Source organism: Phaseolus vulgaris, chromosome 4 (genome assembly GCF_051622355.1).
Source record: "Phaseolus vulgaris cultivar YP4 chromosome 4, ASM5162235v1, whole genome shotgun sequence".
NCBI lineage: Eukaryota > Viridiplantae > Streptophyta > Magnoliopsida > Fabales > Fabaceae > Phaseolus > Phaseolus vulgaris.
The window spans coordinates 45,334,971-45,407,059 of record NC_143501.1 but is presented as its reverse complement, the minus strand read 5'-3'; the positions used below and the strand labels follow the sequence as shown (position 1 = coordinate 45,407,059).

General features: G+C 30.3%; 8 protein-coding genes across 9 annotated transcripts in view; 5 read left to right on the top strand and 3 right to left on the bottom strand.

The window, feature by feature from the left end:
- Positions 1-810: 810 nt before the first annotated feature.
- Positions 811-2,116, bottom strand: LOC137837774 (putative carboxylesterase 18). Its single transcript, XM_068646896.2, has one exon. It carries the CDS (start codon positions 2,024-2,026, stop codon positions 962-964), a length of 1,065 nt encoding a protein of 354 aa, XP_068502997.1. The 5' UTR covers positions 2,027-2,116; the 3' UTR covers positions 811-961.
- A 5,266-nt stretch (positions 2,117-7,382) lies between these two features.
- Positions 7,383-9,155, top strand: LOC137838877 (YTH domain-containing protein ECT2-like). Its single transcript, XM_090301059.1, has 4 exons — positions 7,383-7,387; positions 7,533-8,157; positions 8,262-8,408; positions 9,000-9,155. Exons 1-4 carry the CDS (start codon positions 7,383-7,385, stop codon positions 9,153-9,155), a joined length of 933 nt encoding a protein of 310 aa, XP_090157185.1.
- Positions 9,156-32,633: 23,478 nt separating this feature from the next.
- Positions 32,634-33,770, top strand: LOC150028120 (uncharacterized). The gene has a single exon (XM_090301115.1). It carries the CDS (start codon positions 32,707-32,709, stop codon positions 33,643-33,645), a length of 939 nt encoding a protein of 312 aa, XP_090157241.1. The 5' UTR covers positions 32,634-32,706; the 3' UTR covers positions 33,646-33,770.
- A 4,572-nt stretch (positions 33,771-38,342) lies between these two features.
- Positions 38,343-40,047, top strand: LOC137837777 (extradiol ring-cleavage dioxygenase). The gene is made up of 3 exons (XM_068646899.1): positions 38,343-38,797; positions 39,257-39,624; positions 39,730-40,047. Exons 1-3 carry the CDS (start codon positions 38,561-38,563, stop codon positions 39,935-39,937), a joined length of 813 nt encoding a protein of 270 aa, XP_068503000.1. The 5' UTR covers positions 38,343-38,560; the 3' UTR covers positions 39,938-40,047.
- A 4,673-nt stretch (positions 40,048-44,720) lies between these two features.
- On the bottom strand, positions 44,721-46,164 carry LOC137837775 (pentatricopeptide repeat-containing protein At2g40240, mitochondrial). Its single transcript, XM_068646897.2, has one exon. It carries the CDS (start codon positions 46,140-46,142, stop codon positions 45,111-45,113), a length of 1,032 nt encoding a protein of 343 aa, XP_068502998.2. The 5' UTR covers positions 46,143-46,164; the 3' UTR covers positions 44,721-45,110.
- Positions 46,165-47,062: 898 nt separating this feature from the next.
- LOC137837773 (uncharacterized) lies at positions 47,063-49,979 on the top strand. The gene is made up of 5 exons (XM_068646895.2): positions 47,063-47,305; positions 47,671-47,931; positions 48,339-48,823; positions 48,937-49,168; positions 49,274-49,979. The coding sequence occupies exons 1-5, from the start codon at positions 47,296-47,298 to the stop codon at positions 49,744-49,746; spliced, it is 1,461 nt and encodes a 486-aa protein (XP_068502996.1). The 5' UTR covers positions 47,063-47,295; the 3' UTR covers positions 49,747-49,979.
- Positions 49,980-53,930: 3,951 nt separating this feature from the next.
- On the bottom strand, positions 53,931-62,264 carry LOC137837772 (uncharacterized). Of its 2 annotated transcripts, XM_090301400.1 has the most exons (12): positions 62,123-62,254; positions 59,317-60,755; positions 58,652-58,659; positions 58,147-58,328; positions 57,487-57,547; positions 57,288-57,386; positions 56,527-56,621; positions 55,996-56,109; positions 55,815-55,882; positions 55,279-55,389; positions 54,702-54,933; positions 53,931-54,188 (listed from the first exon to the last, which is right to left on the bottom strand). In XM_090301400.1, the coding sequence occupies exons 2-12, from the start codon at positions 60,654-60,656 to the stop codon at positions 54,078-54,080; spliced, it is 2,421 nt and encodes an 806-aa protein (XP_090157526.1). In that variant the 5' UTR covers positions 60,657-60,755; positions 62,123-62,254; the 3' UTR covers positions 53,931-54,077. The 2 variants fall into 2 exon arrangements, with proteins under 2 accessions (XP_090157526.1, XP_090157525.1); XM_090301399.1 differs by lacking the exons at positions 53,931-54,188; positions 54,702-54,933; positions 55,279-55,389; ... (3 more) ...; positions 57,288-57,386; positions 57,487-57,547 and having other exon boundaries at positions 58,263-58,659; positions 59,317-60,723; positions 62,123-62,264.
- A 7,541-nt stretch (positions 62,265-69,805) lies between these two features.
- LOC137837776 (4,5-DOPA dioxygenase extradiol) overlaps positions 69,806-72,089 on the top strand; it is a 3,993-nt gene continuing 1,709 nt past the window's right edge. The window contains exons 1-2 of the mRNA XM_068646898.2: positions 69,806-70,263; positions 71,566-71,936. Of these exons, the coding sequence (XP_068502999.1) occupies positions 69,910-70,263; positions 71,566-71,936 (725 nt within the window). The 5' untranslated portion in view covers positions 69,806-69,909. The remainder of the gene's footprint in view (positions 70,264-71,565; positions 71,937-72,089) is intronic.

Sequence of the window (72,089 nt, the reverse complement as noted above, 5' to 3'; positions counted from 1 at the left end):
ATAAAAACTTAAAAATAACAAAATAAAAAGAAAATATTCATTTGAAAAAGTTTTAAAAATATACACAAAATAAAAAATATCTTAATTTCTTTTATTTAATATAATTAAATGAATAATAAAGGATAAATTTATATATGTTATTAAAAAATTATTTAAATATATTAAATCCTAAATCATGAACTCTAAATCCTAAATAATGTAATAATTTTTTTTAATTAATTATGTTTTAAATAAAATTCAAGTAATAATATATAATATTAATGTATAATTCACACTAGTTTTTGTTAATTATATGGTTTATAAATATATTAAATATAATCTTTTACAGTATCTTATTTCTAAAAATATAAAAATATAAAATCTCATTAAAATTTTAAAAATTTAAAAATTTAAAACTAGAAATATTTAATATGCATCATATTCTTTTTACACAAAAAAGTTAGTTCTAGGTTTTTTCATTATGAATAGAAATTATTTTTATTAAATCCAAATGAACATTTTTATAAAATTTAAATAATTTAAATTTAATAACTTAAGAGAGGAAATAAAAATTTACAAATTACATTCATATTACATGTTTAATCCGTTTAATCAAAGGTAATAATAGTGTTAAGAATATCCAAAAGTGGTAATACCTTTTCTATGTGCAATTAACTTTTTAACCTAAATTTAGTTTCAAATCTTATATCTTTTTAAAAATACTTTTTTAGTAACGTAACGACTAGATAAACATTTTAATAAAAAAAACCACACTAAACTAATAAGCATTGTACATAAAAGACAATTTATTTAATAAAAACTAATGGATAATTGACTTAAAAAAATCATTTTTCATTTATAAAGATTCAAAGTGTCAAGTACACTAATAAAAAACACACCCAATCATCATCACAACATTAAAGAAGAATCCAATAATAAAGTTTTAGAAATACAAATAGAAATATGTTTAGGTGATGAAATCTTAAATATTTGCACTCAACAGTGATGAATTCAAATTAGAGATTGTGTTGGTGATGAAATCTTTAACCTGTGAGATCAATTGAGATGATTCTGGCAATTCAGGGAAAATGTAAAATGCATGAATCATGGTTTCATATTCAATCAATTCTGCATTTTTCCCTGAATTTTTCAACCACTCATAATATCTTCTTTGCCAATCCTGTAACGGGTCAAACCCACCCACAAAAACAAGGCTATCCGGGTAATCCAGACCCGACAAATCCTCCGAATTCGCTCCACTCACATTTACCGCCCAGTGATCGCGATCGGACCCATCCGGCAAAAACGCCTTCCACAGCCAATCGGTTCTTGCCGTCGACACCGTTGGAGCCCCCTCGAGTCTCACCTCCGCCGCAGTACGCTCCTCTCCCCCAAACCACGGCTGAATGGAAACCAACCCGACGACTCGAACATTCCGGATCCCCGACTTGGCGACCCGAACCGCCACGTGGTGAGCCAGATTCGCGCCGGCGCTGTCGCCGGCGAGGAAGCACTTTGACAAGTCAGCGTTTTCCGGCAGCACCGCGGGATTCTCGGCGAGGAACTTTAGGACGTCCTCGCCGTCGTCGTATTGCGAAGGGCACCGGTGCTCCGGCGCGAGGCGATAGTTCACGGAGACAACGACGGCGGGTATTCGGCGGCAGAATCGCCGGCACACGGCGTCGTAAACATAGGAGTCCGGCGAGAGGAAAGCAAAGCCGCCGCCGTGGAAGAAAACGACGACGGGAACAACTCCGTTGGCGGAGGAGGCGGTGGGTGTGAAGACACGAAACCAGAGGTTTCTGTTGGCGTCAACGGTGACGTCTTTAGTAGAAACGCCGTTAACGGATTTGGCTTTGGGTTGGGACTTATAATTGAAGAAGTTCATGAAACCGCGTTTAACGGTGCCGTCAGAGCGACGCGCAAAATCCGTTACGGCACTGAGAAAGGATAACGCAACTCGGGTTTTGAAAGGCAGAGTAAGGTTTGGTTGTGGGGTTTGAGAACCCATTCTGGTTTTGTTTGGTTGTGGGGTTTGTGAACCCATTCTGGTTTTGTTTGGTTCTTTGTAAGAATAATGCAAAGTGTGAGTGAAAGGTGTAGAAATAGATACATACACCTATCTTAATACCCAATTGCTGTACTTTTAAAGTCTTTCAAGATAGCTGCAATATTAGTTGGTAGATCTATCAAGGAAAAAATTAGTTGATGTGGGGTCCACAAGGTTTTATTGAAAAAATATTCAACTTTTGGTTGAACAATATCTTTAAATAGAAAAAAAGTTTATGTGGGATTTTTTTCAACAATGATCTATTAATGAGATTTAGATTTTTTAGATATTTTATTTACAGATTATTGATTACCTTATTTATTGAACGATCAAGATGAGAGGAAAAAATAGTTCATCATTAAATTAAATTAAATTAAATTAAAAGACTATTTTTAAAAAAATTTACTTCTCTTAGTTTCTTAACTTAATTGAAATTTTACGTGTGTCTCCACTTAGAAAAAGCAGAAGACACGAAAAAATTTCTATCTCCCTTAATAATTGTACTTTTGTAGAATTTTAAAATCCCTTGTAATAATTTTGAAGCTTGGAGATTATAAACCCTGACATTTTCTTTTTATGGCAATACCCTAAACCCTGACATTTGTAAGAAGAGTGTATGTTTTTCAAATCCTGAAAGTTCTCTTTAGAAAATCATATTTCTGAATTGAATGTAATTCTCGTATGGAAATATATATATATATATATATATATATATATAATGAAAAGTATTTTTTTTTATGTAAACCCTAAACCCTAAATACAATTAATTATTAATAAAATTTCAATATATTATATAAGTTTAGAGTATTTCAAAAGGTTCCTAATGCATGATAGGACTTATAAAAATATAAATGTTTACAATTCATAACTTAAAACGAGATTCTAAAGCCTTATAGACTCTTGTATCTACATGATCATCTACTCGTGTACATAGTACTGTCATCATAGTTCAAAAACAACAAGAAAAGTAAGGGTAAATTAGTGAAAATAAAATTTTATAATATACACAATTAAATCAAAAGAGAAAAATTACATGAATCAATATTCGAATTATTCAATCTTCTTTAAATTCCAACATAAAATAATCACATTGATCTCACATGGATCTACACATCCAGGATATTCAACAAACAAAATAACAACGCCTTACGGAAGACCCGTATTAAGTAAGTCCTACCAGATACTAACATTTGATCCAAATATTACCAATGAATCTAAGAGAAAGGATCATATCTTAGTTTATGTGACTTAGATCATCAGTGAAGCTCGGAGATCTGTGTTACCACATAAGCATCAATACTTAGTACACAACAAACACCAGTCCATACATTATTCCAAATGTATGAATTCAATTTCATACCATTTTCATCATACAGCATCATTCAAAACGCGATCCACGACATTCAAAAGTCTATTTAACAACAAAAAAAACAACTCTTAAATACTAAACCATCAAAATCTAATATTTCTACAAGTTTAAATAATATATAAACAAACAATACAATATATAAACATACAATATCCCTGCAAAAGAAATTGAATATTCGACCACATCTCCTCCACATTCAGATCTTCTAGCCTAGGATCACTACAAAAAAAATCACTTTTAGCTATCACCAAATTCAGTCGCTAAAATCACTATAATCGGTCGCTAATCATATCTGCGACCGAAACAGTCACCAAATAAAGATGGAAGTGAAAACCCTAGTCGCAAAGCCGTTAACGACCGAATTATAAAGTGGTCGCTAATTTGCAACCGAAATTTCGGTGGCTAAATCGGTCGCAGGGAATTTGGTCACCAAAAGTTAGAAACTAAATTTGTCGCAGATAAATTTAGTCACCAAAATTCGAAAACCAAATTAGCAACCGAAATTTCGGTGACTAAATCGGTCGCAGAAAATTTGGTCACAGAAATTCAAAACCCAAATTAGCTACCCAAATTTCGGTGGCTAAATCAGAGAAATCTTTTGGTGACTATTTTGGTGGCTAAATGGAGACTTCTACAGCGACAAATTTGATTTCGGTGGCTATTTTTATTTGTATTATTAATACCTATTTAAAATGGTATTTTGACCATTTTATAAAAAAAATTAGACCTGCTTATAGAGATACTCAAAATTCAATCAAGCTAAATTGTAATGAACTTCAAATACATAGTTTAAGAAGAAGTTGTGCTCAAATTAAAGGTAAATCATACTACACAACTAAAACTGTTGAAAACTAGTTAAAAGAGTCAAATCTATGATATAATTCAACATATAACTAATCTTCTTCTGAATTGTCATCTCTACTTTGGTCTCCTTTATGATGTCCACTGGTAGTAGGATCTGAAGAGCCTGATGCGGGATTATTCATTTGAATGTGTTGTAGGATGAGTTGCATCTTCTCATCTTGTTTGCGCATGCGTTCACTTTGCTCTTCATGAGTTTTCATCAATAGCTTCATCTTTTCTTCAAGTGTCCGCTCCTTGACACGTTTTGTCATAAGTTCATCATTTAGCTTTTGAATAATCTCACTCATTTCTTCTATTTGATGGACTACTGGAGCTTGACTTGCAGCAGAGTGAGCACTTGTTGAACTATTAAACCTTTTGCTCAATACACCAAGACCATAGACATTCCCTTTTTTATTTCCACTTCCAACAACATCAATGTATATTTCATTGTCATCAATAGAGGCAACATGAGAGTTTTGCGAAGATGCGCTTTCAAGCATTTGCTGTTGTTGGGCTTCTTCTCGACGTTTCTTATATTTCTCCTGAAAATGAAGTCAAATTGATTATTGCGAAGAAAACATATAGTAAAAATTAAACCATAACAAATTTTAAACATACCGCAAGGTCGCAAGTCTTGTCATTGACCCATTGTCCAGTCTTCAATTTCTTTGTTCTCTCTACAACCTCTCAAGCAGTTGGTTGTCGTTCAAGCTCTTTAGTCTACATAAATTCAATAAAAAGATATAATAGATTGTATTTAAATTAAATATAGAAAGAGAAGAAATATAATAATATTACCATTTTCTCAAAGTGAGTTGCGGTAGATATGGAACCACCACAGTAGACTGAGGCTCCCTTCTCAACAGCCCGATTCGCCTTGGCAATAGCACTCTTATTCTGGAATTATGTAGAACTCCAATGTTGGTCCAAGGTTGCTCAAACAAGTTGTGGAATCCAGGTCCCCTTATCTTGACCATGCCTAACTTTACTCATAGCATTTTTAAAGATACGGGAGGCTTTTGTATCAAAAATGGATCTAATGAGTTGGTCTTGTTCCATATCCCACCTATACTCTTTCTGCATGTAAAATAAATTAGAAAATAAACATTGTAGAAAAATAAAATATCATTTTAAATGTAATCATAACTCAAATTACCTTGAACTCTCCAAACCATCTATCTCTAAGCTCAAGACGAACCTTCTTCCAAGTGGGACTAGGTTCATCATATTTTTGCTTGATGATTCGTGAGATTACATTGGAAGGTCCATTTGCAGGTGAAAAACTATGTTCAAAACATATTGTCAAAATGATATATGAAAATTAGATCATATTTACGAATTACAATTAGATTAAAATATACTTACTCTCCTCTTTCTGCATGAAGCCAGGGTCTTTGATCAACTACATTGCCATACTCATTGTCAGGTGTAAGAGAGTCTTGTATCGGTGAAGGTTGATTCATAGTTGGCTCTGTAGAAAAGGTAGTAGGATTTGATTCTCCTACATGATGTTCAATATCTTGTCCGTGAAGTGTAGGAAGTGGGGCGACTCCTTCATAAATAGGATGTGTAGACTCCATAGTTGTTGGAAGAACAAACGAAGGGGGAATGTTGGTATTGGGTAAAGATATATCATCAACACGAACACCTCGACCACCACGATTAGGTGGTCTACGATCACCACCTCTACCCCTTGGTGTCATATGCAAGTAAAAAATATTACATATATAAAATGTAATTAATACAATAATCAAAGTGGATCAATCAATTTTGAATAAACAAATAAAGTAATCATGATCAAAAGACTCAAACCTGATTGTGTTTTCTACAACCAAATATGTCAGTTATCTACCCTGTTATTCACTACAATTATGGGAAACCACAATAAAATTAATGTTAAACATAATTTGGACAAGGTATACAATCAATTTTAATGTATGAATTACCGAAGAGGTATCTGTGTCACTGAAATCACTCTCAATGTTATCCTCACTTGAAATGTATTCCTCCTCGTATTGTTCATCTATGTTTGTTTCATTTAGTAATTGTATATCTACTTCTTCTCCCCCCATCAACATCAACAAGAGAATCATGAATGAATTCTGGATCAACATGTAGCACTACTTCAAGTTGTAGAAGCTCATCATCTTGGTATGGAGTGTCATGCTCAACCTCACTTACTGTGTTATTAATGATTCTAATACGAGCTTTTGTTTTAATTACTCCCAACCAACCTTGGTGTCCCTCTGGATATTTGGTGTAATAAACTTGCTCTGCTTGTTGGGCAAATATGAATGGATCATATGCTTTATTATATCTCCGTGATTCTTTTACTTGAACGATCCCATAGTTCTTATCTACTTTGGTTCCTATATTATGAGTATTTCTCAAACCATTCACACTGGAAGAGAACTACATTCATTATTGGAAAGCCAGTATACTCCAATTGAATAATATTAGACAATATTCCATAAAAATCTGACTCTGATTGACCATTGGTTCCTCGTACATAAACACCATAGTTAGTGGAATTCATGCCTTCACTCCAAAGAACAGTGTGAAATTTGTATCCATTGATAACATAGATAGACCATGATTGAACTTTTCTCTTAGGACCCCATGCTAAGTTAACCAATAATGGATCTTCAATATTATTTTCTGGATTTAGAACCTAAACAAAAGATTATAAATTACACATCGTCTATCTAAAAGTAAAATTTGTATAAAAGGCAAATTAAAAACATACATATTGTTTGAACCATGTAGCAAATTAGGATGAAATGTATTGGCCAATTTGAGCGTCTGAAGCAGTAAGACTAATCTCTCTTAAATATTCAACATAAATACTGCAACAAAGAAATTGATTATTCAAACCTCATGCAACATAATTAACTTTCTTTTCAAATGAGTGAACATTGTCTTACTCAAAGTATGATTGAACCTCTTCACAGTTTTGAAGAACATACAATTGGGCAGCATCAAAGTCTTTTTGATTTAGATAATATGTCATGCATTTTCCGATTTCTCTTCCTGGATAATTGAAAATTGAAATAGGAGGAGCACGTGAAGAACCCTCGCCTACTTCAAGATTACGAGGGATCCTAGTCCTTCTTATTTCAACATGATCAGGATAATAAAATGAGGCAAATGTAGATGTTTCCTCCACCAAGTAAGCTTCACCAAATCAAAACACAACTGCTAAGCACATCCAGATGGGAAAACTACCATTAATCAATCATAAGACCAAATTGTTTGATTCAACACTTTTTTGTACCTTAATTTGTTCAGTACCTATGTTAGTACTGATAAGTTGAAAAACAAAAACAAGGTCAATGATTCTCTTAATGAGCAGAATCAAGGTCCTAGAACAGCTAATGCAAAAGGTGCATTAGTGTCTGGTGCTAATTATGTGAGAAACTTGGCCCTAGGTGGGAGTGGAAATGTTACCAGCAAAATCAGGACAGATCAATACAACCTTCCTGATTTTCCAACCAAATATGACCATGCACTTTTCTTTGTCATCAAATCATACAATGAAGAGCATATCCACAAGAGCATCAAATACAACGTGTGGGCAAGTACTCCTAATGGGAACAAGAGGTTGGATGGTGCATATCAGGATGCACAAAAGAGAATGGAAGATAAAGGATGCAAGTGCCCTGTGTTCCTTTTCTTTTCGGTACGCCATTTGGTTCTGTCTCAAAAACTTAAGATTCCCCGCATCCATGTTTATTTGCTTATGTGTTTTCTAAGATTGATAACTGTGTTTCTCAATATCTTACTGCTAGATGTTTATGTTCAGGTCAAATGGCACATTATAAAGGATGTTCCAAATCCTCAACTACGACACATAATACTTGAGAATAATGATCACAAGCCCGTCACAAATAGTAGAGACACACAAGAGGTTTGCATTTTGCATTTCATTGTAAACCAGCACAATCCACTGAGAAAGACTTGGTTATTTATCCTGTGTGCTTACTCATGTCATCTATGTTTTTCTTCTTTCAAGTGAACTTTCCCCAAGGTGTTGAAATACTCAACATTTTCAAGAACTATGTGGCAAGAACTTCCATATTGGATGACTTTGAGTTTTACGAAAGCCGCCAGAAGGTCTTGCAGGAGAAGAAAACAAGGCAACCTATGCCCCATACCAGTATACAGGTTTGCTTTACACTGCAACCTTATTCCAAAATTTCACTAAATGTTTACTTTTCCTTTTTGATATGATGGACAATGGCAACTACTGATGAACGCATGTGATTGTGGGTCCACATTGTTATAATTGTGCTTGGAGTAGGAACTCTTTTGCTATATCTGATCATGCCTACTTGATAAAAGAAATTCTAAAGCCTCACAGAATAATTTGGTGTAGGGAAATTTCATCAACTAAAACCTCTTTTTAGACACTTTGGAGCATTACAATTTATTCTCAGTTCTTTATTTAACTTTTGTGTGTAATCATATTCCTTTCAAGATGCTTTCTTCTCCTTGATATATGCTCTATTATAACAATTTTATGAATAAACAATATTTGCACTTACACTGTCATCTAATCACAAACTGCCATGTATCAAGAAATCGTTCTAATGATGATTTCTGACAATACAAAAACTCTTATATTGGCACAATACAGATAAGTTAATCAAAATTACAAACTTGACAAATTCTTCGATTGATTGAGAGGGTTTTGAATTAACAACAAACAGAAAGCAATTGGTTCAATGAAGCTGGACTGAATCAATTTGATTACAGAAAGAATTTACATTACATGGCAACAAGTTCCACATAAAACCAGATACCATATGCAAAGAAAAAACACAAAAAGAATCCCCAATTCACAACAGAGCTGCTGAATCTACTTCATCTCTGAGATCTATTATGAAATTGGAATCTATTGATAGATTCTGACGTGCTTATACATTCTAATTGGGTTTATTGAAGCTCTAGGAATGTATGTATGTAAGTATAAGAAAATGCAGAAGACAAGTGAAATACTTGCAGACCTTCCTTTGCGCCTCTGTTCACGCCTCTGCTCACACCTCCGTTCGCGTCTCCATTCGCCTCCGCTTGTGCCTCCGCTCGCACCTCCGTTCGTCTCCGTTTGCGACGCCTTCCACCCGCAGCTTCCTCCTCCTCCTCTCGCACCTTCGTTCGCACCACAACCACCACCTACAACTTCCTCCTACTTCTCCAATGGTTCTTCAATGCCCTAAAAGTCAACACCAAATCTATACTGAAACTTGAAGAAGAATAAGAATTTTTTTTTAAAAATAATAATAATAATAATATTCAATAATTTATGACACACAAATTCAGTTTTTTAAATAAATTTGAATTTGAATTTGAATTTTTCATATATAATTTCAAATTTCAGTTTTATAAATTAACAAAAATAATTAAAAAAATGGATTAAAAGTAGTAAGTTGTGTATGAAAAATAAAATTATTTTTCTAAATATAAATTATTAATTTTACAAAAAGTTTTAATAAATTAATTTAACTTTGTTTATGTGGCATAAACAATAATGGAGAAATTACAGTGTCGGAAGTGGAATTTAGCATATACCCTACTGCCCATTGTATTTAAGTTAAGAAAATAAGTTATATTACAAATAACTTCAAGCTAGCGGATCAAATTGCATACAAATTTGTCACTAATAAATAAAAAATGTAAATATAAATTATAAATAACACTTCATACAATCGGAAATAACTAAATGTATCATATCATTGTAGATGAAAAATTTGCTTGTATATTTAATACAAACTATTATATTTAATCATATATTTCTAATTTTATTTTTAATATACTTATACTTTTATATAAGTATATTGGTATTACTAATTTATAGATACTAATAAAATACTAACTAAATTTAAAATAATATTAATTAATATATTGATTAATTAATGGCAGCTTATATTTATTAATGAATATTTGATCATATACCCAACATATTAATGAACCTGAATTAATAATTATGAATAATATTAATTAATAGTGTCAAGTAATATATATATATATATATATATTAATATTGAAATTATATAGTATTAACTATCACAAAACTGATGAGAAGTATATAATATTAAGATCACAAAAACTGATCAGTCCAATTTTGACAAGACATATGTAAAAATGAAATATGGGGTTATCGAAATTACGTGTAATAAAAAAATTATAATGCTGAAATAAAAAGATATTTTAATATCTAATTATTTTCTAAACAATAATAATAATTATGTGGCCTAATTTTTTTTAAAAGAATTAATTTTATTAATAATAATTTTTTGTTATGTAATTTTATTTATAATTTTTATTTGAGTTGATATTTTTAAAATAATATAACATTAATTTTATTTAAATTTAAGAAACTACAAACTCATATCACTCATGAATATATAAAGTGTTATCCTTGTATATTTTTTTAAAATAAAAATGAATTATTATTATTATTAGTAGTAGTAATAAAATAAATAATTATATTTAACGACCAAAAGAATTCAGTGGCTAAAAAATATATTTATTTGGTGGCTGATTTGGTAAAGAAAATAAACAATTATATTTAGCGACCACAAACAAATTGGTGGCTAAAAACTAAATAAATTTGGTGGCTGATTCGGTGGCAAAAATAAACAATTATATTTAGCGACCAAAGGAAAATTTGTGGCTAAACAATAAACATTTTCGGTGACTAATTCGGTTGCAGAAAATAAACAATAATATTTAGCAACCGAATTAAAATCGATGGCTAAAAAAGAAACATAATCTGTGGCTAATTCGGTTGCAAATATATTTTTCCAATTTATTCAAAACAGTCACCACTTTAGCGACCAGTTATTTTGTCACTCTCAACTTCGGTCGCTGATTCGGTTGCAAAACTAACTAAAATCATTAATAATTCAGTTGGTCGCTATTTCGGTTGCAGATTTGACACTACATGTATTCTGTGACTATTTCGGTTGCAAATTGCGACCACTTATTTTCGGTCGCTGAATTCGGTGACTAAATTGTTATTTTCTTGTAGTGGATGCTATTAAAAAAAATTAGCTTCCCTTACCTTAATTGCTTGCTTTCCAAACAATTTCTAGAATTGTATCCCCTCAGTTTGGATAAGCTTCAAGATTTAAGGACCTAATGCAAGTTATTCAAACAGAACAAAAATTCAATATATAGTAGAATAAGTTGAAATCAACACTTTTCTCAATTGACCCCACTAGGATTGATGACTAAATCATAGAGAATAAGGGATCTTTAGAGTAAAAATTAACTCACTATGTTTGAAAATCTGATCGAGTAGAAATGTTCCTTAACTCCTCCGCTACAACGTGGTTCGATCATATTCTAAAATAGATGATGTATGGAGTGAGAAACGAAGAGAGAAGGGAGAGGGTTGGAGAGATGGAGAGAGAGATGCTCGTATCTCCTCTTCAATTTCCCAAGTGGAATCTCCAGAGATGAGATCCCATAATACTTTCACCATTAGAATACTTCTTCCACAGAGTTGTTTCACTTGTGAATCTAAATGACAGATTTTCTTTGACCTGAATGGAATTAGACTCGAGAATGTGACTAGGATCAGGTATGTAATTTCTTAACTAGGATACGTGGAAAATATTGTGAATGTTAGCTAAAGGAGGAGACAAGGCAATTTCATAAGCCATAGGGCCTATTCTCCTGAGAATTTGATATGGTCCTATGAACTTGAGAGTCAATTTCTTTGATTTGATTGCTCTTCCTACACCAGTGAATGGTGTAACTCTAAAAAAACATGCTCACCTACAACAAATTCTAAAGGTCTTCTTCTTTGATCTGCATAAGACTTTTGCCTGCTGAGAGATGTTTTCAATCTTTCCTTAATCATTTTGACTTTCTCATTGGTTTGTTGTATTAATTATGGTCCAATTAACACACTCTCACCATTCTGAAACCTGAACAGAGGTGTCCTACACTTTCTTCCATATAATGCCTCGAAAGGAGCCATTCATATGATAGCTTGGTAATTGTTATTGTAAGTGAACTCATTTCATCCCAACTGCCCAAATGGTCTAACACATAAATCTTGAGCATATCCTCTAAGGACGGGATAGTTCTCTCTGATTGCCCATCAGTTTGAGGATGGTATGTTGAGCTAAGTCTGAGTTTAGTCCCCAAAGCTTCTTGAAGTGTTTGCCAAAATCTGGAGGTGAATCTGGGTTCTCTATTTGATAGTATGTTAGAGGGTACACCATGCAATCTGACTATTTCACCTATGTAAATTTGCGTCAACTTCCGCATAAAGATTCTCAAATCTATAGGTAGGGAGTGTGTCGTCTTTGTCAACCTAGATCATGAGTTGGATAATTTCTTTCAAGCACCTTTAACTAACGAGAAATGTAGGCAACAACTTTCTTATTCTACATTTGAACAAAACCCAATCCCTGATAGGAAGCATCATAGGAAACTTCAAAAGACTGATTGGTATCAGGGATTGTCAATACTGGAGCGCCAATCAAATTTCTTTTCAACTCTTCAAAGCTTCTCTCACATTGTTCAGTTCATGCAAAAGAATGATCATTTCTAGTCAATTGGGTCAAAGGAGCCACTATTTTAGAAAAGCCTTATGTGAATCTCTTGTAATATCCTGCTCACCCCATAAAACTTTTAATTTCTGTAACAGTTTTAGGACGTTCATGCTAAAGTACAACCTCCACTTTAGAAGGATCTACAGATATTCCATGTGCAAAGATAACATGTCCTAAAAATTGTATTTCTGACATCCAGATGTCACATTTTGAAAGTTTAGCATATAAATGTTTTTCTCTCAAAATGTTCAGGACAGTTCTAAGATGTTTTGCATGTTCTTACCTTGCATGAGAATAAATTAAAATATCATATATGAACACTACCACAATCCAGATTCCATTATGTACTCTCATTGTCCATGGAAAAGGAACCACACATATAAACACAACTTTATTTCTACTTAGTCATGTCCAATGATTGTAACATTATCCCAGGTCTTTGATACTCCACTTCAATCTTTTATAGGTCAGACAAACAAGGACATATAGAGCCACTTCCTTTTTATGTTGAACCATCACAAAACTTCTTCAAATATTATCTTAGTTATGTGTGATGCACATTAAATCATTTTTATAACTTTTATACTAGACTATGTTCTCTAACTTCTTGTTTACAAATACAAAAAACTTATCCTAAACCTCATAATTCCCCCTTTAGTGCCATAATGAAATTCTCAGACCACTTAGTTCTTAACTCTTCATTATTTTGAATCTTTAACCGTTACATTTGATACTTGAAATGTTTCATTGCTCATGGCAGTTTCAACTAAATCTTCCTTCCCCAAATGATACACAAACTTAGAATCTTACTCCCTTAATAACTTTACCAATCTCTTTTGTCTCGTGTCTAATCTCTTTTGATCAAACAAGTACTTAAGATTTTTACCATATTGAATGTAACTAATCAACCTCATGTAACAATCAATTAAATCCACATAACTTTTCGTTTTCATGTTATCCTTTTAAAGACATTGTTACTCACTCTTACAGATCATATTTAGATCTATAGGTTGCCTTATACACATTTTCACTTTTTCCTTAAAGTTTTGGATACCCAAATCTCATGTCTACATGAAAAACATGTTTCATGCAACTTGATCCATCGTACCATCACCCTCAAGAAGTTCAATATATAGTATAATAAGTTGAGAGGAACACTTTTCTCAACTGACCCCACTAAGATTGATGACTAAGTCATAGAGAAAAAGATAGAATATGAGATCTTTAGAGTAAAAATGAACTTAATCTGTTTGAAAATCTGATCAGGTAGAAATGTTCCTTAATTCCTCAGCTATAGCGTGATGCGATCAGATTCTAAAATAGATAATATATGGAGTGAGAAATGAAGAGAAAAGGGAGAGAGTTGGAGAGATGGAGAGTGAAAGAAAGAAAAGGAAATTGCAACGTTCTTACATATATAACTATAAGTTGATATAGTAAGGATAGTTCATTGCATCTAGTTTAAAAAGTTTAATACAAAAACCTTATTTAATTAGTCATCTCTTAATATTGTAATATTTTTTATTTAGAATATAACTCAATATATCTCTTGGAATACATACATACTTTCCATAATGTTGGATTACCATCCATATCTTAACCAAATCACATAGCTTATTTTATACTCAAACTCTAAATCAATATTTTTAATTCATTATTTCATTCCAAACTAAATCAATCCATTTGCATCACAAGACATATAAATTTGACATTTTGGTATTATATATTTCAATAATGACATTAATTCCTTAAATCAACTTTATTTATTTATTTAATACTGTTTTAAAAAAAATTCACAAGTTCATTTTATGATAAATTCACTACTGTTCAGGTTTATATTATGTACACAAATTCAAGGCAGTGAAATCATTTGGACTATTTTTTCCATGGACAATTGAAGAATTATTTGGACTTACTTTTAATTTTTGAAGGATCTGCAGGATGTCTTGCATATATTATACTTTAACTGTCTTAATTATATTATTTTATATCAAATATGTGGTCGCCATTATTATTTTAAAATAATTTCCATATTACTTATTATGTTGCAGATGATATATTATATATATATATAAAAGAATGAAAATAAAATAATAATAATAAAAATAATAGTATATATTATTACAAAGTGGACTTTAAGCCTAACTCAACCCCATAAAACCGGATCACGAGGATAAGGTTTGCACTCACTAGGATAAGTTCAAAAATGGTTTTAATACCATATTAGATAGTGGACTTTAAGCCTAACTCAACCCCATAAAACCGACTCATGGGATTGAGGTTTGCACCAACTTATATACAATGAAATGTCTTTATCTCTAGTCGATGTGGGATCTCCATCATATATATATATATATATATATATATATATATATATATATATATTGTTCCCGGCAATTGACCAGGGACGTCTTCGTGCGTGGCTTCAACTCGCGAGCTAGGACACCTTCATTTTGCGCCGTCGTGAGTACTTGAAAAGAAGTGAACAAAGGGGCGCCCTCGCGGCCGTTTGCACTCCGGCGATCAAGTCAGCTAGCGAGAATCATCAAAGGGACACACCTCCGTATCGGAGCACCGTGAATGGATGCTCTGAAGGTGGTCGAATAACTGAGTAACTAATTTGCTCTCTTTCCCTAATTGCCTGTGCGTACAGTGAGTCCGCGAGCAAGCAACTAGAGTGTGTGTGAAACTGTCTCCCCCTCGTCTCAAACATCTAAAGTCGCTTCTTTTAAATGTCTCAAGCATTTAAAGCTTCTTAAAGTGCATTTAAAACGTATAAAAACGTTCAACGTGTTTAAAACGTTCAAAGCATTTAAAGCGTTCAAAGTGCTTTAAAGCGTTCAAAACGTAAATTGAATAAAAACATACCTTAGCAAACTTTCAGGGAAACTTATAACCGTTGATGTTTCAGTGCTTATTGCCCTGTGTTCTTTTGACTTGATTGCTATTTTACGTGGAGGGCCTCATAGCACCGTAACCCAACTTAGGGACATTCCATCGTTTAAGCCCTCCTTCCTCGAAGTGCATCTGGCGCAGGGGGTGACTTTCTGGGTGCCAACTCATGCGCCCCAGCCTCTAGTCACTCGCCCTGGGAGTGTATATACTTTCCTCTCGTACTACGCACCTGGTTCACCCCTGGGCGTGGCCCCCTCATGGGTCGTATCTATTCCAGGGGTCTGGGGTCTCCTAGAGGTGGCGTGGGTACTTCACGAGTCAGGTTACTCCCTACTGGTACTACTAGAACTATGGCCTTGAAACCACCTTTCTCTTCCCTTTATTATTGTCCTGAGGTACCGAGGCCCGATGCCTCCTCATCCGTACCGTGGCCTCCTGTGGTGTTGCCCCCTCCACAGTCTTTCCTACCCGTGGGTATCGGGGGGTAACACCGTCGATGTCTCAACTTGGCGACGCCCCAACCTAGCGACGCCTCAAGCGGTCAACTTGTTGACCTTCCTCCCTGGACTCCTTAAGGGGTCCCACCATATGTTGACTTTGACTTTGACTCTGGTCAACGTCCGGAGACGGGACGGTATATATATATAAATATATAAAATTTTATATTAATATTGGATTCTATGTCAATATAATATAATAAGTACATCGGTTTTAATTTTAGTACGTTTCACCCATTTTAGGGCGTTTTGATAAATCGACACATTGTTCACAAATTAAATAACGATTTTTTTTTCATTTTTATATTACTTTTTATCGACTCTAATTTATTAATTTCTTGTAGTGAAATTTTACAATTTTTGTTAATTAAGATCTACTAAAAATTTGAATAAAATATATCAAAATAATACAAACTTTACAAATATAGAAGAGAAGATAAAGTAGCTTTTAATTATATACTAAAGAATAGATCTTTCTTTAAAGCATTTGAAGAAAATGAATATTAAAGATAAAAATGTTAAAATATTTTAAAAATAAGAGAGTAGAAAAATATTTAAAAAAAAGATAAAGGTGAAACTATAAAAAAAAAGTAACACTAAAAAAATATATAAAATGAAAAGATGGAGTAAGTAATACGAAAAGAAAATCTAAACTTAATAAAATGGCATAAGTAAAAATTTTTAATACTAAAATGTTTTCAATTGATAATAATTAATATTTTACAAAGAATTATTTATTGTTCAAAATCTAGCTAATTATTTTATTTAAAATAATATTAATTTTAATATGATATGAAATAATATGAATAATATATAGTATATTTTAATTCTATTAATTCATTTAAATCAATTCAAATCAAATATACAGCAACAACTAGCTAATCAATATATAGTTATGCATATTTATAAATTAAAGTAAAAAAAAAAAAATCAACTTCATTCCTGTAGTAACGTACTAAATAAAGATTTTATTATGTGGTAAAATATTCTTTTTATATATATATTGAGAATAAATCTTGCCAAAATTTTAATTTAAATCTACTATAAATTTAAATAAAATATATCAGAATATACTAACTTATCATTGCGTTATCAATTAAAATGTTAAAAATAACTAAATATATCATAAATAAATACATTATTTTATTGACTTGATAATTGATTATATTATAAAATTGATTTTACATTTTTTAATAAATTAATTCCTATACAATTTAAAATAAAAATTATATATAAGATAATGATTTAATTAATATAGTTAAATTTAAAAATTATTTTTTTTATTAGAGAAAGTTAAATAAACAAGTTCAGTCACATTTCAAAGAAAAAAAAATCAATAAAGTATATTTGATTGATAATTTGTTTACATGACAATTTTTTGTTACTATAATAATGTAATATATCTAGTTGATTATTATATAATTACAAATAAAAAAATCAAAAATTAAAAAATGTAATATTATTAATATATTTTATGTTCTTTTTCGCATTAATTATGAAAAAAAAAAATGAGATGTTGATACATTTTTCTGATACATGATTTTGAGTGCACTAAATAATCACACATGCTAAATGATTATCATGTAACTAGGGATAAAATCAAGTAACAACACTAATAATCTTTCCTTTCCATTGAACTCCATGCATGCACTTCATCTCTCTTCTCTGAAACTAATATATAAATAAATAGAATATGCAATTTTCTTTCATCACAAATAACTCTTTCATTAACAATTTTATACTGTCTTCAGAGTTAACTCTTTCAACAAAATCTTCTCCATACAAAATGATGTAGACAAAGTCACTCATCAAGAGCATGTGCATTCTCTTTTTGTTTTCACGAGCAGTTTTGGCAGCCACTGACCTGGTTCATAGGCACCACCGTAGACTTCTTGAGTATTATGGTGATGTTCCTAATTTCTCTAATCTCTCCAATGTCCCTAATATTCCTAATGTCCCTAATTTCTTTAATGTTCCCAATGTTCCTAGTGTCCCCAATGTCCCTGAGATCCCTAGTGTCCCTGAGGTCCCTAGTGTCCCTGAGGAACATCATCATTACATATTTGATTTCTTTAAATCATTTGGCAGTAATATAGCTTGGATATTCAAAAGTTTAGGCAATGATATATCTTATTCATTCAATAGGTTTGTTATTCATGATATATTCAAAAGATTTGGCATTGTTAGTTACATTACCATCTTTGTATTTCTAGTCATTGTCACCTTATTATTTGTCTTTCTTCGTTTGTGTCGCTTCAAAAAGGATGAATCTTCCTCGCAACCACGACAACGACAACGAGAGTGATGCACTACATCAAAATATAAGTGCACATGTTCAATAAATATATTTAGGGTCATTAGGTTATTGTTTTGATATGATTTATTTTATTAGTGAGGTTAATTTTCTACTTATTTGGTCATGGTTATGTAACACTCCTTGTTATTAAAGAAATAATATTTTTAGTTTTTTTATCACTCTAAACTCTTGCATGCATTTTCTCTAATTTTTTTATTTATAAAGTGGTTGACAAGAAATATATCATGAAATGGTTTGGTATTGATTTAGAAACTTAAATAAGATGTTTGATCATTTGTGTGTGTTTTAGTTTTACCTTTTTATGTTATGTATTATTTTGTGTACTTAAAGGTTTCTTTTAATTTTATGCAAATGATTTGTAAATTGTGATTTGAGTAGGATTGATTTAGATGAATCTCAAAATAATTTCATTCTAAATTTTGAAAGGATTTATTTTATGTTCACAGTTTTTATATCAACTATTTTATATATAAAAACATAATTAATGTACAAATTTTGATAAAAAAAATATGAATAACTCAAGAAAAAAAACAAAATTATATTAAAAAACCCGAAATTATAAAAGAGATAACAATTTTCAATGTACTCAAGATTGTAAAATATACATAATAATAATATTGAATATCTTTTGTGAGAGTTTGAATCTATTAATTTAATAAAAAAATCCAAAAAAGTTTCTAACTAACCAAACAATTCTCAATTAGAATGGTATTTTTTTATTTTCATAAAATAAATGGATTGATTTTATTAAGTTTTAAAAGTATATTATATTTATAAAATTGATAATTTTAATAAATTAAAACATATTTTAATCTATTAAAACATATTAATTGATTAACATTCAATATAAAAGTAAAAACATTTTAAGAGATTAGTTATTATTTTTAATATATTAAAATATAATTTAATCATGTCAGTGATTCCAGCACATTTCTAAATAACTTGCTTGTTGAAAAATTAAAGCATGTATTCAATGATTTTTCATCCCATCTTAATCTCCAATGATCTATTATTATATATAAAAATATTACAAAATTCTTGACCTTATTGCATTACGAAAATATGAATAGGAATAGTAAAAAAGTTTGAGGAAAAAGAAATGATTTTGTTAACCTGAATGATATGGATTACAATAACATTTACTATATTTTATAAAATTGTCATATAGTAATAGTAATTTGTAAATAAGTTACCCTTATACTTATTAGAAAAAAATAGTTTTAGCAAAGGTTAATATAATTTATGAAATAATTTAATTAATGGAAGTTTTTTAATTTTGTTAAGTACAAAGCTTATTATAAAATTTGAGCAAAATAATCGAAGTTTTATTGACATTTATTAAATTTTAAAGAGTTTATTTTAAAATTTCACGAAGGTTAAAAAATCTTTATTAAATTTTAAAAGATTTATTTTAAAATTTTAATAAAATAAAAAATGTTTTTAACTTTTTTTAAATCTCAAAGATTTATTTTAAAATATTAATAGTAGAAGTTTTTTTTAGCTTTCTTTAAATTTAAAAAGATTTATTCTAAACCTCTACAAAATAACGGAAATTTTTTAATTTAATTAGATTTTAAAGATTTATTGTAAAATCTCAATAAACACTTTAAAATTTTCAAATTTTAATAAATAAATATAATTAAATCTGTTTATAAATAAATAATTCAAAAATACATAATTTTAATATATTTTATAATTAAATTTTAAAAATTTTAAAAATTTTAAAATGTAATTTTACATTACAAATAAGTTTTTTACAGTTTAAAAAATTTATTTTAAAAACTCAATAAAATAATTCAGAATAATAAGGATTTCAACTACTAATATTTAATAATAAATATTTTAATCATATTTACATATTTTTTTTTTATGAATGATGATGATAGTTAACTTATATAAATTCTAGTTTTTTTTATTACGAATTCATATTTCATACCACCTAACTTATTTTGTTTTAACTTTTGATGTACTTTCTTACATTCTTATAGTATGTATAAACACTATTTTGTTGTGGTAATTAAGTAAAATTAAAAATATAAAAAACTTAAAAATACCAAAAATAATAAAAAAATATTCATTTGAAAAAGTTTTAAAAAATACACAAAATAAAAAATATCTTAATTTATTTTATTTAATATAATTAAATTAATAACTAAGTAATCAATATATAATTGTGCATATTTATAAATTAAAGTAACAAAATAAATTCAAATTTTTTTAACTGTAGGGTGTTATTATGTGGTAATATATATATATATATATATATATATATATAAAATCTCGCGAAATAAATGTAAATATATTATAAATTTGAATAAAATATATATTAAAATATACTAACTTTCCAATTAAAAAGTATATCATTGACCTGTCAATTAGAATGTTCCAAATAATTAAATATATCATAAACAAATACATTATTTTATTAACGTAGTAATTGATTATGATAATTATAAAAGATGATTTCACAAATTTTAATAAATTAATTTTTGTAGTTAGACATTAATTTAAAAAATATTTAACAATAATATAAACTAATTTAGATATTATATTTTTTTATCTAAAAATTGATTTTTATTTCATGATTTTCTTGTATAACAATTTAAAATAAAAAAATTATATATAAGATAATAATTTAATCAATCCAGTTAATTTTGATAATTATATATTTTTATAAAAAAAAGTTAAATGAACAAGTTCAGTCACATTTCAAAGAAAAAAAATCAATAATATATATTTTGATTGATTATTTGCTTATATGACATTTTTTGTTATTATAATAATATAATATATGTAGTTGATTATTACATAATTACAAATATTTTTTTAAAATTGTAATATTAATATTTCTTTATTTTTTTCGCATTAATTATGATAAAAATTGAGATGTTGATACATTTTTCTGATAGAGTGAAGATTCTGAATGCACTAAACAAGCACACGTATTCTGGCGAATTATTTCTCATTTAAAATGATTATCATGTAACTAGGAATAAAATCATGTTTGCAACAACAACAATAATAATTTTTCCTCTCATAATGATCATTGAATGCATGCACTATATTGATTCCATCTTCACCTCTCCTCTCTGAAACTAGTATATAAATAAATTGTAAATGCAACTTTCTTTCATCACATCTAACTCTTACATTAACATTTGTCTATAGTCTTCAGAGTTAATCGTCCCGAAAAAATCTTCTTCATACAAAATGATGTTGACAAAGTTATTCACTAAGAGTATGTGCATTCTCTTTTTGTTCTCAACAACAGTTTTGACAACCACCGACCTAGTTGATGGGCATTATCGTAAACTTCTTCAGAATGATGGTGATGTTCCTAAGGAACATCATAATTCTATATATGTTTTCTTCAAAAGTTTGGGTGTTTATAATTACTTTTTCATAGTTCTGTTTGTGCTCATTGTAATGTTTTTCTTTACCTACTATTCTTTCTTAAAGGATGAATCTTATACGCCGCCACCACCACCACCACCACTATCACCACCACCACCACCACTACCACCACAAGCATATCTAGGAGCATTAGGTTATTGATTTAGTATGATTTATCTTATTAGTGAGGATAGTTTTCTATTTATTTAGTCATGATTGTATAATACTTCTTGTTACTAAAAAAAATAAAAATTCCAATTCTTGTTTATCATTCAAACTCTTACGTTCATTTACTCTCTTTTTTTATTTATTTATAAAGTTGTCAAAAAAATATAACATGAAATGTTTTTATTTATTTATTTGTAAACTTAAAGTGTTTGTAACCAACCAATTTTCAATATTGGAATACTATTTTTATTTATTTTCATCAAATAAATGGATTGGTTTTATTAAGTTTTAAAAATACACTCAACTATATTAGGTAACAAAACAATTTATTGATCATTTTAATAAATTAAGACATATTTTAATTGATTAAAATATATTAATATCTTAAAATTCAATATAAAAGTAATAACATTTTAAAAGATGAATTATTATTTTTAATATATTGCAACATAGTTTAACCATTCCAACATACTTTTAAATAACTTTTTTCTTGAAAACATTGAAGTCTATATTTAAGGATTTTTCCTCTCATCTTCATTTTCAAATATTAAAACTTTCTAGTGTGGGTCTTTTAAACAATATGATTCAACAACTTTTACTACAAGAAAATTATAAAATAGAAACCAATTTTAGAAACTAAAAAAAATTAATTTCTAAATTAATTTATATTATTGTTAAATAGTTTTTAAATTGGTATGTAATTAGCAACCAAGGATTTATAGACAAAATTTAGAAACTAAATTTGTTAAAATTCTTGACCTAACAGTTACAAGTGTTTCATATGTAAACCTCAACTTCTACGGATAAGTTGTCTAATTTTTTTATCAATAAAAAATAAACTTATTAATTCTTGAAAAATAGTAATTTTATAAAATAAACAATGAAATAATTAAATTACTTAAAAACCTAATTTAAAATTTAATTATTTTATCCAATATTATCTCACTTAAAAGTTTTAAAACATGTTTCTACATATAAAGATATCGTTACTTACATGTTTCTAATTTGTTTTTTTAATTAAAAACTTTCCTTCCCTCTTTTATTTATATTCCAACATTTGTGTATTTAAAATACTTTCTTTCTTTTTTTTAAATGTCCCTAACAAAGAAATTTGTTTCAAAACTAAAATTCAGAAATTAACTAGCAAATTTTTAATTTTCAAGGAACATGGTAATTTCATATCCAAGTTTTCTTATGTTATATTTTTCAAATAGGAAAATTTCATTCTAGTTTTTCTTTTCTTTAAAAAAGTCAAATATTAAAAAGATGAAGTTTTTTATGGATAATTCTCTTTGGTTTGTCAAATATTAAGTTTTCATACCTTTTTGTTCAAATAACATGTATTATACTTGGTTGACATTTAACTTTTTGTAATTAATTATATTCTTAAATTTTAAGTGGACTTTATACATATTTATTCTTCTCCAACTAATGATATGAATGTGCATGTTGTGTTGTGGTACTCATCAATGATCCAGCTTCATGACGTACACGTGTAACAGTATTCTACTGCCGCCATTTAATGAAATAGTAAATATGTTTTTCTAATTTTGTTTAAAATTGATTTTTTTTTCTATTTATCACGTGTAACATAAAATATTTTAACACAGTGATTCATACTAAAACTCTATTTATCACGTGAAAAATATAACAAGAATCAATTATAATTAATTTTTTTATTACTAAAACTCTACATATAAAGATATCGTTACTTATTTAAAATTAAAGATTATTTTAAAGATTAAAAAAATTATTGATTTTTAATTTAGTTTCTATTATTGATAAATAGTTTCTAAATTAGTACTTAATTAGCTACCAAGATTTTTGTTACCAAATTTAGAATACCAGTTTAGAAATTATTTAGAAATAATAGAAACTAATTTAAAAATTAATAATTTTTTAGTCTTTAAAATAATTTTTAATTTAATCATTATAGTAACTGATTATTTTTTGTCTCTAAAATTAATTTCTATTTAATGATTCTCTTGTAATCCTAATATCATTAATATTAAAATTTTATTTGTTATATAAAAAGAATATATGTAATGACTCATTCCAATAATTTTTTTATTATTAAAAAAATCTAAAATTAGAAATAAAAGAAAAATTGTATTATAATACCTAAAAAATCTAAAGTTTCTTAAAAATAAAAACAAATTCGTATTATAATATCTCAACAATTGAATATATTTAATCCTTGAATTTATTAAATCTTTCACTTGAAAAGGGTTGAATTAGAAATTTTGATTGACTTACTCTTTCTTTGTTTTCACCAAAAAGTGAGATAAGTTATGTTTTGGTGGGAAAAAACAGTTTAGCAGTAGAAGAGGTGATACAAGATTTAGCGAGTGACTGATTTCAGGTTTTTGACATAAAGAACATGAAAACCTAAACCTATTTCACATTCACATTGTTCCTATGTTGATTTTTTTTTTTTGTTGTTGTTGAGTTTATAGAATTTTCAAATTTGGTAATAATTAAATATGAGTTTTTTTATTACATAAATAGTTTTCATAATATTTATGGATGTAAAAATCATTAAGATATGAGAATGTTTTACATGAAATATGTATTTTTTTAATTGTTATTGTATGAAAGGGGATTGAGAGAATTATTGTTTGCAATCTTTGGTCAATCGATCAAGTAAGTGTTTGGTGTAATTAATACGAGATAATGATGTCTATTTTTTCTTAAGACTTGTGAATTTTTATATGATTATTATGTGTCTATTATTATTGGGCTGGACTAACGTTTGAGTCATGATTAAAAACACATTACGCAATGTTTACTTACGATTTTGACTCATTAATTTCCTTCTAATCTTTAATGCATTTTGAACATGTCGGCCAACCTAAACTGAATATCGAAATATTTGAGATTCGTCTGGTTCCGACCGGAACATTAATAAAAAAATATTTTCACATACTATATATAAATCTGGCCACTTTTTGATTATCAAATAATATTTTATAATTATTACATAATAAATATTATATTTTATATTTTTAAGATAGTAAGCATTATCATAATATGAATAGGATATAGTAAAAAAAAGTTTTAAAAAAAATTGATTTGGTTAACCTGGATGATATGGATTACAATAATATTTACTATATTTTATAAATTTGTCTAAATTATTAAAAATAGCAATTTGAAGTTTTCAAATAAGTTAGACTCATACTTATTTATTTGTTTGGGAATAATTAACTAAAATTAAAAATATAAAAAAATAAAAGAAAATAATTTCATTTCATAAGATTTTTAAATAAAAATAATTTTTTTTAAACTTTTTTAGTTGAGACCCGACTACAAAGATAAACTTTGGTTAAAAGTATTTTTATTTGTAATAAAAAAAAATTAGAGTTTACATATTTTTAAATGTTAAACTACTTAAACAAGTTTGTAGTAGTGCAAGTTGGACTTTTTGACAAATTTCGTTTTTATGTATTTTCATTTATAATGGAAAATAAAAAATCACGTAGTTTTGGAATTAAACTATTTGAAAAAAAAAGTGATAGGATGATCATGTTTCCCTAGTGAAATTGAGCTTTTAAAAAAATAAAAAAAATAAAATATATATATATATATATATATATATATATTCTACAACGATAGATATTGATCCTTTGTATTTTTATTATATAAAAAAAATTAGAGATTTACATAATTCTTAAGGTCAAAGAAATTATTTATTAATATTTTAATTTTGAAGCTTTTATATTCTTTAGAATTTGTATATTTTTTTATAATTTATGTTCTTAGAGTATAAGAGAGTATGAATGACTTAATACTTTACCAATCATAAAGTAAGTAGAGATAATGTAAACTAAATATTTATAATATAAATTATTCTGGAAGATAACATTTTTTTTTTTTTGAAAAAAGTATTGAGTAGAAAATGATGCATACAAATGCTCAAACGATTATTTTTAAATTTAAATTTTAAAATATTTTGTAAAAAAAATAAAAGCTAGTGGGTGTATAAATAAGAAAGGTTCACGGCAAATAGCGTAGGGTGTATATATAACCATGGTGTTGATAAAAGAAAAGTGTTGGTCCAACGGAATGGGCCCAGACTTTATCACTGCAAATATAAGAAGTGTGGTCCAAATAATAAAAGTTCTGAGAGTGCAAATAGGCAGTTTCTTCCTGCACCCTTACATTTTTCTTCCTGCACCCCTACAATGTAATGCAAAAACAAAAATATCCCTATTATTTTTTAAAAACCCCAAAATACACATAAGACCCACACTACTCTTTCTTTTTCCGGACAAAGCAATTCGGTAATTTTACAGAATGGGAAATCTGCAGTTATTTTTTTGCATTCTGGATTGGAAAATTCATAAATCTTCTGGATTGGTGAATCCGGTAATCTTCCGGATCTATCAATCTGTAACAAAATGTGAAGGTTAGTTTTGGGATTTACAAAATTGTGGGGGTGCAGGAAGAAAAACGTAAGGGTGCAAGAAGAAGAAGTCGTGCAAATATTAACACGAGAGACCCAAAAAGCAATTGATACATGAAGGCAAACTGTTTCTTCCTGCACCTCCATATCTTCTTCTGCCACCTCCATACGCAACATGAAAATACATTTTTCTCCTTCTTGTATCACTCACATAGAGTAGTTTTCGGATTATGTAATCCAGAAACTCATTTGAAAAAAGACTTCCGGATTACATAATCTGGAAACTAAATAAGACTTCTGGATTATGTAATCTGAAAAGTAATCATGTATCTGAAAAAAGACTACCGGATTATGTAATCTGGAAAGTAATTACAAATTTAAAAAATACTTCCGGATTACGTAATCCAGAATACTGTAGAGAGGCATTAATTTGAAAAATTTATGGAGGTGAGAGAAGAAAGTATGGAGGTGAAGGAAGAAACAGTCATGAAGGCATAAAACAAACAAACAAAACTGGGGGCCCATTTTTGTTCTCTCTCTTACGTGAATTGCTCCCTCAATTCCAAAAAATTTCATGCAATTTCATTAGCCAAATTCAAACAAATAATTGTTGACCCCACTTATATGCAAATTTCAATTCATGAATTCAAATAAAACATGAAGAGAATTTTAGTTTATATATGGTTTATCTTAACATTTGTTATAAACACGTGCAAACCATAGTTTCTTTTAAACCTAATAATCAATTAATTATATTTTCTTTTCTTTATTTAGTCCAATAATAATAATAAATTGCAAAAATAATAAAGTAAAACATATTAGTGTAGTTGAAGTAATTAAATATTTTAATTATTTTTTTCATAAACTTGTGATTGGGTGATTTCTATTATCTTTTATGTATTTAAGAGTCGCTTAGATTTAAATATATAAATCACTGTCCACATCTTTTTATATCTTATATCTAAAATTTATTAGTTAAAATGTTTATTTACATTTAAATATGATAAAAATAAAAAAGAAACTTTTGAATTAGTTTCAAAAACAAGTTTTCCCGTTTTTACATTTGAAAATATAATTTCTAGAAGACAGTTTTTTTTTTCTTAAACCTTAAAAAAATTACTTTCAAGAGCATGGAAATAAAAAATTATTTTAGAAAGTACTTTTCACAAAAAAAAACTTCTAAATATTACTTTTGAGTACCTTTTTTTTTCATATATGAGAACGTATTTTCAGAATACATTTATTTTTTTAAAATTTTAAAACTCATTAACTTTGGGAAAACTAGTTTCTAATATGAAACTAGAAAGAGAAAACGAGAGTAAATATATCATGGTCATTTTATTTTATCAAATGATATAGATCTTTCCTTTTATAATCCTTTTAGAAACACCTCCACATATTGTTAAACATTTAAAAAAATAAAAAAATATATAAAATTACGAAATATATATAATAAGAAAATATGGTAAAAAAGCGATAAAATTTACAGAATGATTATAATTAAGTGATGAAATGTGAAAATATTGATTTTAATAATGATTTAAACTGAGACATTTTGTGTGATAGAATTTTTATTTACAAGAGGGAGAACACTTTTTTGGTGCTCCCAAAAGTGATAACTTTATAAAGCTGACTCCACTGTATCACAATTCAAAATTTTATAAAAATTAACCTTTTGCCAATGACTTTAATATAGCATAATTTTTTTTTAATTATGTCATTAATTATCAATACAATTTGCTCTCAGTGACCAATTTTTTAATTCTAATGCATGCATCAGTCCCTAACAGCAATAATGCACAAAAAATTCTGTACCTTTTGTGGTACGGCATGTCCACATGAATAATTTTGAATGATAGTGTTAATAAAAGTTGTAGATTACAATCTTGAAAGTTATAATTGTGAACAATTTTTATTCAGCAAATCTTTTAGGCTAATTAAGTAGTCTTAATAGTGTAGCACTTCATATCACATTCTCATAAATTAGTATTTCTCTATTATTTGAATCCAAATCCATTTCTCTAGAACTTCCAAGAGATGCGGGAATAATTCCATTATGAAGAACCCTAGATTAAGCACAAAGGAATACTATATATGGAGTAAGTTGGCAATTGATACAATTATTAACATGAAGAAGACAAGTTATCTTACATGCTTATAAAACATGAAGAGACTCATTGAGCTTACTTTTGAAGGAAGAATTAATATTGATGGTTTTTAAATAGAAGAGTCCTTCACATAATTTTTTTAAAAAATAACTATTTCCCTTAAGTATAATTATAAAGGTTGTCAATAAGAATTACTTTTACTATTTCTATTTTTTTATTAATTTTATGATTGAGATTTTCTTTTAGAAATAATTATTATCTTTACTTATTACATATGTGTTTTGTTGGAAATCTCACGTCGAAAATATTTCATAGTATATAAGTAACTGTAAATCTCACCTTATATATCAGTTTTATGCAGTTAAGTTGAGTTAAAGTATATTTCTTAATATGGTAGAACCATTTAAAGTTTATACTAACGAAAATTTATTAGGTCTATTATATTATTCGTTATCGAATTGTTATCAGACGATTTTTCTACCGTATCCCTCATTTCCTCATCTTTGTATGTATTATGGTTTAATTATTTATACTGATTTAAGTTGAGATTTGGTTCACTTATATAAACTTTTTTTATTTGACAAATGATCATTTTGTAAGCAACTATTTTATATATAGGTAAGAGGTTATTTTAGATGATTTATTTATTTTATAAGAGTTGGAACATCTTTAAATACTCTATTTTAATTTAATTCATTTTTAATTGATAAAAAAAATTCTTCACAATTTTTTTTAAAAATATTTGTTTTATTTCAAACAAACTGAGAAATATGAATTAGTTTCTCTCATTTCAAAAGAAAAAAAATACCTACTATGAATATGTAGTGATGTTTAAATTAGAATAATGATTTTGATGCATGCAGGCACTTCTACTGATTCCCTTTTACCAAGATGATTTTGCAGTTTTACTAATTAGGTTAATAGTTTTCTTTTTTTGCTTTGTCAGAACAAAAATTGTGTAGTGAGAAAAGTAAGGTAAATGAACTTTCTTAACACTTAGGTTTAGATCCATGACAAGTTTTATGTATTATAAAGAACAGTAATTAATATACTTGGTTCATAGCTTTTTTGTTAGTGTCTCTTTCACTTTTTCTAGATTATTGTTCTCCATGTAAATGTTTGCCGCGTATATATAACTTTATATGTACCTTTTTCTCTTTGTACTTACAATAGGGTTTATACAATCTAAGGAATCTAAAAAAAACTTGGTAAATTGGAACCCCTCTTCAAGTTGTTCACCTAAATAAGTCATATATAAAAGTAGAAGGTTGCATGTTAGGTTTGGATGATTTTCTATTATGTCTAAATCTGTTGGAGAGATATATAAAAGATCCATTGTATCCCAAATATGTGAAACTTGGAAGCAAACAAATTGGAAATCGGTGAAACACTCACCCACCTCAATTGAAACTAGTATTTTTTTCTTAAATCTCATCAATTAATAATAAAGTTAATTCACTGTACAAAATTGACTCATAAAACGAAGTTTGCACTCACTTGTATATTATGAAATATCTTTATTGGAATCTCTAACATATGCTCTCACACCGATACCTACCAACTCGTGTGTTATCCCACACACCCTCTCACGTCGAAACATGTCAACTTGCATGTGAAACTGTATATTTATGAGTGATTTGATAATGGTCCGACAACGGATGACCTGATAAGTCCAACAAACTCTTGCTAACATAGATTCAAAATGACTTTATACCATCTTATAAAGTAAACTTTAATTCTAATTCATGTATATACTATAAAATGTCTTTATTTCTAGTCGATTCAATGTAAGATATTAAATTATGAGATCTTCAAACATATACATTAAAATAAATTAAATTTAAACTCAGTGAAATAAATTTTTATCTTGTATTTACAATAAAAAATTAATTATTCTTCATATGTATATAATTATATATAATAAAAATCTTCCAGTAAGTATATGATATATAGGGTTTGATTTTTGGTTTCTACGTATAGAACGGTTTTATTGGAACCTATCGAGGGTTATTAACTTTGAGTAACTCGCGAGAACTAGAATTGAGGTTGAAGTATTATTTATAGATTGTTTCTTTAATTTGTTCACATATATACACATTTGTAAATTTTATATATATATATATATATATATATATATATATATATATATATTATTGCTGATAAAAGAAATTCAGAAAGGAGAAACGCCATAAATTTACATCAATATTTGTAAGTCAACCATCTTATACACTGATCAACTCAAAACTTGAATAAATTATATTTATAAAATATTATCCCTTATATATTATTTAAGTTATTATCTACATATATAAAACTTTACATTCACATCATACTTCATTTTAACCAGAGATCTTAAAAGAGTTAGAATTTGAACTTTGAAGGCTTTGAACATGAACATAATTGAGAGACAGGCTATAACAAAATATAAAACTTTGAAGAAAGAGAAATTTGAACATAAAATACAATTGCTAAAAAACGTGGCAAACAGAGGGACAACGTAAGCAAATGTTGGATTCCTTGTGCATGCCATGTGTAGGGTTAGCAGTTACAAGGTGACATTGTCTGAGGGAGAAGTTGCTGTTGTTGTTAGCAGTGAATCTTTTTGTTGAAGATGCATTCAATTGTTTACATTTCTGAAGCAGCCTTATTAAAGAGCAACCTCACACACAATTCAACAATCTTTTAATATCATATTATATATTTATCACACAAATCTCTTCTCTAAGATTGTGTCATTGTTGTCCCAACCAAAACCTCCAAAATGGAACACTACTGCTATTTAATATTCATAGCTGAGATCTTTGCCATTCTACTGCAGATTATGTTTGGTTCATTGTATTAATCCTACAGCTTAATTAATTAATGAATGAACTAATTTGTCTTATTGCATTAATAAGGTGAAAGAATAATTAAATAAGTTTTCTTATAAAAACAATTATTAATGCTTCTGAATTAGTTCGTATTTAATTATTAACTATAAGATTTTAATTACTTATTATTTTATATTTTAAATTAAATTTTATAATATTAATAAAGCTTAAACATTTAAAAATTAAAATATTAGTTATTAAAACTTAGGTAATTAATTTAAATACAAATTTAACATATCATAGTTAACATTTGTGTTATCTAATTTCGATCAATAAGTATATTATAATTAATGTTAGTGTATTGTCATGGACTGACCGGTCACTAACATGACTCGATCTCCCTCACTAAGTTAATCGAGACCCTCACAGACGGTCAGACCGACCGACACACTTAATCCATTAACGCTCAAATCAAGGTCAATGAAGCTAAGCTACCATTAAAAATTAGGTAACACGACCGTAAGCGTGATCCATTCTACTAATCAAACCCAATAAAATAAATTTATTAAAATAATATAAATAATGCACATTCTAAGAAAAAACGTCATTATCATTGTACACTCCTGAGTGTCGAATACCTTCTCTACTGACTTGAGCGTCGGAGTACCTTCTGCTGGTACCTTCTCCATTTGACATTCATCCCGATACTGAGAGACCAAGAACCGAAAGAATAGCGCGAAAATCAGAAGAATCATAGTGAAACTTTAATAATCTGCTCAAGAAGATTTCTATATGTATCATCTCCATCAAAACTAATATTACCTAATTTCGGTCTATAAGTAGAACATTCGGGACCCTGTCAGTGCAATTAAGAAATTTGTAAGAAGAAGTTGACGTTTGGGCAGCCGTTTTGTGTATGAATAATGGAAAAACTGTGCCCTAATAATTGGAAGCAATGGCTTGGTGTCCCTCACATTTACACCTGCCAATATCCTGCTTCTCCACGCACCCTGTTACAGCTCATTCTCATCAAATCTCTATCCAAAATCATCTTTTTTATTTCGATTTAAATAACTTTACCAATAAAGTGTATTCAGTGTAAGTGCATAAGGAAAATTTTCATTTCCCACAAAAAAAATACTAATTAAAAAATCAACTTTAGGCAAGCAATTTCTCAATGCCATAGTGACACGTGTATGGGTTCATAGCTTATATATATTGCCCAAAGTTACACCCCAAAACTTGGTCATCAAATTAATGCATCTCAAATTTTGTTACCACTGAACCTTACTTTGTGACACCATGAGAACACCATCAGCCATCCTCAGGAGCCTCTCTTTGCGGCGGATTCAGCCTCGGACCGCCTCTGCTGCGGTGGCACCGTTGCCGTCAGCAACCCAATTCAGCCGGGACCTCACGGCGGAGCTCACTACCCTTCAGTCACTAGGCCATGGTGGTGAATGTTTCATGCCTCAATTATTTGATGCAGCAATCACCACCCAAAAAATTGCGTTGAACTCACTTGCTCACGTTTCCTACTTAGCCGATGTGGACCATGGAGCAATGGAAGAGTACCTAGAAACCAACACTGATATTCTCGACACATGCAACTACTTTGTGGAAAGAATAGAGGGCATGAAGAAGAAGTACGTGGAGTCTTTGAGAAACGTTGCACGCTTTGTTGAAAGAGACGCAACATCTCGTGCTTTGGATCGGTTGGTCCAATTGGAGTCATGTCACGGCGCAGAGAAAAAGAGACTCAGAATGGGGAAGCGTGGCTCTTGTTTGCCAAGAACAAAGCAAGGGATTGAAAGTGAGTTCAGTGAGATTGTGTGTGGCTCCAAGGCCATGGCCTTGATGAGTTGTTGTTTTGTTGAACAGGCCTTGTCAATTGATTGTGGCAAAAGTGATCAATTTCCCAAGATGAAGTGTCACCCCATGAGTTGTTCATGGTTGGGGATTATGCAGGAGATGGCAGAGGGAAGTGCTGAGAAGAAAAGGAGATGTGGGTCTTTGGTGATGGTTGAGTTGCAGCAGACAGTGGCTGCAGCTAGGGAATTGAAAGAACTGATCAAGGGTAAGAGGGGAAAAGAGATGGTTGAATCTTGTGTTGAGAGAGTGAAGAGAAGCTGCAAGGAATTGGAAGATGAGATTGGTTTTATTGAGGGGAAAGTGAGAGATTTGTATAAAAGTTTGATTGATGTTAGAATGGCTTTGCTGGGAATTCTTTCCCAGGCTTAGATCAGATCAAAGTAGGAACTTTGAACAGGAAATTAGCTTAGGTATGATGCCATTTTCTGGCACTCACGGATGTATAGAATTGATATGAGATTTATTGAAAAAAAATTGATCTCTCTCTCACATCATTTTATGGCTACTGTTAGTTTCTGTTCTGCAATTTGAGTCATTTTCATTTGTCTGGTTTCTTGTTATGGTTGCTTATGCTATGTGTATACAAATTTACAGTAAGTGAAGAAACAAAGCTAACACTGTGTGTATGTTTGGTTATCCTTTAAATTGTTGGTGTAGAGCATGTTCTATAATGCACTCCCAACACACACAAGAGTTTGGTTTTTTTCACCAAATGTTTTTAGAAAGATCTAATTCAACTGAAAAAAATGATCTCAATCACATTTTTTCTATGTATAAAGCTTCTGACTTGAATATAAATAATGACAGTAACAATCCAATGATGTGAAAGAGAGCTGAACTTGTAATATGGGAATCAGAATCCTGCAGTGTTAAGCACTAACCATTGTATAATATTAACATGTTTACCAACCCAATTATGCAACACAAGATTAAAACTTTCAACACTTTTCAGACATTGAAAGCTTTTTTACATCCCAGTCTTTCTTATGCACAGTAAATTATACATATTTAAGAATGTTAAATTGATAATATGTGTTACATTAAATATTATATATCTCTGAACCTACTTGGAGTTCAATAGTTTTACCCACATGTCTCATTGCTTCTTTTCATATGATGTTCATATTATATGATTCACATGACCATCGACACTTCTTTTTTTCTTTTTTTGTGAATAAAAGAATAACTTATGAGGATTTGGAGATTGCTTAGTGAAAAAAAGTACCTTGATTTATGGCTTTTTACTTTGAACTCTCATCTTTGGAAGCTGAAAACCAGAGGGAAACTTGGACTGAATTATTTCTTCAATCTGGAAGACGTATTCTGTTTTCATGGAAAAGTGAGACATGTTAATTATTAGCCAAAAATAAGTTTCCTAATATTATAATAGAATGTATGTAGTACATATTAATAAATTATCAATTTAATCAAGTTTCCCTGTTGATATTTTTATTTATGGTAAGTATATTAATTATAGTGGAGAATACACTTCTAAATTTCGTCATAACAGAGAATTCAGTATGCATAATCACTCCAACTTATTAGGGAAAACAGAGGGAAAATCCTTGAAAAATATATCCATGGCATGATATCTTGTAAGAATGTTAGAACTCAACATCACCACGAAATCATATAATGTTTCATCATAACTATTTTGGATGTACAAATCATAAGAACACCATTAATGAAACTTTCAATTAGGTAATAGTTTTAGTTTTAATTATTGAAAAATTAAATTGATGTCAGTTTGTTATGTCGAGATATTATGTACTTTCTGCTTATAATGAAATGAATATCAGTATATCAGTATATCATGACAAAATATTGTGGCAAAACTTAGTAACAGTTACAGAGTTTATTCACAAATTTGCATAGTAATCTACCACAAAAATATGGCAATGGAACTATAGAAGGGTAGAATATTAAGCTTGGAATAAATATTTTGTTGCTAAAAAGATCCTAATATAAACTCCTGCTACAGAGAATTGAATTGAACTAGCAAGCAATAATCAAGAGAACAAATTTTATCAGCAATTTTTCTTTTATGAATATGGGAAACTATACAAAAGTAACTAATACTTCTGATGTTTATTCTACAGAAAATATCATCACCATTATAAAGTATGAACAGATTGTGACCCTCTTTTTTAATTTTGCAAACTACACCTAATCAAATTTGATGTATTCCTACATAGTCATCATCCACATTTTTCTAGAGATAAATGAACTTTATATTCTCAGACTACAACTTTGGACCAAAGTTTTAATGTAGATTTGGACTCTTTTTTACTGTCCCTTCTGTTGTTCTATATAATATATGTATAGAACATAAAATTCATGAAAACTCTTCCACATCACCCTCCTCTGTCTTGCCTTACTCCCCTTTGGCTTGTGTTTTAACTTCTCATTGCACTGACTGCATTTTCTCAATTTTGAAGCCAAAGTGGCTTTTACTGAAGGTATCAGACCTGATGAATAACTGCTTGAATTAATTTTATGGCCCTTATATTCCTCATGGATTCAAATTTTTCCAGAAATTTCAGATTGTGTCTTGGCATGTGTTTCATCATCATTAATTATTGTTGAGACCTACTGGTATATCTCCTAATATATGTGTCTTAACCTGCGTTTGTTTAACATTTGGCCACTTCTTTCTATAGTTTCTGTTGTTCTTACTTAACCTTTGTGTGCTAGGACCATGTATAAGGATTTGGGGTACTTTCATAGGCATGTTAAAAAAGTTTTTGGACAAAATGCACCAATAAGAGTAGGAAAGTGTAGTCTTTTATTTGTATTTGTAATCCATGTTCACCTTTTCAGTGCAAGTCCAAAATTTCATCCACATCAGTAACAACATTTTAAAATAACAGTGATCCACATAGTTTTCCAGATTAAATTTTGATTTTTACTCAATTCTGGTAAATGAAACTTGTGAAAAGGATTCAAAAAATTGTACCCTTTTAACCACACATTTAAAAATGTTGCAGAGTTATGTTATCCATTTACAGTCATTTATCTCCCCAAATACTAAAATAGAGCTCATTGTCAATTTGATATCAGATTATTTTTAATCCCTTCCCTCACTCTTACTTTGTTATTTTGATCTTGGTTTTCCATTTCCTAAAAAAAATTCAAAATTATATTTTCATCTCCTACAAAGTTAACTCCTATGGAACCAATTTACCATATTTTTTGTGCTTCTACTAGTTGTTTCTTCAAATAATACCGTCTATTGCAATTTCTAATAGCATTAAAATATGATACAAAATATGTATACCAAAACAACATATTTCCTTTGTGGATTATTATGTATGAATTTTTTTCAATTAAATATGGAAAAAATTGCAAAAAGTATTTCTTTTCTAATTTATTTGGGAATATAAATACTTATGAATATCAAGACGTGTCTCAACTACTCCTACTTTAAATATGTAACTATAATTTTAAAACAATAATATAATGATAAATTTTTGTCAAATAATTTAATTAGTTAAAGCATAGACGGATTTAGTGATAATAAAACACAATTTTTAATCTAAAAGTAGGTCTAAGATATTAATATTTTCACACAAACAAAATAGTTTTGGTGCATCTAAAATAGTTACCTAATATGAAACAAATTAGATAAACATAAGACATTAAAACCACTAAACCACTATCTTGAAAAATGCACAAGAAACAAAAAAGTTAATAATACACAACAAACTCACACTCAAAGCTCTAGATGCAAGATGCTTTTGATCATAATAACATGATTAAAGAGTTAGATGTAACATGCCTAGGTTAGATAGAGACTCACAAAAATGAAGAATGAAATTCTTGTTTCAAACATTTCTATCTCTATAAAATCTTATGAAAATAAGACACATTTAGTGAAGTGTAAGATAAAAGGGTAAGAAACCACAAATATTATAAGATCTTATGAGTCTTACAGAAGTGCTAGATCAATATCAACATCAAAATTGAGGACAAGTAGATTAAACATAGTTTAGAAAGTGCTCAACACATTCATCATTATGATGATAACTACTAAATTGACAAAGAATACTTTTTAAAGAAAATTCTAACAGAAAGTACCAATTATCAATGTGTGTATATTCAATATGGTATTGCCATCATAAGTAAAGACTTAATAAAAGCAAATAGTGTGACTCACACACCTCTTCTTTTATGTATAACAACAAAAAATATCGATATATAATCATAACATTCTAATAAAACTCTCACGCAAAACTATTATAATTTTGAACTCAATTTAATGTTTCATCTATTTTATATGTTAAATATTATATCCTAAAACATTTATAGAATTTTTATAACCATATTGAATCATAAAAAGGTAAGTAAATAAATTAAAATTGTGTTTCATATTCTATTTCTAATATATTTATTTCACACTTTATTATGTTGTGTACTTTGAAAAGATAGAAATAAAATTATCTTATGAAGAATAAAGAGGGAGGCTTCGATAAGTTTTTCGTGAAAAAGTTTCACAATAATATTTTTCACCTTATTTTAGATGTATTTGCGATTCATTCTTATCAAGATTGATGAAACATCTTCAGGTATAGTTTCAGTCACTCATTCCTATGAACGTCAAATTATTTAAACTATTTATCATTGCTAAATATTTTCAAAGATTCACTTTTATTAATATAATTTAATATAATGTAAAATTAAGAATATGTAAAATTGATTAACGTGCCCAACCACAAGTTTGATAAAAATAAGTAACTCTACAAAACTTTTCCACTTAAAATAACCACCACTTTGAGTTTTTTTCTAAAACCACTCCTATAAAAGTATTTATTTTTCTAAAACTACACTAGAGAAGACTAGTTTCTCCATGTGTGATATAAGGAAAACTATATTATTATTTATGGCGTGAGGATGTAGAATAAGTGGATGACAGATATTTAAGATTTATAATTTATTTCATTTCTTTCCATAATTACTAATTAATTTGTATTTTAAAGCAAAAAAAAAATGTTTTTATAAAGTTAATTATTCCAAAAGAATATGATTAGGTGGGTGAATGTAATGTGATAAGACCACTTTGCCCATGTGTGAACACTTGGAGTTGTTGAATGTTTGTATAAAGTGAAATAGATGAAGACCACTCATTTGTGTCTTCTCCTTCATTCTCTCTTCCACATTTTTGTGTGTATATATTATGAGATTCATGATGCGTTATCTTGTGTTGCTTTGAGTGTGTGGCAAAACGTAGATTAAGCAAAAGAGAGAATAAAGAAAGAAAAGAAGATTTGGTGAGTTGGTGAAGAATATGGCGTTGAAGGAGACGTTCTACATATCTCATGGATCACCCACTTTGTCCATAGATGAATCCATTGCAGCTAGGAAGTTCCTTCAGTCATGGAAGAAGGACGTTTTTCCTCACACACCCTCTTCAATTCTCGTCATCTCTGGCCATTGGGACACCACAGTTCCCACGGTCAACGTAGTTGACTCCGTCAACGACACCATCTACGACTTCTATGGATTCCCCGAACAAATGTACAAGGTTTCCACCTCGTACCTCTAAATTCATATCACCCCTCTTGTTCCTTCTTCTTTTTTCCATTCTTTGAGTCAGAAAAATAAGTGCTTTTGGATTAAAATGATTTTCTGTAGTCTTTTACATTCTTTCTGTTTGAAGCTTTTGGTAATGGGCTATTCTCTCATCATGGTTGAATAATGTTCTCTCTTACCTGTTTAAGAACTAGTTTTAGAGTATCAGAGAAGTTGATCATCGAGAAATTTATGCGAACATGCTTATGTTGAATTTGGAATGTCAAACAATTAACTTGAAGAAACAATCCATAACTCCAGAACTAGAAATGCAATTCTTGAATCTGCCAGTGTACACAATTATGTGTTGATGTTTTCATTTGACATAGAATTATGCTACTCATGGTGATGATGTTTGGTAGATTTGTGTAGAAATCTCTGAAGTTTACATGCTTGATGTTTCATCTATTAGCTTAAATATCCTGCTCCTGGAGCACCAAAATTGGCAAAGAGGGTGAAGGAACTGCTGAGAAAATCTGGTTTCAACCGTGTTGATGAAGATAGAAGTCGAGGACTTGACCATGGTGCTTGGGTTCCTCTTCTTTTGATGTACCCAGAAGCCAACATTCCTGTTTGTCAGCTATCAGTTCAATCAAAAGAAGATGGAACTTATCATTACAACCTTGGAAAGGCATTGGCACCTCTTAAAGATGAAGGTGTGTTGATCATGGGTTCTGGAAGTGCTGTTCATAACTTGAGAGCTATTAACCCTAACTCCACTGTTGAGCCCTGGGCTCTAGAATTTGACAATTGGTTGAAAGAGGCTCTTCTTGAAGGAAGGTATATGCAAAATGCATCTAATTACCAAGAAAAGTAGCCATTGAAAATGTTGTAGAATTTGTCTCCTAATGGATTGTTTGTTAAAGTTTTGTGCTGCTTGTGTAGATATGAAGATGTCAATCACTATGAACAGAAAGCACCACATGCAAAAAAGGCTCATCCATGGCCTGATCATTTCTATCCTCTGCATGTTGCTATTGGTGCTGCTGGTGAAAACTCAAAGGCCAAACTCATCCACACTAGCATTGAATATGGCAGTCTCTCTTATGCTTCTTATCAGTTTACATCACCAACTCACACTGGAACTTCTTAATGCATAATTGCTGTTCTTCAGTTTCAATAATTATGAAGATATGTTGTTTGCAAGTTTAGACTAATTAGAATTCTGTGATTGTTGTTAATAAAAGAATTCTATTTTGAGGACTTCTCTTGCTGAGATGATGGTTCATGATTAGTATCTGAGTAATTATATGTTGTAAACTAGTGTATAGTGTATGTTTAATATGCTATTTTCAAAATAACATTTTTCATAGTTTTTTTATTTATTTTTGTTACCCTTTTATGTATTAAAATCAAGGTGTGGTAGTTGTTTTATTGCATTTTGAAATTCTTGTTCTTTTTTGAAAAAATGAAACATTTTACAACATTCCAAACATTGATGAATCTTAAAGTCAAAGCTGGGGTTGGTGTTAAAGGTCATGATGTATCATACCTAATAAACAACCTAACTTTCAAAACCTAATAGTTGATGTTATTAACATTTATATTCATTATGTTAAAAGATATGGATGTTTTACTTATTTCATATTGATAATAATTTTGTTTTCTTTCAATTGAATTAAACATTATATTTTAGTTTATTTCTTACATTTCACAAACATAAAAGGCAAAACGTCAAATAATTAATATATTAATTAAGATGAAAACAAATTTAATAGTTTATTGGTAAAATGCAATACTCACAATATAACAAAGGAATATTCTACAACTATTAAGTTATACCTAAACTTTATAAAAATATATATTCATGATGTTATTTTTTTTTTCTTTTTGGCTGTATTTTTTCTCCTTTTATAACACTAAAACTTGAGAGCTTGTATAATGATCCAAATTCATTCCACGTAAATGAATCATATTTCGTATATAGTGTTTTTTTACCCTCTGTTCAATGTTTTATTTTACACTTAGAGTAAACTACAATTATATTTTCAAAAGAATTTTCTCTTTGCACATGCCCTTCCTTTTACTCTCACTAAACTATAATCTTTAGTTATTTGGAAAATGTTGACACTTAATGTATATTACACTAACTCTCTTAATGGTTTAAAAATTACATTATTTGTAGCATGATGATTCATGGTTTGAAATTGAGAGAGAATTAGAACAAATTTGACTGGTTCCTTGGCAATTGTTTATTTTTGGTGAAGTGCTACTTTCCTAAGTTGGTGGTGGAGACATTTTTATTCTTTGAAAGCAAACAATGTCTTCTTTTCTTTCAACTTACATTATAGTTCTTTTTTAACTCTTTTTATCTCTGACTTCTAATCCCCATTTCCCACCACAATCCCTTGCTTTTTGAAAACTACTTGGTAACCATGATTTAAGATCATTCCAGAATAGAAAATCCATAATAGAACTTAAAGACAAAAAAATCATTTCGAAATATCTTTTCTAGAACATTTTTTTAATTTCAAAATGATAAATCTAGAATTTATAAAATGTGTTCTAAAATATAGGTTCCGAAAATATTTCAGTAATTCATAATCATTTATTTTTCAAAAATATAGGTTGCAGGAAGAAATTTAGTGTGGTGCAGGAAGAAACACCCTTAGATTCATCAAACCACTATAACATGGGAAAGGCTTGGGGCACTCTTAAGGATGGACTGTTTCTTACTGCACCTCCATACCTTCTTCTCTCACCTCCATATATTTTCAAATTTCCAAAAATGCCCCTATAAACTATTTCGGATTACATAATCTGGAAGTCATTTTTCAAATTTATAATAGCTTCTAGATGGAAGCCTTTTTTCATATGCATGATTAATTTTCGGATTACATAATCCGGAAGTCTTATTTAACTTTCAGATTATGTAATCCGAAAGTCTTCTTTCAAAAGAGTTTTCGGATTACATAATCCGGAAACTACTATATGGGAGTGACATAAGAAGGATAAAAATGTATTTTCATGTTGTGTATGGAGGTGGCAGAAGAAGATATGGAGGTGCAAGAAGAAACAGTCTTAAGGATGAAGGTGTTATAAATTGGGTCAGGGAGTGCAACCCACAACCTCAGAGAAATTGGGCCTCATAATAGCCCACCTGGGCTCAGGCTTTTATGACCTGGCTAAAGACAAATTCTTCCTCTACCCCTATACTTCACAAAATACTAAAATTATCCTTTTTCATTGATTTTTTTCTTTAATTTCAAAATGTGAGATTTAGATACTTTCGGAATTATAAAATTCATAAATGAACATTTATGATTTTGTGTATTTTATATTATAAAATTTGAAATATAATTTTTTTTATTTTAGATTACATAATCCAAAATATAAAACTTTCTATTCTAAATTTTTATATTACATAATCCAAAATATAAATTTATTATATTTTGGATTGACACAACACAATGCAATTCGTTCAGGGATTCGTTTTCAAGAAGATTCAATAGGAAGGCTCAATATCTAACTGATTTTCAACTATCTCTAAATGTGAACAATGCGCGATCAAAAAGATGAAGAAGAGGAAGTGTTATTTATTTCTTTTATTAAGGGTGAAATGGTAATTTCAGAAACCCCCTGGGAGTGCAAGATGAAACTATGGGGTGCAGGGAGAATTTGCCCTTGCTAAATTGATACTGGAATGTTGACCAAAATATTCAACTTTACTCATGCTTTATAAGATTCAGAATTATTTTTCTTTGACTTTGCAGTTTTACACAAAGGTAATGGAGAAGATTCACAACATAAGTTCCACTACTGTGCATCCAAAATTGGAAGACTTGGAACCTCCAACCTGGGAAACTAGCTTCATGACTTTTTGATAGCATTGCAGCAATATCTTCTAGTTCCCTCACCACGTCTACCATTGATGCCTTCTCCTCTGGTTTATCTTGGCAACACCTTATGAGTCAACTTCTCCAACCAATGTGATGGATATAACCCCATTCTGCTCTCTATAATATACTTACACTTATGTTTCCTTCAACTCATGTGCTGATATTCTCCATTTCTTCTATAAAGCAGGAAAATGATCATAGCAGATGTTGCTAAAATACTGGCAACAGTTGATATTAAAGCAGCAACCAATGTGACTGAATTAAATTTACCCCTCTTTGAATCAATAGCTATGAAAGGAAAGTTAAATTACAGAAACTCAACTAAGGCTAATCAATTCTAATAGCAGAGCTTAACTAAAAGGAGAGATCCATAACCAAAGTACAGTGCGTGCTCCAAACGTCTCAAACATAAGGTATATACCATTAAAACAAAGATTAATATTTTCTACTTTAAACAAAGTCTTTGATCAAACCAGATTTGCAATTATCAGTGGTACGTAAAATATGGAGAATTTATAGCAATTTCTTTAGCAATGATGATTTATAGAGAATTTATAACTCACAGTATAATAAATGTTAAATTGGCTATAACTTCTACTAGTAGCAAAAGAAAATTGTTCTATAGAAATGTATAAAACAGGCATATTTGATGGGTTGCAATGATAATAGTGTAATCAACATACAATAATAAAATGCTTGGATTAGGAAACTCACTAGTTACATAAGGTCCAACAAGAGTGAAGTTCAGGAGTTCATAAGGTCCAAAGAAATGATTGGGAAGAAATCCCCATGATGTAAATTTGGTTTTAATGCGATAGACCTCACTTTCGTTGAACATATATAAGTAGGAATCATACGAAGGGAATAGTTTTAAATACATGGTAAGTCAGCATCATAAGGTGGCAAAATTACCAAGTATACAGCTCTAAAATAGAAGATACCTTCCAAGTGAAAGCAAATTACCAAGAGTGAATGCTATGGCAAAATTCATTGGCTTGAAGAAAACAAGCATAAACTGTAACATGGGAGAGGGAAATGCCATTTATTATTGCTTATTGTTGTCTGCAAATATCAATTTGAGTAAAAAAGCTAATATTATTATGCACTATAATAGAAAGAGTAAGAGTTGTGTTGGAAGTTAAGTTTTCAGAAAGTAAGTGACAACTATATTCCCATCAAATTTACATATAAAAGGCAAGAGAAACCATTACGAGATACATCCATTACCCTCATTTAAAAATATAACCTTTTACACCTATTCTATTCCAATTGTTGATTTAAGTAAAAGAAGCCAAAAATATAGGAGTTTCTTGCTTATGCTCTATAACTGTAAGAATAATATACCTCGTGTTGTTTTTGACCATATTGGTCATAGGTTACAGAGCTACTGAACATAGAAACATTCTCAACATTCACAGCTTGGGTTTTGGGATGCCTTTTAGTATCGGGGGTTGTGTGGCCATATTCTAAGAAAGATTCAAGCTAAAGATTAATATTCCACATTGAACTGAAGCACTAGCATAAATGCTTGCTTCACTTATAAAATAAGAAAAATCATAATTTCAAATTTACCAGTAGTGTACAAGTTAATCCAGCAGCAAAGCATATGGAAAAACCATGTAGTCTCTGGTCACAGACAGAGAGCTTGTTAGTTAAACTGTTGCAGACAATTTACAAATGGAAACCTATTAGATGAATCAAATGAACATTTCAATATGATAGAAGTTTGGGTAAATAAGAAAACATGAGGTGATTGATGCACAGTTTAGAAAAGAATCCAATCTATAGGAGAAAAGGGAGGGAGGGAGAGAGAGAGTAGAAACTACAGAGATGCTGAAAATAGCATAATGGCCCTAATCACAAGAGTTAATCAGGCCTCACAAAAATATGAAGTAAAACTGATACTTCTGCATTCCCCAATTCCAACCAACCAACCCCCAATAATAACAGGTAACATCAATGGAAAAATTAAGAATATATATATATATAGATAGATAGAGAGAGAGAGAGAGAGAGAGAGAGAGAAACACAATATCATTAAGGCCAATGCTAGCTTTGAGTCAGTTTCGTAAATTACTAAAACCAATCCAACAACACCATCATGTAGGTTTTGAATATGAAAGGTATCATTACATACATAATTGAAATTGCACAGTTAGTGTGTTGAGAATATTAACTTGGGAACCTCAAAAAGTGGTACCTCTATTGCCTGCATATCTTAACTCATTAACCAAGGCACATCTTACAGCAAAGATGAACCTAAAAGTTATACAATATCACTGGAATTCAGTTCAATAAGACAATCCATCAAAATTCCCATCAAAATAAAATGTAATTCAGGCATCCGGTTCATTTTTATCTTCCAACAAACATTTGTTTTACTTCACCCCTGTCCACAAACATAATCCTGACTCTTCATTTTCCACACTACACTTTGTTTATTCCTTCTCCAACTACACCATCAACCCTTGCACCATTTTCCTTTCCAACATTCATTTTATAAAAGTCTTTCAGTTTATAACCCATTGGCACACCCCTTTGCTTCATTTCCTCCAAAATTGACATTGCTTCTTCACCCTTCTTCAAATTCACAAACTTGCTAGCCAAAATCCCAAGAAGCTCAGCATCTAACAATTTATCCTTCCCAACAAAAATTCTCACATACCTCATCACATGTTCATAGCATTTCATTTTCAAAAGCGTCCCAATAACATGCATGTGCGTTGAGTACAACATGGGCACTCCATCATCCACCATCCTCCTCAGTATCACCATGGCACCATCAACCTTCCCCGCCCGACACGCGCCCAACACCAACGCGTCGTACGTACGCGAGTCCACCGCCATACCCACTTCCTCCATTCTCCTCAAAATTCCGGCCGCCTCACCAAAGTCTCCGGCGTAGCAGTAAGCCCTGAGAAAAAGGTTCTGGCCATATATGTCCAGCCCAATACCGAGCTCAGCCATTAAATCCACCACGCGCCGCGCATGGTCGAGGGATTTCTCCCTTGTGACGACGCCGAGGATGGGGTAGAAGGTGCACGCGGTTGGGACACAGACTCCACCACGCGCCCATGACTCGACCACGCGCAGCGCCTCCTTCGTGCGCCGGATCTTGCAGAGGCGCGTGACAAGCAAATTGAGCGCGTTTTCGCGCGTGAGCCCTTCGTTGAGATGGGAGAGGTTTTCTTCGAGTTTGTCGATGAGGGAGGGAGAGCAATTAGAGTGAGTGATGAAACTGAAGGTGCGTTTGCTGTTTAAGAAGCCATCTTGAATGCGCTTGTTGAGGACATCTCGGAGCGCACTGTAGTCGCCGGAGCTGGCGGCTTCGTTGGCGAGGTCATCGTAGTAGGCACCGGTGGGGTCATCGGGGAAGGGTTTTGCAGTTAGGGTTGTTGCGGAACGAAGAAGACGAAGACTTTTCAGAGTTATGTTTGGGGTTTTGCGAAAAAACAACATTTTTTGTGTGTTTGTGATTGAAAACAACAAATAGAGTTATTTAAGTAAAAAGTATATACAGCTTGAAAAGAACAAATAAATATACTAAAAAATGTAATTGTTTTTAAAAATGTAAAATTATAATTATATAGTAATATAGTTTTATCTAAAAAAACACAAACTTTGTTTGTATAATGTAATTTAGAAAATTATATAATTTTACATTTACAAATTGTTTAACAAATATTTTTAATACAGTAAACTAAGTTATGAGTTTTGAACTCATAAACTATTAGCTTAAACTAATTATGAGCTAGAAATTTCATTCAATTATTCTAAAAAAAATCATTATTATTAATTATTATTTAATTCCCTTTTAAAGATATGATTGGTTTAAAAAGTAATTTCATGGATTTTTCTTAATTTTTAATTTCTCTAATAAAATAATAGTTACCTGTGTCTTTAGTATAAAACATTTAGTTATCAACTGAATATATTTGTTAAACTTTCATAAATATCACTCTTCTTCCATATTACTAGAGATATGAATTAATCCTAATCCGAAAAATAAAAATAGATATCTCAAAAGAATTATGTTTAATTTTATTACCATTATATATAATATATAAATGATTTGATAACTTCTTTTAGCATGTTTTTAATTGAAACAAAATTACTTTTTAATAAATAAAAAATAATTTATTTAATTAATAAGTAATTAAATAATTTATTTTTTACTTTAAAATATGAAATAACTTTTATCTTTAAAAAAAATTATCACATAGTTTTTTAATATTTTTTATAAAATTACTTATTTTTAAATTTTTCAACTAATTACTCATAAAAATAATAAGATTATAAACCTAACTAAATTTATATTATTATTTTTATTACATATTAAAAAGTAAATTTGATTTTTGAAAGAAAAAAAATTGTAATACAGTTTCAGTTTCAGTACACTAGTAAGTGGTGACTACTAAGGAGTGAAAAGAAGCGTTTGACCTGAGAAAGAGATTTTGCTACTGTTCTCTTCTTCATTTCAGGGATTTCTCATATACATAAAGTTAGGGTTCTAGAATTTCATATTTCTGATCACCTCTTCACTCACATACACAGTGATTTCTCTGTGGTTTCTTGTTCATCACTCAAGAAATTGAAAGACTACCACACCATTATGCCACAAGGTGCGAGGATTTTGTTCCCTTTTCCTTTCTCCTTTCCAATGTAAAAGAAAACAAATCTTTCATTTTTGCCTGTTTTGGAATCTTGGGTCTCTTTCTTATATATTGTTTTAGTTGCAGAATTCTTATTTCCATTGGGGGTTTTCAATTCTTGTTTATTGTTGGAAATTTGATATTTTTATGATTCTGGGACTCATTGTCTGTGCTTTGGGAATTTCCCTTTGTTCGGAGTTTTAAATTTATACGTACTTTGCTTCTTGGTTGCAATGCTTTGTTACATTAATTGTTAGGTTATGCTGTGATTTCTGCAATTGTCATCAAGAAATTGAGACCTGATTAGCATGCACATTGATTGATGATGTTTGCAGTGGCAATGACTTATGCCGATGATGATGGTTCTTCTGGCTCTGGAGAGGATGTACACATGTTGGATGGACAAAAGCGTCAGGCTGTTATGCCATCGAATTCCAGCAGTGCCCGGAAGAGAGGCCGGAAAGCTACTGGAGCTGCTATAGTGGATGCTATGTTGGAGATAGTGGCTGCTTCAAAGATGAGGGCGAGTGCAATTGCGAAGAACGAGGAAAGGTTCACTATAAACAAGTGCATCAAAGTGTTGGATGAGATGCAAGGTGTTGATGACTGGATTTACTTTCTTGCTTTGGATTTGTTTGAGGACCACCCTAATGCCCGGGAAGTTTTCATCTCTCTTAAGGACGAAAAACGATTGCCATGGTTGCAGGGCAAATGTTGTGTTTCCACTAGATGAATTGTTTGAGAAAATTTCCCTATACTTTTGTATAGTTAAACAGACTTCAAGGGGTGATGTTAGTTAGTGTTTTTACTTGTTTGATTTTGTGCTTAGTGCCTATATTACCGACTTTGAGTTTGGAATTTTGAATGCAAAAATGCAGTGTTTTTAAACTGTATATTCTTTGACTTTTATAAATGATATTAATGCTTTCCAAGCCTATGAACTAGATATATATCAGAGAGATATTATCTTTACTATTCGTACTCTTGAAGTTTATCTCTACAGATACACCAATCAGCCTGGATGACATTGACTTAGAATTGGATGAGATGGAACTAGTTGCTGCTGCGGCTGGATACTATTACTATAGCTGTCTGACCAAACAACCTTCACGTGGTTTATCACCTAGGAGATGCGAATTTATGACCGAAGTGCTCAATGGGCATGATGACTATTGTCGGGAAATGTTGCGAATGGATAAGCATGTGTTCCATAAGCTGTGTGACATTCTCCGTCAAAGATCTATGTTGCGTGATACATCTGGTGTGATGATAGAGGAGCAGTTAGCAATATTTTTAAACATAGTTGGTCATAATGAACGTAATAGGGTGATTCAAGAGCGCTTTCAACACTCTGGTGAAACCATTAGCCGGCATTTTAATAATGTCTTGAAGGCTATTAAATCATTGTCACGGGAATTTTTGCAACCTCCTCAGCACACAACACCTCTAGAAATTAACAACAATGCTAGATTTTATCCATACTTCAAGGTTACAATAATCTCTGAGTGGCTTCCCCTAAATACTCTCATTAGTTCAACTCACTAGTGTTTACTGCTAGTGCAAGTTTATCTAACCTCTCCCTTCCACCTCTAATATTTCAGGATTGTATAGGAGTAATTGATGGTATGAACATTCCTGCACATGTTCCAGCCAAAGATCAATCTCGATTCCGTAATAAGAAAGGTATCCTGTCTCAAAATGTTTTGGCAGCTTGCACATTTGACCTGCAGTTTATATTCATTTATCCTGGCTGGGAAGGCTCTGTCACTGATTCCCGAGTGTTGAGGGCAGTCCTTGATGACCCAGATCAGAATTTCCCTCAAATACCCCAAGGTTTGTTTGTTATTATATCTCAAGATCTGGGTTCATTATCTTTCCATATTAAACATTGTACTAATAGTAACTTAATGTATTTTTTTCTTTGGCTTTACTTCACAGGAAAGTATTACCTTGTTGACAAGGGATATTTAAATACGGAAGGGTTTATTGCTCCTTTCCTAGGGGTTCGGTACCAGCATTATGAGTTTAAAGGTGCTAATCAATTGCCAAGAAATGCAAAAGAGTTGTTCAATCACAGGCATTGTTTTATGAGGAGTGCCATCCTAAGGTCATTTAATGTGTTGAAAACTAGATTCCCTATCCTTAAACTTGCTCCTCAATATTCCTTCCAGATTCAGCGCGACATAGTCATCGCCGGATGTGTTCTTCACAATTTCATCCGTCACGAAGAAAGAAATGACTGGATATTCAATAGCGTTGGGGGGTCACCAGTGGAGGAAATGTCAGATCTTGATGAACTTCCTGATGTGCCAATGCTTTCTTCAATAGAAGGACAACATGCATTCACATTACGTGATTCAATTGCTGCATCTATGTGGGATGACTTCTTGACTAAATGGGATGAGTGGTGAATCATGTTGGCTTAGAGGTCTCATAGCTTGTTGACTCTGTGGTTTTGTTGCAAAGGCAGCCACATGACTTTGATCATCCATCTGCATGGAACTGAGACCACCTTAATGTGATTCAATGGTCAATGCTCAGTATTTGGTGAGTAACTTGAAATTTTGTATAGGCTGTGTATATGTTTGTCAAATAATAGTTTTATTGAAATGGAATTATGAAGGTTGCTTGGTTTAGATGCAAATATTTCTTTGGAGCTATATGTTATAACAGCATAATGCATTCCTATGCAACTACTTTTGGAAAATTTTATTTTTGGTGAAAAATAGACACATTCAATATTATCTTTTCCCCATTCTACATTAGATTTAATTTTCATGATGGTTTTACAGTATCAAATCAACAAACTAACATAAGCTAGTTTTTTTTTATATTTTTACCTGCAAAATAGTTTTAGCTTATATGAATTAATATTTTAATTTGGAATGAACAAATTTAAGTAAAAGCATCAAGATTCAAGATGTGCATTCTATTGTAGAGCGTATTAAAAGTAAGTTAAGAATTCAGATTAAATTTTATCATTAGAGTGAAAATTAGTTAGTGTTTTTAAGTATTGTATGACAGCAAGAAATAAGTTTAAGAATTCAAGTTAAATTTTATGGTAAGAGTGAAAATTAGTAAGCATTTTTTAAATCCTATATGATAATAAGAGAACTATGAAAGGAGAGTTATTTACTGAATACAAGTTCTTTAATTTCATTTGACTCATATGCTACTCTTTTTTTCCCATAGCATTCATTCTTACAAAAAGAAGTCAAAAGCCATGATATGAACTATATATATATATATATATATATATATATATATATATATATATATATATATATATTTAATTTCAATAAGAAAAATTTGATAGAACATTAAACTACAATTTTGTATAAAAACATTGGACACTATATGAAACTTTAGTATATACGAAGTTCCAAAAACAAATAGTAGTTTCTAAAACTGTGTTTGGAAAGGATAGGATGAAAGTGGAATGAAAGAAAATAGAGAAAAAAATATAATGAGAATTTTCTTTTGGCTAGTTCAAGAAAAATTTGAAAAATAAAAATTTTCTTCAATTAAAATTTCATTATTTTTTCTTATTTTATTTTCTCTCAAGCAAAGTAAATTTTGATCTCAGTATTTAAACCATTTACAAGCTTTGTTTTAGTTATATAATGTGGGGGTTCACTTTGGATTTATAGTGTTCTTGAGAATTATTCCCAAGGCCTAATAATACAAACTTAAGCTCTTCTTACTATTAATTCACTTATATTTTACGTTACGATTAATAATTTTTTATCTTACAATCTTATACAATGATTTTTTTTTTTTTTACATTTCCTGTTATATCTTTAAGAACAAGAAAATAAGTTCTGTGAAAACAAGGCATTGTTTCTTTTGCTGCAATAATGAATCCTAGTGTAAAATAACATTATAAATAGAAAACTTAATCTTCTTAAACATATAATAATCTTTTATCCACATTCTTTTACTTCACATTTCTCAATTATCATGCCGTAATAAGGATCTCTATTGTTCTAATATGAATTATACAAAACTGTACGATAATAAAATAGCAAATGATTATCATAAGTAATTTATTATTTGATTTGTTGTTTGTATAAAGACAAACTTTTTATTGAAAAAATATTTTATAATAATAATATATATATATATATATATTTTTTTTTTCTCCTTATTTACCTAGTAGTTCTTGTGTCTTTTGAAGTGTTCTCCTCACAATAACTTGATACGGAAACCTGCTAAAAAATACTTCGACTTTCATTCCTGATAAATATTATTTAAAATATATCTTTATCTAATCATTCTTAACCTGTTTATAAAATTGTATTGGAATTCGTACTAATAAAATGATTAATTTTATATTAGTCTAACATTAGCTACATTTTTAATCAGGTTAATCTTCTTTTTAAAACATGATTGTATGGATTTGTTAAATGATATTTCCAAAATATTTTAAGTAATCTTTTCAACCTTTTATGCTAAAAGTGATCTTGGTGTATAATATAATATAGAATGTGATAATGTTATAATAGTATATTATTTCTAATTTTATAATAGTGTGTGTAAATGTAAAGACGACACAACCCGTTATTGTATTAGTAGTGAGAAAGCTTTGCGTTATACATACATAAAATATTATATTGTAATAGTATATAAATATGATATTACACTACTTTATTTAATAACCCATATTATTAAATTGCAAAATCAATATTTCCTTTTTACTTTTTTTGAAAGACAAGTATTATCATATGGGTTATCTGCAATAGATCAAAGTCTTGCCCTTTCACCCCATCCTCATAACTTTCCAACTCAATCACCACAAAGAACTTGAGGGGTAGGAATAGAAAAAGAGGGGTTCATTTAAAAAATAAAAAGGAACTTCATGGTATGAAGAGGAGCAAGTATTGCCATTGCCCTATAAGGTGACCTCTAACAAACTCACGACTGTTTCTTCCTGCACCTCCATTCCTTCTTCTCTCACCTCCATAAATTTTTCAATTTCCAAAAATGCCCCTTTATAATATTTTTGGATTACATAATCCAGATGTCATTTTTCAAATTTGTAATTAGTTTCCGGATTACGTAATTTGGAAGCCTTTTTTCTTATGCATGATTTTTTTTTTTGGATTACATAATCCGGAAGTCTTATTTAGCTTTCAGATTATGTAACCCAAAATTCTTTTTTCAAATGAGTTTCTGGATTACATAATCCGAAAACTATTCTATGGAGGTGACACAAAAAAGATAAAAATATATTTTCATATGGTGTATGGAAGTGGCAGAAGAAGATATGGAGGTGCAAGAAGAAAGAGTCCAAACTCACAAGCCTCTAGTGCCCAAATAAATAAATGAATATATAAGTGATAAACTACACCAATATAACTTTATCAAATATTATATTATCAATAATTTTATATATATAAAAATCAATGTTACTAGTAAATCATAATTAAGTACTATCATAATTCTTTATCGTGAATTTTGTTAAAATTGAACAATAGTAATAAATGATGAAATAATTTATATTTCAATATATTTTAAATGAATATTAAATATTTTTTATCACTAAATTTTTGTATTACATTTGCAGTATGTACTATTATCAAATGAAACAAAAAGTTTCATTATTTTCTATGAAGTCGTTTCACTATTTTGAAATTATATGATGGAAGCAACAATAAAATAGAGAAAAAATGTTATATATTTCCCAGGTTGTCTTTTTTTCCAGCAAACTCTTCGGCAAAAAGGGTTATCAATTAGGTTTAGTATTTAGAGGTTTATGATTTAGGGTTGGCCTAAATCACAAAATGATCAAGTGAGTACAATCACAAAATGATGGAAATGAAGATGCAACTCTTTCATAAAGATTAAAAACAATGTCTCTTAGCAGATAGAACAAGTGTATTTACCATGTTTTAATATAATTTGTATTTATTTTCTTATTAAATTTAATGGTATTAATTTGCATATCTTGAAAACTGATCACTCTAATATAGTCTTAGCTATCAATTTAACCACTAATTATACTACTAATTAAGAGAACTATAAGAAATGGTCATGAGTATAAGATTAACAACCTCAATGAGTAAACCTGCTTTTATATAAAATTGAATTAAAAAAATTTCAATCCAGCTCATTTTATAATTAGTCCGAAAATTTTCAAACCAGAAACCTGTCATAAGTGAATTGATTCACTAATTTTTAAAAAAAAAAATTAATAACCATTTTTATTCACACACACAAAAGTGTTTTATATATAACAATTAATAACATTAAATATTTAAATAACTAAACAATATTAAGAGTTTTAACTCCTTCAAATTGTTTCAATATAAAAATAGATCCACAACTTGTAACTTTTAATATAAATTTTTAGGTCAAATTAGTTTACATATAAAATAAAATAAAATCTAAAAATATTACATAAAATAACTTTTACAGATTAATTAACTAACGAAAATCAATTTTTTTATTATTTAAAAATACTTATGGAGAATCTCGACCAAAGATACCTTTGGTTACAACTTGCCAAAAATGATATTTCAGCCTTAAATTCCAAGATAAACATTCACAACAGTGGGAAACAAAGGCTCCTAGAGCCCTTCCCAATTAAGAAAAATTAAACATTAAGCATTTTTATTAAAAACTAAAAAACTATTAAGTTACATGAAAAATGTACTAAAATTTACTGTTTAATCTTGAAAGCATACATGCATTACATCATCTGAGCACCTATCCCTCCTTTGAAACAAAACATGATAATGAACTAATTCATTGACAAGAAATGCACCCGAGCAAGGGTATATTCCTTTCGAGCAATCCAAACACCAGTTTGCGACCACTGTACATCTTCCCAGTCAAGGCTTTCCTCTAGCACCTGCATCACAAAATGCAGAATTGGGATTTTTAGTACAGTTGAAACACATTATATTTGCATTCTACAATAACATTATTATATGTAACAAATTGAGCGATTCTGCATTGTTGAAGCAAACCAATTATGGTTTACATTTAAGGCCTTGGGATGTTATGCAGACTAGAGAGTGAAGTAGTTTGATACAATACAATGGTCAAAGGCTTACAGCCAAAGGCCAATGGCAAAAGATATTGGTTCTGTTGGTTTGATTGCCCCCAAGATATATGATTTTCACTCCAAGATTATAAGACTCGAGAATCTACGTAGTACATAAACTCAACTTGTAAACCCGACTTGTAGACTCATAAAAGTCTACTTCATATAAACACGAGTTACCAACCTCTTCCCTTTCATAGGTTGTACACCTAAGCATTCAATAGTAATACCCTAGTTACTCATAATTGAGGAGAAAAAAATCTGTGGACATTATTCACATTCTCATGGAAGAGAGATGAAAGATTGATTCCAACAAACCTCCACATGTTCAAGAGGCAGAGGGATGCCGATCAACCGCATCACTTTCTGGGGCAGAGGATTCTTACATCGAGACCATCGAAACACATCAACCATGACATGATCAGAATCAGCTTTGTCACCATTTGTTGGATGGTGATGGTGATTTTGAGACTTCTCTGTATCTGGGTCATGCATCTGAGTTGCTGGTATAGCCTTCACCATCTTCTCTCCAATAAAACAGAGCTCGTATCTACAAAGATTAAGACTCATTTAATTACAGTTTCATGACATCAAGAGCCCTTAGACTTGAAGACAAACATGACCATTGTGGATCCTTAGAGTTTGACAAGTTAAACAGAATATTTTATTGAAAAAAGAATAGTATAAAATAACACTAATAACAGGGAAACATCGCCCAAATAGTATATTAAGCAATTAATGAAAAAAGAGAGTGACACAGACACAGTCCAATATGGTTTCATATTTATAAGAACATTGCAATAACTCGTGGCACTTAGTTTTAAAGAGACATCAAACATGAACCCTATAACACAATGATCACACATTTTGGTCAAGAACTTTAATGTAAAAATACCTGCAAGAGTGTGTTTCCAGATACAGAACTTCTCCCTTCTTTAAACGAGCAGAGGTATAGAGTGGCTTTTTTAGACCCTTGTCAGCAACAATGCTTATACTGTATTTGATCCTGATAAATATCATAATTAATGCATACTAAAGACAAGATAAGATGCAAAAAATAGAACTGCATTCGTATATAGATGAGAAAGAGTATGAAACATTTGGTCGCGTTTGTTTCGAAAATATATATTCTCATTTCCTATTTTCTCAAATAATCATAAAAAAACTACCTCGGTATCAGTATGTTTCTCATTTTAAAATCTCTGTACATGAAACAATCAAAAGAAAATACAATAGCATTTTAGAAAATGTGTGGAAACAACAAACCAAACAGGAAAAGTTTTACCAAAACAAGCTCCAACGCAATGTTTGAAGCTGAGATATTTTCATACATTACAAAAATACCACATACTAGGATTCGATAGGTTTTTTTCCATCATAAAACACAAGCTATTATATTAGACTGTACTTTGCCAACTAATACTAGCATACCAAGGTTCATTGCAGAGGTTGTACTGTATTGTAACTTCACGTACATATCTTTGTTGCCGCAATGCATTCTGAAGAATAAAGGCCATGCCAAATAAGATGAGCATACAATATGAAATAACCATTAATTCAATAGTAAACATGAAAAGGTTTGTCAATTATAAGATAGAGATACTGGACAAACCGAAGCTGCAGCCCTAGTAGTCATTGTCCGTTCGACAGCTACTGGTGCAAGGGTAGGTTCAATGGTTGAGGTATGCGTGAGGCAGGGTTCAAGATCAATAGTTCCGCCTCCTTTCTGAAGAGAAAAGAATAAAAGGTCAGAATTTAAATATTCATGCAGTTACCCAGTCCAATTGTTGTGAACGAACATGCTTGTATACAGGCAGGTAATAATCTCACGCAAAGTGCAGACTCAAAGCACAAGCACCCCCTTTACATCCCGTATATAATCTCTCATTAGAGGAACATATTATGTGACCAGAATGTAAAACATTTATGCAATGACTAATCAACAATTTTCCCGAAAAGGCATGTGATGTATCAAAAAGAAAGAAAAGGCCATTATATTTGAAATGGAAAATAGTGAACTAAATTATATGAAAAACATCTATAGTAGATGATGTTTCAATGAAGAGAATATAAGACTTCAGGAGAAAATGTTCAAAGGATGAAGAAAGAAGAATTTTACAGTTTGTATGGCTTTCATTATTACCTTCACAATGCAGCACCGCTCAACTTTATAACTACAACCAATTGCAGCACCCCAAGCACGGGAACGAACATTGTTTCTCAGGGTAGAAATATAGCCTGATGTTATACACGAAACATCTTCGATTATTTGAACAGCTTAAATGAAGAAATGAATATAAGTAACTGCAAAGTTGAGAAACCAACAAAACTACCCCAGTACCCACAGTAATGAAGATTGTGTGTGTGATGCACACACAATTAACAGTTTGAAGTAGTGCTTGAAGCAGTAAGCAAATAAGCCACTGATTGGTATTTGTACCAAGGCAAATTCAGAGTTTCAAGTCTTAAACATGAATAGTAAAATAGTTTCTACTCTAATTCTTTATCTTTAATTCTTTCGCTGGTAGACATGTCACCTTTTAAGATTTAGAACCACAATGGAAACTCAACTTACACTTGTAAAATTCACAACTTCAAACCAAATCACTACTTCAATAGTTGCATAATGGTCAATCGATCTTAAGATCAGTTAACAAAAACCTGAATTCAATATTCATATATCCTGAAAAGAATAACTACTAAACCTTTCAAAACTACTCAACGGAAAACCCAAGTTTTATTTTAAATATTTATCATATACGTAAAGTAGGACATCTTATTGTAAACTTATTCCCAGTTATTACTTCTAGATCGCTTAGATGGAATTCAATGTTATTTAACACAGCAACATGTAGGTACTATTAGATAATGAAGAGTGCATCTTTTCAATCTATAAGGACATACAATCTTGTGGGGGTAGCACTCGAATGGTTGTGCGCAACTCTTGTACAGCCACTGGAGGTGGAGAAGCTGTTGGGCGACAATAACCTGTATGCATGAGAACTATGCAACAAAAATTCAAAATCAGTACCAATTTCAAACACGTCAAATCCAGTCATTTGAAATCAAAAGCACACTGCAACCTTCTTGCAATAACACATACCAGCAACAAGATCCGAGTCATAAGTATAAACATCAGTCCCCCATAGCTGGCCACCTCTAACCTGAACATAATAATATATATACTCTTAAAGCCAGGTATAGCATCAATAACTAGAGCATATTTAAATTTCATACCTTGAACTCCAAAATTTAAACAAATAATATGGTTAATAAAAAAGTAAGTAAATAAAAAACTTGCATCTCATCAAATCATTTTATTGAGTGCTTCAACAAATTTCTGCAATAGGCAAAGCAATGATAAAATGGACTGTAAAAGTTGTTTCCATTGCAGGAAGGAACAACAGCAAACAAAAGGGAAACTAGAAAAACATTGAGGAAAAAGACATAAAAATGTTTTTATAAGAGATCTAAGTGTAGAAATCATTTCATGAACATCAGCAATGATGAACCAAAGTCCTCAAACTTTAACAAGTAACAGATAAACCATACATAACTCACAAGATAGAATAATACAACAGAATCCAGGAATATACAAACAAAAGAGAGCAAAACATGAACAAAGACTTCACCAGCAATAAGAAAGAAGCAGCAAAAAAATCATCAATGTAAAACACAAAAAAAAAAAGCTAATACTCCCCCCCCCCCCCCCCCCCCCAATGCAGTCAACTATCAATTTTATATTAACAGAGTTTGATCTCACTTGACGGTTTGTGGCGGTAACATTCTCAGCTGGTATCCGAATTTCAAAAGTAGGGCCACTGTTAGAACTTTCACTATTTTTTTCCAGTTGAGATTGAGATAATTCATATTCCTTCCATAACTTTATCAGTTCTTGCATGCTTTCACCAACTTTATAAACAACAGAAGATACTTCTGATTTACCTGAAATATCAGAACTCACATATAATATAATGTAAATGAAGAATAGAAAGATATCTGTCTCTGATCCTTTTCATTCTATCAACAACAACTAACAAATGACAGGCGCATTGTACATCATAATAGTACTATCACACAATGAATCGACACAACAGTAAAAAAGAAGTATAAATAAGATGAGGCAATCTGAAAGGAGAGTGCATAACATAAGCCAATGGGCCAAGTAGAGCAATTTGTCAAAACCCAAACTAATTCATGGCATGCAGCCACAATTCTATGACAAGCCAAATTCGTTGAGGCAGGTAAAACAAAATATGCCAGGGTACCTTGAGACCTGCAATATAAATGAAACAGAAAACTTGTCAAAAGAAAAACATAAATGGGATGAAGGGCTATAAATCTAAAAACATTATTATGGCAGCAATGAGGTATAAATCAAACAGGAATACAAACTTCAATTTGAATAAGAGAAGAAACCAAAATCAAGTTCTCGTCAATGTGCAATAGTAAGTTAGTAACCAAATTCACACATATTCTTAATCTTCAAACAAAATTCCTAAGTTTAAAAACAGCTATTACATCAACAACCTGAATTTCAATTTAGCAAATAAATATACTTGCTGCCAAACTGTATTCAACTAGATTTCTTTCTCAATCAAAACAGGATTTTGAAGAACTTGTAGTTCCTACAAATTTTCAGGCTGGTAAAATACAGAGCAATAGTTGACTATCATGTGCTACCCGTAGAAAATGTTAAGAGGTAGACATTAGATTGTTAGTGTCCTACGAAATGCAATTCAAAAAAGGATATAGAGGATTGAAAATAGTATCCAGTCATTCTAAATTTCTAATAGGACTCAGAAGCTTATCTTTTAAAACAACAAAATCACACAGAATAAATTAAAAATATACTTCAAATGAAAATATACTTATTACATAAGTGACAAGTTATCAAACAAGTAACCAAGAAAAGTGGAGGAAAAGAAATTACTCTTCATTGTCAGGAGCATTAGCATGGGATCTAAAACGAGCCTCCCGATTGGCCACCTGAGGGCTTCCCCTAGATCGGTGGATCCTTTTACGATGTTGAACATTATAATTATGGACTTCCCTCTCCTTTTCTCCAGACCCTTCCCCATGAACAGTACCATCTTCTGATTGTTTGTCAATTTTAAAGCGCTTCTCAGGCCGTTCTCCCTGTAAATCAGCATCCCTTTCTTTCCTCCTCTCTCTAGCTTCTCCATCAACATTTTTCCAGCCATCAACATCTTTCTGTTTCTTCTGTTCTGGTAACACATTTTCTTGTACAGCATTTTTTGCTGATCCATCACCAAGTTCCTTATCATCGTTCAAAGCCTCTTTGTCAATGCCATTCCAGGATTCCCTCTTGCTATGATCCTTTTCCCTCTCTTTTGAACTTTCTTTCTCTTTTGGAAGATCTTTCCTCTCCCTCTCCAATTTCTCTACATCTCTATCTTCCTTGGCAGATTCTTTGTTGTCACCACTATGATTGTTAACTGGTGTACTGCTTCTGCGATCACTTCTCTCCTTTTCCCTATCCCCCCAATCCCGATGCTTGCCATCCTTTCTTTTTCTTTCTTTAAATCTATCTTCACTTTTAGAATCAATTTTGTTTTCTCCAACAGCTTCATGAGTTTCCAAACTGTCCCTTTCTTCTGCCATTGAACTGCCCTTTCCAACTTCTGGTGTATTGCCACGTGATGCATGCCAGGAATCCAAACTCCCACCAGGGACATCAGAAAATCTCTTCCCCCTGTACTCCTTTGATTCTTTCCAATTCAAGTGGCTGCTGCTGCTTACCATACCATAGCCATCCTTATCTGTCTTAATGTCACCTTTTGAATCATTATGACTATCTCGTTCATATCTGATATCCTTGTTGTCATCTCCTCTGCCATCAACTCTCACATCTTTCTCACTCTTAGCAATCTGAGAATCCCTTCTGGCTTCACCATGCAATTCCTTCTTCTCTGAGTTCATATCACGATTCTCAAACCGGAGATCCCTACTCTCCTTAAAATCCCTAGATTCTGTTCTGTTCTCAGTTCCAATGGGATGATCTGTATGAGAATCATTTGAAGATGACGGCATCCGATACACTGTATGAAGAGGAGATCTTCTATCTGCGTCACGAGGTTCAGTACGGAGTGCCTTTGCCACCCGGGAATCCTGACCCATTTCATACGGAATATGGTGGTCATTTGAAACTGGTGGCATCAACTTGGAATATGTACTTGAATCTTGATGTGGATGCTTTGAAGACTGATGAACAGCATCTTCATGAGGCCTCTTAGGAGGTACCCCACTCATAATGAAAACCCAGCACGGTAGTAAACCTCAAAAGAAAGTAATCTGACAGCCAAAACAATTCCTATATCTGCTCTCCACACATTACACAGTAGTCAGTAGCTGCAAGCCAACAATGGAAACAACATAACACCATATTAATTAATCATACCAAAAACAATTTTCAGATGCATTTAAGTTCAACATATGAGAAACACGACAAAGAGAAACAATGACACAAGTTAACGAGAAAGTAACCGACAAAGCAACATCCTTGAAACGATCAACATCAAATTAACACATACCACGACAAACATAACACCGCATTAATTCATCACACCAAAAACAATTTTCAAATGCATTCAAGTTCAACATATGGAAAACACAAGGAGAAAAACGACAAGGCAAAAAACGACAAGGCGAAACGCGACAAAGAGAAACAATGACACCAGTCAACGAGAATGTAACTGACAAAGCAACATCCTCAACACAATCAACATCAACTTAACACATACCACGACAAACAAAAAATCTAATCAGAATTAATCTTTTATAATGCCACAATATAACTTATCAGGCCAAAAACAACATTCATATGCCTTCAATTTCTACTTATCAGAAACGCGACAAAGAGAAACAATGATGGAGAGGTCCGCACCACAATAACCGATGAAGCAACATGATATCAAGTTAACTCATGCCCGGACAAACATAAAACTTCATCAGAATTTTTGTATTCTTTATCACACACAGCATTTACATGCAGTACAAATATAATCACAACCCTAGAACCAAGTATTGAATGCCAATTAGCCAGAGTCAAAACTTAAAACTCTCACTCATTCACTCACACATGCACATCATCATCCTCAACAACAACAAAATCTCTCTCTCTCTCTCTCACGCACACAAGTCATCATTCAAAGCAACAACATTATCATAGAACTCAAAACCAAGCGACCTAGTTTCCAGCCAAAAAGCCGAGCACATAATCAGAAACACAGCCAATTTCAATACACAACCTCCGAAACAACTTACAGAAAGGGAACAACATTTTTTCCTACTGAAGGGGGAAAATTAAACCCAATTTAGAGCCATAGCAACTGCAGATTAAGAAGTTACGCAATAGCAGTTCGTGAATTGAGGAAATCGGCATTATCAGATTACTCGATCAAATAAAAAGTCAAATTCTCAGTATCCAACTCAAACTCCGCGGCAGAGAAAATAGCAAAGGAAAAAGCAGTGTAAAACAGAAGAAAGCAAATTAACGAAACAGCAATAACAATTTACACGACATTCGAATGTGAAAGAATTGAAAAATAGGGAAATCGAGAGCAGGAAGAACGAAGGAAGCGCGCGCGGAGGGAATTGAAGAACGAAATGCAAATGCAAATGCAGATGGAAGTGAAACGGATTGGGAAATTGGAGCAGCGAAAGAGCAAGCAAAAGAAAACCCTAGAAGTTGTCAAGAAAGAGTGTTTTGAGGTAACCTTAATTGTCGCGGAGCCTCTTCTATCGGAAGTGTGTGTTGTGTTGTGTGTGGCTTTTGAAGGTTTGTGTTGTGTTTTGTGTTTATGTGAGACTGTGTTTGTGACTCACTAAATGATTGCCTCTCTATCGGGAGGATGCAATGCCAACACCAAACACAAAACGCGGAAAATATTTTGTTTTTTTTTAAAAAAAAAATTGATATATCGATATTTTATTTTTTTATTTAAAATAACTTTTGATTAATTGCATTGTGACAATATATACAAATTATAATATTAATGTTCCATTATAGGAAAGACTAGTTCTTCTACTTTATTTATTCCAATGACGGTCGAAAGAATATTCACTAACGTTCATATTTGTTTTGATAAACTATTTTTCAAAGATAAGGTTATAGCAAAATGATGAGATCGAAACAAAACTGAAGAAGAAAATTAATTTATTTCCCAAATTTATAATTCATCTACACGTCAAGTTATGGAGAATGGTTTTTTAATTGTGAACTTTTGTGTGTATAAAATAATGTTTTTTAACTATGTAAAAAAAAATTAAGAAAATGATAAATGTTATGTTTGTTAATTCTAGTGTGTTCTTGATAATTTTTGGGAAAAAAACTTCTTAGAACATATTTTTTTTATACAAAATAGGATACGGAATAAAAAATAGGTTAAACATTCTATGAGTTGTAGAAAAGTTACCATCTTAATCTTAAATTTCTAAAGGGTTTGATATGTTTAGTTGGAGTGATTCTATGATAAAAGGAAAATAGGTTATAAGATTGTTGATCGCATGTTTTAGGTTATGTGAAACATAGTATTGTTTTATAGGTTTTTTGTCCTTAAAAGTGATGTAATTGAACGTAATACAAGAGACGAAAAATGTTGAGTTATTTAAAAACTTTTTCCTTTAGAGGTTAATGATACATCTAAACAACCTATAAATATTATGTCATGTGCAAGGATTCGAGGAGAAGTAAAAGACTAAGAAAAAAAACTTCTTTTGGTGATCACTTTTACATTTTTAGTTAAAAATGATCCAATAAATTTTTAGAAATTATCAATAAATTTTTTATGCAAAACATTGGGATAAGACCATTAACATTGAAATTGATTCAATTAAGAAAAATAATACTTGAACTTTAATATATTTTCCTAAAGGAGAGAAGGTCATTGGTTGTAAGTGGATTTTTAAGAAAACGTATCATCCTGATGGATCCATAGAAAAATATAAGACAACACAGTAGCAAAAGGTTTTACTTAAAAACCCAACATAGATTACGTTGACACATTGGCCCGACTTACCAAGATTTTCTCTCTTCATGCATTGTTAGCTCTAGCATCCATCTATAAGATTGTCTTTTTGAATGACGAACTACAGGAAGAAATTTACATTACTCAACTTGAAGGGTGTGTAGTTCCTGGTAAGAGAACAAAGTATGCAAACTTTTAAAATATGTATATGGGTTAAAACAGGCACCAAAACAATGACATGTAAAACTTGATATGTTTTATTCTGTGATGGTTTTTCTATTAACGATGTTGATAAATGTGTGTACATTAAATATGAAAAAGGTGATTTTGTACACGCAATTATGTAGTTCTTATAACAAAATTATTTATGGCAACTAAGTTTGAAATGGAAAACATGGGTGAAACAAATACAATTTTAGGAGTTAGAGTCATAAGGAATATAGATAGTATTTTACTATCCCAAGAACTATTTATTTTAGGAAGTTTGACATTCATGACTTTAAACCACTAAGCACATTTTTTTATGCTAACTCTAAATTAAAAAAATAGAAGAGTATCTATTTCTCAACCTCAATATGCCCAAATATTTAAGAGCTTATTACATTTAATGAGATTTTTTAGATAGACATTTCTTATGCATTAGGAAAACTGAGTAGGTACACTCAATGTCCTAATTAAGATAATTGAGATGCGCTTACAAGACTCATAAAATACTTAGAGGCATAATGACTTATGACATTGAATATAGTGGATTTCCTCTCGTACTAGAAGAGTACAATGATGTTATCTCAATCACTAATTCAAATCAGACAAAATCCACAAGTTGTTATATGTTTACACTTGAGGATAATGCAATTACATATAGATTAATTAGGCAAACAATTATTGTAAGATGAATAGTGAAATCAGAGTTTGTTGCTCTTGAAATGATTGGAAGTGAAGTTGAGTGGTTGAAAAAATTCTTAGTTAGGAATGAAACCAACCACATTTGCATCAATGCATTGTGATTACCAATTAGTAATAACTATAGCAAAAAATAAAGCTTACAATGGAAAGAACAAACATATACAATTGAGACATAATTTTATTAAGCAAATATTAAAGAATGGAACAATTTCCATTGATTATGTTAAGTCATAACGAAATTCAATAGATCCTTTGATGAAACTCCTAAAGAGAAACTTGATTTTTGAAACATCAAGAGGAATGAGACTCAAGGCAATTGGAAACAATTAGATGATGGAAACTCAACCTTTCTAATTAGAGATCCCATGAATAAGGTTCATACGGGTAAAAACAAGTCACTTGTAAATTATTTTAGCACTAAAATTGATTTAAAATCAACTTTGTTTCCTATGGTGTGTCAAAGTGCTAGATAGTGCATCATTGATAAGGTAAACTTTGTAGCTAAATTTTATGTGGTATAAGGAATTTTAACTTCAACAAAGTTTTTAATAATTTTCATATTACAGATGGTGCATGATTTGGGACATACACTTTGATGAAATCACCTATATGAGTGCTAACAAGAGTTTTTTGCATGGGATCTTGGAAAAATCTTTAAAGCTCTCATAAATATCAGGCATGTGAAATGGCTTAGTAATTGCAACACATCTATAAAAGCAAGAATTGTGTGGGTGTATTATGATTGAATAATCCCTAACATACACTAAGTGTTTTGGTTCATATAGCTTGTTATACTAACTGCATTGTGTGTTAAGTTTCTTAGTTTAGAATTGATTCATATAACTTGCTATACCAGCTCTAATGCGTTATATCTTATATAAAACACATGATTTTCTTCTTTCTTTTTTTTTTCTTTCTTTCTCTTTCTTTTTGCAATATGTGGGCTATATTGTGAATTTTAAGTATTACAAAAGGCATATAGTCTCACATTACCTATATTACACATTCTCAAACTAATTAAAATAATTTTATTTTGAGGACTTGTCTTGTTGAGATGATTGTTGGTGTTTAGTCTTTTCTTATTTTTATTTCTTTTGTTTTTTATTAGGCTTTTGTTGTTGTTTTGATTTTATAAATGAATGCAATGTACACAATGAGGTGTGAAGCAAACTAGATGAGATTATTTCAAGCTCATTGTCTTATGATGGCTATGTTGTGGCTAATAAAATTCATTGCACTAACAACTACTCAAAGATATTTTAACACTTAAAAGTAATTTACAGTTATATTTCATAAGAATTCGCTTAATATGCCCTTTTATTTTAATTTTACTATACTAACTACAATATGTTCATTGCACACAATGCCCTCTCCTTTCCATTAGACAAAGATGTTCAGAAAATGGTATTTTTAAAACTTAATACATATTCTACTAATTCTCTTCATCGTTAAAAATTATATTAAAAACCTTTATTAGGATTTTTGTTGGAAACATTAATATTATATAATATGAAAATTTCAGAAATAGTAATCCAATTCAGTATTTATTTATTTTTAATTAAGTTTTAAGTCTCTTATAAATTTGAGTTTTATTTTTCAATTGAATTCCAAATAAAAAAAATTGTTCTATTGAGTATCCAAAAAATTTATATTTTTCAATTAAGTCGATATTGTTTGATTTTCTCGTCAACTAAAGTAACATTGGGTCGTCATTGTCTATGTGTCTCTACATGAAAAATAAAAATAACATAAATAAGTTTGAAGTCTCCCATAAATTTGGATATTTTCAATTGAGACAACCTTATTAAACATTTTCATTCTATTGAATATCTAAGATTTTTATATCTTTTACTTGAGTTCTTGTTGTTTGATTTTGCTGTTAAGAAAATTGATGTGTCTCCACATGATTGATTTATTTTTGTTTTAATATTTAATTTTAAAAAAAGATATCATTTTATTATAAAGATAATTAAGATTATAGAGCTTCATTTGTTTAATTATCTAAATTTGTGGTTATGCATGAAACTACAAAATCAAAGGACCGTGTGGTAGAGACTCAATTAAAAAATATAAAGATTTTGAACCTTCAATAGACAAATTTTTTTAATAAATACTTTATAGAAAATAACTAAATTTTATGAGATATTTAAAACTTAATTATGTCAACTTTAATTTTTTACGCGGAGATACATAAGTTATGACAATGCAATGTATTGATTACCAACTCAATTGATAGCAAAACCAAACAACACAATAAAAACTCAATTAAAAATACAAAATTTGTGATAAATAGAATAAAAATTTATAATAAATACTTAATTAAAAATATTCAAATTGAAATTAAAATTTAATTAAGCCTTAATTTTTATAAATTGACATTAAGAATGAATGAAAGACTAAGTAAGTATAAAATAATTTATTTAAAAAAAACATAAAACTTTTACATTGTGAAATAATTAAAATTTCTCTAAATATAAATTTTAAAATGAGACTTATTATTGTTAGAGCAAAGTCCAATTGTCCATTAGTTTTGATTAAGTGTATGTCACGCAAAAGTGTAAAACATGTAGATGTTTCATCTAAAAGATAATGAATTATGAAAAACAACAAACTATTGCAAGATGAAAGTGTTTCGTGTTAGAATTGTAGGCCTTAAACAAGAGGGGGTTAACTGTTTATAAAAGATTTTCGCAAATATTGAAGGTATAGAGAAAGTTAATGAAGAATCAAAGAGAAAAACATCAAGTTATCCAAGAAACAAATTTGTTTTATTATGTTTCCAGAAAATCAATCGATTGTTTATGTGATTCAACTGGTTGCTTTTATCAACAGTTAATAAAAACAAACTAAAATATATTTAAATGAGATTAAGGGTAGAAAGAATCACACGACAAATTTATACTGGTTCACTCTTATCCAAGAGTTACATCCAGTCCCCCATAAACCACTGGGTATTCCACTAAGCAATCAAATAACCTTGATTACAAACCACACACCAAAGAGGTGATCTTGAACCCTTCAAGAACACACACCTCCTTTGGCAAACAACACACCACAGATCACAGAACATCCTCTGGATCTGCACAAAACATGTTTACACAGAATTATTGTATTTAAGAGAGAAAATGAATGATCACACCAAATACAATCAGAGATTGAATTCAAAAATTCCAAAACAATCCTATTTCACTCTTAGAAAAATCCAAAGCTTGAAGCAATCTTGGAGAAAACTAATTTGAAAGATTTAATCTGATATCTTAACTACCAGGAGCGTAAAACAAATTATTTAAACTCCAAAAGATTGTTAAAAACATTTAATACAAGAGTCAAATCAGTTTTGAATCAATTAAAACATATTTACCAAACTTAACAAATTTTGTTAAGGATTTTCAAAAAACAATCAGTTGAAATGTCGAAATAACCGATTGAATTGGTTTGACAGTAAGGTCAACAAATTTCAAGCTCTGTCAAAACTTGTTTCAAAAACACCAAGTGTAAAACAACCGATTGAAACGATAAAACAACAGGTTTTTTTCCACTTCTTTGGAAAACACTTTTTTTCAAAAGAATTTGATTTAAACCAACTTTGGATTCTAACTAAACCCTAAACCTTAAACCCTAAACCTAAGAGTGGATTACAAATTCAAACTACCCAAAACCCACACACATAAGCAACAACAAAGCCTTCAACCAATCTTCATGGATTTGGAGACATCAAAGTCTATTTTAAACACTTCGTCTAATAGATGATACAACACCTTGCAATCTTTGTTTCATTTGATAAGTAAAATCTTTAACTGAAGATAAATGCACATAGCCTTTAAGCCTACACTATATTTGACAAAAATATTTTGGAAGCTTATTTTTATATTATAGGAAAAGTTTTCATCTTTTGTCTATCCAGATGATTTAATAAGTAAACATCTACATCAATATCTATTGGGATATGAGCTAAAGTTGTTTTGTTTCAACAACCATCCTCACACAAATTTATGTCAACTATGGTCGAAATATATGTGCAATCTTTGTCTTTTACTTCGTTTTGAGTAGAAAGTTCTCTAGCCAAGTGCTTATAAGTGTTCTTGCTATTAGAATGTTGCTTGAACAATAGATTGACATTTAATGTTGCATGGAACATATTTAATGTTGCACGGAACATATTTAATGCATCTCTACATTCGCACTCATCAGGTGCTAGAAGATATCAAGCTATTTGAGTTCAACGCTTTCAACGGTCAGAAAAGGATTTGCAACAACTCTTTCTTCCAAGCTTTATATAAATTTATCCTTCGAAGAAGAAGACAAAAAAAGAGAACGATGGTTAAGTGTCAAAATGTTGCTAAAATATTTTTTTGCTCTTACAAGCTTTGTAGAGAAAATTGTTGTGTTCATATAGCAAACTAGAAGAAAGTTCATATCATTGTATACATCTTTAGACACTAATCCTCTTTAGTGACCAAACTCTTCTGATATTTTTTTATCACATCTCTATACGCCTTGTTTGTTTAGATATGAATAATTGCATTCCATACAATGTCCAATGTCTTAGTTATAAGTGATTACTATCCAAACAATATTTTATCTTAGTCAAGAGTGATCGTGTTCCAAACAATATTCATTGGGTGAACTATGAGTGACCTTGTCAAAAGAATAGTATGTCTTAACCGAAAATAGTTTCTTTCTAAACAATACTCAATGGGTTGGTTAAGAATGATTGAGATACAAACAATACTCAAATTTTAGTTAAGAGTGATTGTGTTTCAAACAATACTCAGTTTTTATCAAGAATGGGTCTGTGTCCAAATAATACTTGTAATTTTAGTTAAAAGTAACTAATGATCTTTCAAAATAAAGATTTTTGTTTTGAGTGTATATTACAATATCATGTAAAATAAATAAATAAAAAGCAAAACGCAATACAGCCTTTACTCACAGTGTTTTGATTTTTTTTTTCGTAATTATCATGTAAATTATCATCTATTAAAATTATGGCATGACAATGACACTTTTGAGTTAATTTCATCTAAAACATTGGCCCGTCAAATAAAACGTTGGCCGGTCAAATGTCACAAACATAGAACGGAAAATATAATAAACAAACAATACAAAATCATTACACGTTACCTGATTAAAAAACAATTATGACAATAAAACATAGACCGTGGAATAAACAAATAATCATCATAATATTTATACTTGTATATATAACTTTTTAAACAATTTCACGAGTCAAATTTCAATAAAACTATTTTATCCTTTATTAAATCTATACTTTTACGTGAACACAATTTGTTTTAGCAGTTTCATATATGTTAATTGTAGTAAGATTATTTTATTTTTTATTAAATTGAAATATATTTTTACGTAGTAATACACAATCATACGATCTTTACTTAACAATAACTACATAACCTCTGAACTTAAAATTAATCATTTAATTTTTATATTTCTTAAAATTAGACTTTTTAATAGAAATAATATAAAAATCAAAATTTTATTAAATACGAACACATAACCAAAACATTTATAATAATTGGTATATAGTATGTAACAATAATATTTTACATAATATAAAGACTTTTCTTTCTTTATCTGTCTCTGAATGGTTCGTTCATTGATTACAACTATCTATGAACAAAATCTTAAGATTTTGTTACAGTTCAAATAGTTGGGCAAAGAGAGAAGAAAAAGTAGAAAGTGGTGATTTGATTGAAGATTCGATTGAAGAGAAGAAGAAGAGTGAGAAAATGGGGTTGAAATTGAAGGAGACGTTCTTCGTATCGCATGGATCACCAAGTCTCGCCGTGGATGATTCGATTCCGGCGAGGAAGTTCTTCAGTTCATGGAAAGAGCAGTTTCCGACGCCACCCTCCGCCATTCTCGTTGTCTCCGGCCACTGGGACACCAATCTTCCCACCGTCAACGTCGTTGACCGAAACGACACCGTCTACGACTTCTACGGCTTCCCCAAATCCATGTACAAGGTTTGTTTGTTTGCATAATTTTTTACTATTATTATTATTAGGTTAAATTACTTTCTTAATCTCTCTGCTTATACAATTTTTTCTCAATTTCATCTCTTTATTATTACAAATTTGGTAAGTTATTTGATTCTATAAATCAAATTAATATTTCTGTTTTTAGTTATTCGACATTTACGATGTTTGAAAACACGAATCAGTTTTACATTTTCTACTGTGTTATGAAAAGATAAATATTTATTTACTAATATAAATTAATAAAAAATAAAATTTAAAATAATTTATATCGGTAAGAGTAAAATTAGTAAAATATTCAAAAGTTTACAAATCAATTTAAAAAAAATCTCCTTTATAAATTGTTATAGATTATAAATAAATTAAAGAAAAAAATGTATTTTGTGACTTATTATCTATTTTAGAGTTAAATTTAATTGTGATTAACTCGGAAAAAAATACTTATTTTCGATAATAATTGCTGTGACTGTGGGAATAAAATTTAAAATTAATGGAAGAGCAAAATAGATAAAAAAAAAAAATTATGTATATAAAAGAAGAACTTGGTCAATGTCAAACCCACTTTATATGTTTTTTTTAAAGTTAATTATATTAGCATGATTATTCATGGTTTGAAGTGAGAACCAATTTGACTGGTTCTTTGCCATTAGTTTATTTTTGGTGAATATTACCATCCTAATATTCTTTAAACTTACATTCTAATTATTATTTTTATATCTTATTATCTTTGACTTCAATCCCTTGCTTTTTTAAAACAACCATGATTTGAGCATAGTTCAAATATAACTGCAAATATTAAGAGTATGTTTAATTTACTTCTCATATTTTTCGTTCAAAATTATTTTCTAACACAATTTCATCTCTTACCATGAAAATGATTTGTTCCTTATTTTTATAATTATACTAAAATTTATATAATAAGTTTGAATTTTTAGAAAATTAATATATTTTTTTTAAATTGTGTGAAAATTGTATTAGAATTGTCATAAATCCAATAAATATTTTTTGAATTGAACGCTTTACTGATAACGTGAATTCGACACGGACACACAGGAGTGTCTGAGCCTCATAGTGGACATTTCATAGTATATAAGTGGTGCAAACCTAAACTTATAAACCGATTTTATGATATTGAGTTAAACTTAAATTCCATTTTGAATTTCTTCAAAATCTAAACTTTTTCTTTTTAGAATAGAAATCAAACCTACACTGATTTTTTCTCACATTTTGATGATCTCTTACTATTTTTCTCTGGTTTTATCTTGAACTTGTGTACCCTTTTGTTGGTAGTTGAAATATCCAGCACCTGGGGCACCACACTTGGCCAAGAGGGTGAAGGAGGTGCTCTTAGGATCAGGGTTTAGCCATGTGGATGAAGACACGAAACGTGGGCTTGACCATGGTGCATGGGTGCCTCTGATGTTGATGTACCCAGAGGCAGATATCCCTGTGTGTCAACTCTCAGTTTCATCCAACAAGGGAGGTACTTACCACTATAACATGGGAAAGGCTTTGGCCCCTCTTAAAGATGAAGGTGTTCTGATCATTGGGTCTGGGAGTGCCACCCACAACCTCAGAGCAATGGGTCCTCGTAATAGCCCACCTGCTCCATGGGCTCAGGCTTTTATCTCCTGGCTGAAAACCTCTCTTCTTCATGGAAGGTAATGCTTTTACCCTGTTTTATTATTCATTCAACCTCCATTGCTGTTATTGTGACTTCTTGCTTTAGACATTGAATTCACTGAGTATTGCTGGAGGAGGTGGAGGTTACTATAGGTGTTTTCAAGTTAGTTCATATTTTTTTCAATGATACA

What these genes read in the sequence shown, in the direction of transcription:
- LOC137837774 (XM_068646896.2), bottom strand. Translation starts at nt 2,026, where the DNA reads ATGGGTTCACAAACCCCACAACCAAACAAAACCAGAATGGGTTCTCAA.
- LOC137838877 (XM_090301059.1), top strand. An exon ending in GAGACACACAAGAGGTTTGC is followed by an intron (nt 8,158 to 8,261) that starts ATTTTGCATTTC and finishes TTTCAAGTGAAC; the next exon opens with TTTCCCCAAGGTGTTGAAAT. An exon ending in TGCCCCATACCAGTATACAG is followed by an intron (nt 8,409 to 8,999) that starts GTTTGCTTTACA and finishes ATTTGATTACAG; the next exon opens with AAAGAATTTACATTACATGG.
- LOC150028120 (XM_090301115.1), top strand. Translation starts at nt 32,707, where the DNA reads ATGAGAACACCATCAGCCATCCTCAGGAGCCTCTCTTTGCGGCGGATT.
- LOC137837777 (XM_068646899.1), top strand. Translation starts at nt 38,561, where the DNA reads ATGGCGTTGAAGGAGACGTTCTACATATCTCATGGATCACCCACTTTG. An exon ending in TCCCCGAACAAATGTACAAG is followed by an intron (nt 38,798 to 39,256) that starts GTTTCCACCTCG and finishes TTCATCTATTAG; the next exon opens with CTTAAATATCCTGCTCCTGG. An exon ending in GAGGCTCTTCTTGAAGGAAG is followed by an intron (nt 39,625 to 39,729) that starts GTATATGCAAAA and finishes CTGCTTGTGTAG; the next exon opens with ATATGAAGATGTCAATCACT.
- LOC137837775 (XM_068646897.2), bottom strand. Translation starts at nt 46,142, where the DNA reads ATGTTGTTTTTTCGCAAAACCCCAAACATAACTCTGAAAAGTCTTCGT.
- LOC137837773 (XM_068646895.2), top strand. An exon ending in AGTGTTGGATGAGATGCAAG is followed by an intron (nt 47,932 to 48,338) that starts GTGTTGATGACT and finishes TTATCTCTACAG; the next exon opens with ATACACCAATCAGCCTGGAT. An exon ending in GATTTTATCCATACTTCAAG is followed by an intron (nt 48,824 to 48,936) that starts GTTACAATAATC and finishes CTAATATTTCAG; the next exon opens with GATTGTATAGGAGTAATTGA.
- LOC137837772 (XM_090301400.1), bottom strand. Translation starts at nt 60,656, where the DNA reads ATGAGTGGGGTACCTCCTAAGAGGCCTCATGAAGATGCTGTTCATCAG. An exon ending in AGCGGTGCTGCATTGTGAAG is followed by an intron (nt 56,110 to 56,526) that starts GTAATAATGAAA and finishes TTTTCTCTTCAG; the next exon opens with AAAGGAGGCGGAACTATTGA. An exon ending in TGCCTCTTGAACATGTGGAG is followed by an intron (nt 54,189 to 54,701) that starts GTTTGTTGGAAT and finishes TTTGTGATGCAG; the next exon opens with GTGCTAGAGGAAAGCCTTGA.